The sequence below is a fragment of the Molossus molossus genome, unplaced genomic scaffold (genome assembly GCF_014108415.1).
Source record: "Molossus molossus isolate mMolMol1 unplaced genomic scaffold, mMolMol1.p scaffold_m16_p_4, whole genome shotgun sequence".
Taxonomy (NCBI): domain Eukaryota; kingdom Metazoa; phylum Chordata; class Mammalia; order Chiroptera; family Molossidae; genus Molossus; species Molossus molossus.
This window is the reverse complement of record NW_023425377.1, coordinates 104,785,990-104,858,078: the sequence shown is the minus strand read 5'-3', so window position 1 is coordinate 104,858,078 and position 72,089 is coordinate 104,785,990. Positions and strand designations below refer to the sequence as shown.

General features: G+C 43.8%; 1 protein-coding gene across 1 annotated transcript; it reads right to left on the bottom strand.

The window, feature by feature from the left end:
• Nucleotides 1-18,320: 18,320 nt before the first annotated feature.
• Nucleotides 18,321-66,783, bottom strand: TMEM154 (transmembrane protein 154). The gene is made up of 7 exons (XM_036242001.1): nucleotides 66,608-66,783; nucleotides 42,026-42,298; nucleotides 41,882-41,923; nucleotides 35,467-35,494; nucleotides 34,220-34,305; nucleotides 31,660-31,717; nucleotides 18,321-21,551 (listed from the first exon to the last, which is right to left on the bottom strand). The coding sequence occupies exons 1-7, from the start codon at nucleotides 66,705-66,707 to the stop codon at nucleotides 21,536-21,538; spliced, it is 603 nt and encodes a 200-aa protein (XP_036097894.1). The 5' UTR covers nucleotides 66,708-66,783; the 3' UTR covers nucleotides 18,321-21,535.
• Nucleotides 66,784-72,089: the final 5,306 nt, after the last annotated feature.

Sequence of the window (72,089 nt, the reverse complement as noted above, 5' to 3'; positions counted from 1 at the left end):
ATCAGTGGGCCGCAGTTCGGCTTCAGGATGAGCTCGTGGTTCCTCAGGTCCTCCAGCTGCCAACGGGAATTTCCACTGGGACCGACTGTGGGGTGGGGTGGGGTGCCTGTGGCCGGGTCAGGAGCTGCACAGAATAGCACCAGCGCAAACGCTGGAGGGAGGGGGTGCATGAAACACTATTCATGTCTGTTTGTGCTGCCTCTTTCCACACCAAGCTGCTAGGCCTCCTTCAGAGAATTGCCCAAGTCTCCTCAGGGCACGCTGGCCACAGAGAAGGACAGAGAGCCCGGCTCAGGTCCTCTGCCCATAGAGACAGCCGACACTCCTGCCGGCCGGCCCCGGTGCTGGCTCCTGTCCTGAAGGACAGCCTGTGATTAGACGGAACCGAGGATGACCTTCCAAGCCACTTGATTTTCAAACGGGCCAGAGCAAATCAACGGCCCTTCCTTTCATCTGACGGGGTATTTTCTTCACACAGCGGCACTTAGCAACGGCCTCGTCCCTCCTGATTAGTGCTGCCATTAAAGAAATGATTCCTCAGCACAGTGAGTCATCTCAGATCCTGACAACTGTAACCATTCCAGATGGTGAGAACATCAGCGACCGTAATGGCCCTTCCTGTCAGCGTTGGCTGCAGATTGTTCTCGGAACCGCAGGAGACAGACACAAGCTTGTAGCCTGGAGAGATGTACAAGGTGTGGCTGCAAAGTAATGACACCGATGCCACAAGCCGCGTGTGGGAATCAGCCGCTTCGTGTCAGTCACAACTTCCACAAGGAGCCAGAGCGCAACGACGGCTGTGAGAAGCAAGGAACAAAGGGACTCATGCGACCCAGCAATGCGCCCAGCAAGAGATAGGAAGCAGGAGCTCAGGCGGTCTCGGGGACCAGGCTGTCATCAGGAAGGCTCTTTGGGCTTCTTTCAGACTGTCACCTAGATAGACTTGGGGCCTCAGAGGAAAAGACGGGTATCCGATATGCATGTCTTTCAGCGTGAAGAAAAAGAAGCCATCTGTGGCTGCTCATGTAGACAGCAAAAAGGCCCAACTTCTTGGCATTTCGAATTCCCAGGGAAAGATATGCTAAGTTAAAGAAGACTGAAGTCAGTTTTCAGATTTTGTGCCAATGAGTTCATGGAGCTGGTTGAGTGAAGCAGCTACCTTGCACCCGCCCCCTCCCCTGCAAATATCTGGTTTCTTGGGAGGGCTGTAGAGTATACCCAGCACCACTAAATTTATTTCACCTATTTTCAAGCTCACATGATAAAAAATAGTACTGGGCGAAGCGTGGTCATCATTATGGCCAAGAGAAGCGCTCATTTCACAATTGGTTGTTTCAAGTTTGTAGTAAATCAACTGAGCAACCACTGAAAAGATGACGCATTGGCTTAATTCCGTGCTGTTACAGAGCTCAGCAGCTGAGTTAACATATACGTGGCGATGTTGGCAGACGGCTCCTTTTGGTAATAATATTCATTTTTATGAATGGCTCATTTATTTTTTATATGTTCCTCTTTAGCCCTGCCCTCATTTCTCCCCGCTGCACTGAGTCTGGCTCCCGGGACTCCGAAGGTAAAGAGGAAGCCAAGCTCTGCATTTTAATGGAGAGAATGAGCAGGCTGCTGCTTGAGACAGCTCCAAAGCAGTGAAAAATGAAGAGGGGGAAAAAAATAGGAAAACGAATCAGGGGCAGTAATTGGCTTCAGAAATGCCAGTTAGCTGGTTATTTACTGAGTCTACGCCCTGTGTATCTTTGTAGGTGTTTGTTCCAAATCCAGGCAGTGACTCATCATGACAGTGAATCTTTCCCATCCGCTCACCTCCTGCAGGAGGAAACTTTATATGCATGAAGCGTTTTATCTTTTTCATCTAATCGCTTGAAGAATAAGAAGAGCATAGTTCCCTGGGCAAAAAAAAAGAAAAGTACAACCCTCAAAGGAAAATGCTCTAGACCTTCACCTTGAAAGTTATGGGGCAGGGTGGAGGAGGCGTGGTTGGTTCCAGCTTCATCAGGAGTTGTGTGTGTTTACAGCAGGGCCCTGAAGAGGCTGATCATCACTGCTGAGCAGTTCCTGTGTTTTTTCTGCCTGCTAGGCTCTCTGCTCTCCCTCGGTTTCCTGCATGTTTGCTGTGAGGCTGTCCGCCATTACACCCCAGAGCACCCATTTCTCTTTGGTTGGCCCGCCCTCTGCACAGCCCTCCTCCGCAGAACAAAGATGCAAATGGGAAAATTGGGAAAGAGACGGTTCCTTGGGGTTGCAGGCTCTGCTGAGGGAGAGCTGAGACTCCTCAAAACATACAAGCCGCGGCAGAGCCAAGAGGTTAAGAACTTGGGCTGCAGAGTCCGACTGCTTACAAGATGCAAGAGCCTTAGCCTCTTGCTTCACCTCTGTGCCTCAGTTTCTGGGAAATCAATTCGATCATAGTACCTCCCTCAGAGGTTTGTTGGGATGTTTACATGAGTTAGTGCAGGCAAATTACTTAGAAGGTTGCTTAGCACAAAGGAGTTTGAGCCATTCACTGTGCTAAGCAGTCCCTGATATAAATGCCAAACCAATCATACCAGTCTCCCTAAATTAGCAATAAGAAGACCTGGTCAGGAGAAATGAAGCATCTCCCCCTCTCCCTCTCAGATCCATAATGAAGGGAGTGATCTTTGAAGGTAATTGCACCTGGGTGCAGAGGAAACATGCTTGAGATTTCCCACTGGTAGGGAAAAAAAGCCTTCCTCCTCCAGGACGCGAAGGTGGTCATCATGGCTCACTTTGTGTTGGTATCTTCTTCATTCCTGGGGGGCTCACTTGGCACTGTGCAAGGGCAGCTAAAATACCCAGTAAGTCAACAAAGACCTGGCTACAGGGGGACTCCCACTTTGAAGGAGATAAGGCATCCATTCCTAGGGGACACTTAGGTGATGTAAGGGGCAGCCTCTGATCAAGTACCCTGTGTGTGGTACAGGTGGGGGTGCTCAGGGGCTCAAAGCGGTCAGTGCAAACAGGCCAGCCCTGGGAACCATACGTTTCCCTTCAGACGTCCTTTCTCAGGGATAAGAGGCTTTTTTATTCTTTGTCTTTTTCTTCCTCTTTCTCCTCCTCCTTCTTCTTTGAGAACTTATTTGCAATATGCTTCAGAGAAAGACAGCACTTGAGGCTGGTGGAGAATTTGTAATGGATTTCTAAGTGTGACCCTCAGATTCCCTGCCTGAGAATTATCTGGGGTGCTCATTAAAACTGCTCATTCATGAACCTAACCCCCATCTGGGGTGGTGACCCAGGACTTTAAAATTTTAAGAAGCTGCACAGATGCATTTTATACAGAGTTGGTGTAAAAACTGTTGACTTGGAAATGTTTTAATTTCGCTCCATTATTTTGCAGATGGGGAAACCGAGGCCCGGGGAAGTGAAGCAGCTTTCCCCAAGTCATCCTGCTCATTAGTGGCAGAAGCAGAACCCCTTAGGAGAGGAAATGCAGGAGTGTCCTCACTGGAGAGAGAGCATCAGGCTCCCTGGATGCGGGACCTTCCCAAACAAGCAAACACCAAATTCTGTTTCCTCTTCAGCTGGCGTATAATCCAGACATAACTTCTGCATTTCCAAATAAAACTAGAGTCCAGGATTTGCCCAGTGAAAATAAATTAATTTTAATGAGGATCTCACTTATAATGCTTGTGCATTTTGTATGTTTCTTTGGGTAATTTAGTGATATTTTACCTTGAGTATTGATATTAAATTAATGAAATGTTGTTGTTGTTGTTGTTTTACGATAGAAAAGACCATAAATATAACTATTTCACTGCCTTTCAATTCCACAACAATTACCAATTAAACATAAAATTACATAAAGTAGCAAAGAGTAGATAATGACAGTTGGGAAAATGGCCGTGATAAAGGGGGAGGTAGGAGAAATATCACCGTACAGATATCTGTCTTCCCTCAAAGTGGTGATATCTTGGGAAATGTCATTAATGGCTCATGCATGTGTCATCATATTGTAAGTAATTTAAGGCCAGAGTCTGACTATTGTCTTTTTCACACTATCCTCCAACACTAAGCCTAGTCTTATGCAAACAATCAAACTATGTTGCCTGATGAATAGGAGAAGTTGAGGAGAAAGTGAACTAGTGAGAGAGGGGATATGTGAGCTGCAAAAAGGAAAATGAAATCGGGAAGTGGAGGAAGAATGTGTCTAGCTAGTCCTTTATAGGACTGGTGTGTTCAGAAGGGGACTGGGTGTCATGGAGGAGAGTGGTGTTTGCGCAGCTGGGCCATAATGAGTCCAAGGGAGCACATATGTTGGTATGGTAAATGCAAAAAGCTACAGTGATAGAATGGAAAGCTAGGTCATATTAAGAAGCTACCTATAAACTTTATATCTCTTAGCAAACAAACAACTAAACCATCTGAGATAGGTAGCTGTCTGTCCTAATTTCACCCATTCATGTTTTATATTTGTTCACTGATTCATACAACAATAATTCCAAAACTATTTGTTGTTTTCTAATAACTACAATAATGACTACTATTTATGGAGTGCCTAATCCATGTCATTACTCCATGACACAGATGAGGAGCTGAGGCTCAGAGAAGCTGGATAACTTGACCACGGTCACACAGCTAGGATTCAAATCCAAGCCTGCTCCATGATAGCCTGTCCTTTGAATCATAGTGTCAGCCTTTATTCATTCTTCTTCAAGAAGACTCTTCAACATTTCATATAATACTGGTTTGGTGGTGATGAACTCCTTTAGCTTTTTCTTGTCTGGAAAACTCTTTAAATGTCCATCAATTCTAAATAATAGTTTTGCAGGATAGAGTAATCTTGGTTGTAGGTCCTTGCTCCGCATCTCTTTGAATATTTCTTGCCACTTCCTTCCGGCCTGCAAAGTTTCTTTTGAGAAATCAGTGGTCAGCCTGGCCAATGTGGCTCAGTGGATTGAGCATGTCCCATGGACTGAGAGGTCCTGGTTTGATTCCCAGTCAGGGCACATGCCCAGGTTGTGGGCTCAATCCCCAGTAGGGGGCATGCAGGAGGCAGCCAATAGATGTATGTCTCTCACATCGATGTTTCTATCTCTCTCTCCCTTCCTCTCTCTCTAAACAATCAATAAAAACATATTTTTTAAAAAGAGAGAGACTTCCGGTCAAGATGGTGGTGTAGGTAAAGGCAGTATCGCATCCTCCCACAACCACATCAAAGTTACAACTAAACTACAGAACAACTATTGTTCAAAACTGCCTGATATCGAGCTGAATGGAAGTCCTACAACTACGGAATTAAAGCAGCAGCCACATCCAGACAGGTAGGAGGGGCAGAGGTGGACGGGCTGGTCCCACACCCACGTGTGGCGGATAAAAATCAGGAGGACACCTCAGCTGGGAAGGTCCTCCCTGAGCACTGCAGGGTCCCCGTCCCACACCAGGTACCCAGCTCAGGGTTCCAGTGCCAGGAAGAGAATCCCCATAACTTCTGGCTGGAAAACAAGTGGGAACTGAGGCTCAGGGAGGCTGAGGCAGACGAAGCCCCAGGCAGCTCCTCTTAAAGGGCCCGCACACAGACTTACTCGGACTCACACCCTCCAGGCTCCAGCGTGGGGAAGGCAGCTTGAAAGGCACTAGAGACATATGGGGAAGAACTGAGTTGTTTGGCATTGGAGCAAGGGCTGGAGAGTTAGTTTTCTCCTGGATAGAGGTGCTGTCAGAGGCCTTTGTTCCTTTGGTAAGCCCATCCCTGGGGTGACAGATGGCCACCATATCTGGGACTCCAGCAACTTTGCTCACACTGTCCCACCCTGGTGAGTCCCTGAGGCCCCGCCCCACCCAACTTTCAGGCCCACCCAAGCTGTTGCTAATTGCTTAACCATAGGATTGGCCTGTCTTGGATCCTGCTTCAGGTTTTTCTAAATTCTTTCAAACAAGCAGCATCTGGTCTCAGCTAGCCCCATACCTCTCATTAAATAATATATAAAAGCCAAAATGAGGAGACAAAGAAACAGAACAAAACTACAGGAAAAGGTCCCAAATGAAAGAACAGAACAAAACTATAGGAAAAGAACAAAGCAAAATGGAGATAAACCACCTAACAGATGCAGAGTTCAAAACACTGCTTATAAGGATGCTCAATGGACTTAGTGAGAACCTCAGTGAACTTAGTGAGGGACTCAAGAGCATAAAAAAGAACCAGTTATAAATGAAGAATTCACTAACTGAAATAAAGAATAATTTACACAGATTCAATAGTAGAGTAGGTAAAGCCAAGAAGCAAACCATCAATTTGGAATATAAGGAAGAAAAAACACCCTATCAGAACAGCAAAAAGAATCCAAAAAAAATGAGGATAGTGTAAGGAGCCTTTGGGACAACTTCATGTATACCAACATTTGCATCTTGGGAGTGCCAGAAGGAGAAGAGAGAGAACAAGAAATTGGAAATCTATTTGAAACAATAATGGCAGAAAACTTTTCTAACTTGTGAAGGAAACAGACATACAAGTCCAGGAAGCACAGAGAGTCCCGAACAAGATGAACCCCAAGAGGCCCACACCAAGACACATCATCATCAAAATGCAAAATGTTCAGGACAAAGAGAGAATATTAAAAGCAGCAAGAGAAAAGCAGTTAGTTACCTACAAGGGAGTTCCCATAAGACTATCAGCTGACTTCTCAAAAGAAACTTTGCAGGCCAGAAGGGAGTGTCAAGAAATATTCAGAGTGATAAAGGCAAGAACCTACAACCAAGATGACTCTCCTACAAAGCTATCATTTAGAATCGATGGCCATATAAAGAGTTTCCCAGGCAAGAAAAACTAACGGAGTTCATCACCACCAAACCGTTATTATATGAAATGTTGAAGGATCTTTTTGAAGAAAAAGATAAAAAATATGAACAAACAAATGGCAATGAATACATATCTATCAACAATTGAATCTACAAACAAAGTGAACAAGCAGAACAGAAACACTTTCATAGATACAGAGAACATTTTGTTGTTGCCAGATGGGAGGGGGGTTGAGGGAATGAATGAAAAAGGTGAAGGAATTAAGAAGTACAAATTGGTTGTTAGATTGACAAACCTCAAAGGGAAGGGGGGGATGGGGAGTGGGAAGAAATAAACCAAAGAACTTATATGCATATATGCATAACCAATGGACACAGACAACAGTGTGGGGAAAGGCAGGAGGGGGGCTGGAGTGGGTAAGAGGGGGTCAATAGGGGAAAAATGAGGAACATCTGCAATACATTCAACAATATAGATAAGTTTAAAAAAAGAGAGAGAGAGAGAAAGAAATTGGCTGACAGTCTTATGGAAGCTCCCTTGTAAGTAACTAACTGCTTTCCTCTTGCTGCTTTTAAGATTTTCTCTTTGTCTTTAACCTTTTTCATTTTGATTATGATGTGCCTTGGTGTGGAACTCTGTGTGCTTCCTGGACTTGTATGTCTGTTTCCTTCACAGAGTTAGGGAAGATTTCTATTGTTACTTTTTCAGATAGGTTTTCAATGTTTTGTTCTCTCTCTTCTCCTTCTGGCACAGCCATGATGTGTATGTTAGTTCGCTTGAAGTTGTCCCAGAGGCTCCTTACACTATCCTCATTTTTTCAGATTCTTTTTCTTTTTTGATGTTCTGATCGAGTGATTTTTGCTTCCTTACATTCCAAATCAATGGTTTGCTTCTCAGCTTCACCTACTCTCCCATTGATTCCCTGTAAATTATTCTTTATTTTGGTTAGTGCATTCTTCATTTCTGACTGGTCCTTTTTTATGCTCTTGAGGTCCTCATTAAGTTCCTTAAGCATCCTTATGACCAGTGTTTTGAATTCTGCATCTGTTAGATTGCTTATCTTCATTTCATTTCATTCTTTTCCTGGAGTTTTGTTCTGTTCTTTTATTTGCAACATGTTTCCTTGTCTGTTCATTTTGGCTGCCTCCCTGTGTTTGTTTCTATGTATTAGGTAGAGCTGCTATGTCTCCTAGGCCTTGGTAGGGTGGCCTATCATAAATGTCCTATAGGGTCTGATGGCGCAGTCTCCCTGATCACTCAGCTGGGCATTTGAGGTATACCCACACCATGTGAACTGTACACTTTTCAGTTGTAATTGAGTCTTGATTGCTGTTGGCACATCAATGGGAAGGATTTACTCAGGTTGATCAACTGCAAGGATTGGCTGTGACCACTGACTACCCTCCTCTGACCACCTTGGAGAACCAGCTGTGCAGGCACTCCCCATACAGAGCAAGACTTACTTCAGCAGGGCTCTGGTATCCACTGAGCCGGGTGTGTCACTTGTGAAGGTGGTTGGGTGATGGTGCTTCAATGTGGTCTGAAGCTGTCCACTGGGTGTGCTGGCTCTGGGGCTTCCCGGGAGGCAAAGGCCAAGGTCAGTGACTCCCTGTGTTCTACCCAGGGCCACCAGAAATAAACTACAAAGCAGTCTGCAGAGGGCTGCTGCTTTTGCTGAGCTTGAAGGTGCCCAGGCAAGGTCAAGCTATGAACCAAGGTCAGTTGCTGCTAGTTCCAGGCCTGCAGCCACTTAGCAAGACGTATGGGGTTCACTGAGGCCAGATGCTGCTTATTTGAGAGAATTTAAGAAAATCTGAAGCATGAGCCCAGACAGCCATTCCTATGGTAAAGCCACTGGAAACAGATTGGGTGGGCCGGAAAGTTGGGTGGGGCAGGGCCTCAGGGAGTCACCAGGGCGGGGCAAACAGTGTGAGCCAGGTTGCTTGAGTCCCAGGTATGGCGCCCATCTGCCTGCCCTGTGGGGGAAGGACTCACCAAAGGAAAAACGGCCTCCACCAGCATGTCTGTCTGGGAGAAAGCCACCTCTCCAGCTCTCGCCCAGATACCATACAACTCAGTTTTTCCCCACATGTCTCTGATAACTTTCAAGCTGCCTCCCCTGTGCTGGAGCCAGGAAGGAGCGAGTCAGAGTAAGTCCGTGCGCGGGCCCTTTAAGGAGCTGCCTGGGGCTCCAGCCGCCTCAGCCTCCCTGAGCCTCAGTTCCCGCTGGTTTTACAGCCAGAAGTGATGGGGACTCTCTTCCTGGCACTGGAATCCTGAGTGGGGCGCATGATGTGGGACGGGGATCCCTCAGTCCTCAGGGAGGACCTTCCCAGCCGAGGTGTCCTCCTGATTTTTATCCCCACACGTGGGTGTGGGACCAGCCCTCCGCCCCTCCTACCAGTCTCGATGTGGCTGCTGCTTTAATTCCGTAGTTGTAGCACTTCCATTCAGCATGATTTCAAGTGGTTCTGAATGATGGTGGTTCTGTAGCTTCGTTGTCATTTTGATGTAGTTGTGGGAGGACGTGATACCGTGTTTACCTACGCTGCCATCTTGACCAGAAGTCCTTATTTTTAGATTTTTAAATGCTATATGCAGGAAAACCAATTCCCACTGAGGCACCTACAAACTCTTCACTCCTTCTTTCCTTAGCTATATTATTTTTCTTAAACTGTAGTGTTAAGTTTGTTACAAACTGCTGGACAAATGGCCAAACTGCCAGCACCTCCAAATCAATATAGATGATACTAGCTTCATAATCGTCTTGGAAAATCATTTCTCCTACGTTCCCTGTTGTAGTAAATGGCAACACCACTTTTCCTGTTGCTAGTGTCCAAAAGCCTGGTGCTAACTTTCATTCCTCTTATTCCATCAATTACCAAATCCTATAGATTGTCCATTCATTGATCTAGCATTTTGAGGGCAGTTATCTCAAGAGATCATCGGTGCTGGGGCTACAGGGGTAAGCCAAACAGATATTTCTCTGTTCTCCTGATGCATACAATCAACAGCAGGCATTTATCTGTTCTCGTGAAGCTTATAATCAAGACGGGCATTAGCTGAATAATCACACAGACACATGTGAAATTGCAATGGCAGCAAGTGCTGCAAGGAAAAGGGACTGGGAACATGGAATGGGGACTGGGAAGGCTTAGAGCTGAAACCTGAAGGATGAGTGAGATCTGATGTGGCAAAGAGTAGGGAGGGGCGTGGGATGGTAGCGTGTATTGTGGGTGGAAGAATCACATGTGAGATGCCCACGGAAGGAAAGGGCAGGGGATATTCCATGAGTTGAAAGAAGGCTATTGGCTAAAGCTCTAGTTTCAGACCTTGTTAAGGACTTTCAGCTTCATTTTATGATCAATGGGAAGCAACGTGAAGGGTGTTTAGTGGCAAGAGGACCGTGGCTGTAATCTGATCCTATTTGAGGTATCCTTCCTATTTCTTTTCTCTTCTTAATCGCCTCTGCTGTTACTCTTGTTTCCTATTACCTGCTTCTCTTCCGGAAACTCACCCTCCACAAACAGGATCGCTCTTACAAATACCAGCGTTGATCATTTTGCTCCCATTTTCGAAAGGTCTTCAAGAGCTCCTCATTTCCTGCTAAATGAAATCCATCTTCCCAAGCTCGAGTTCAAGGCATCTGGCTTCCAGGGCAGCCTTCACCTGCCACTCTCCCTCACACACCTGTGCGGTAGACCAGTTGTCCTGTGCTGCGCTGCTCTGGTTCCATGCCTTTCCTTAAACTCTCTCCTAGGAACTGGAATGCCATCCGCTTGATTGACTTGTCAAACCTCATGCTCTTTAAGACTCTGCTTCAAGTCATCTCTCTCCCTGAGGTTTTGCTGTGCTCACCAACCCATCCATCTTTCTTCCTCTGTGTCTCTGAGCCCTATAACGACTCCTTACCAGGAACTTGTTACTCTCTTCATCTGGGCACAAGACTTATCTCCCAAAACAGCTTGATGGGAGGATCCTGGCTTCCTTTCTGCAGCCAAGAGGTCCCATTGTGGCCTACTTAGAACAAGGGTCTCAATAAATTTCAATTAAAGGAACAAATAAATGATACTCAATTATGTGGGCAAATAGCACCCAGGATCACACTTTGCACGATCTCTTTGTGCTCAACGAAAATGGCATATTTGCATGAAGATTGATTTTGGAAATAGATTACCTGGTTCAAATCCCAGCTCTACCACACACTACTACTATGACCAAGATGAGCAAGTTACCTCATCTCTCTATGCCTCAGTTTCCTCATCTGTAGAATGGGGTAATAATATAGCTACCTGGAGAGTTGTGAGTAAATTCATGTGGAGCACTTAGAAAAGTACCTGTATTGTACCAAGTGCTCAATAAAAGTCTTTATTATCATCCTCTCATTTGCACTTAGGACTCTCACTACACGAGAAGGCACAGGTATGCCTTCTGTGACCTAATGACCTACAAAGTGGCACTTAGGGCCAGAATCCTGGGCAGAAACATTTCCTACAAACTCTTCAGCAGGGGAGCCTCCCAACAAGTTCATATCTTAACAAAATGAACCTGGCTGGTTCTTCTTGTTCTACGGATGTCTAATCTGTACTGTTTCAGCCTCTGCACTGTGAACTCCCAAAGGGCAGAGACCGTAACACACAGCACTACACCACTGTACCGCACAGTAGGCACGCACTGCTCAGAGCATTCACAAGGGTTGACTCATGTGGTTTTTCCAAAGATCTTCTGAGGCAGCTAGGGCAAAGAAAGGTTAGGTGCCCTGCCCAGGGGCACGTAGCCAGCGTTCAAACTCAGCCAGTGTGGTTGACAGGCTATGGGCTATCCAGTGCCACTCCACCTCCCCTTGGTATCTTTAACACTGGATGCATCGTAGGAATTCAACAAATGTGTGCTAATGAGTGGATGGATCCCAGTGGCATCTTCACGGAAGCCTTCTAGTATTTTCTCCATTCAGTATTTCTGACTGACTTCCTCTCCCACTGACCCTTCTAAACCCTCCAATGGCAGCTTTGCAAGTAAGTTTCAAGACATTTGTGCTGCAAGGATATTAGACCTAAAATTAGGATTTGTCTGTTTAGGTTTTTAATACTTTTGTCTTGGTTAATGAAAATTTACTCTATTACTTAACATATAGTACAAAGGTAATATATATTTACTATAGAACATTTAGAAAATACTAAAACCGCACAAGAAGTAAATGAAAAGCACCAATAAATTCACCATCCTGAGAACCTGGCCCATTCTGAAGTTCTGAGTCTCTGAATGTGGATAAGTAAGTGGAATGGGAAAGAGGAAAGTATATGGTGGTAGACGACTGTGGACTTGACTGGTCCCAGATGCCCTGCATCTGGTCATAACACTGGTTCCCTTTATAAACTGCTTCCCCCGTCCCCTTCTTCTTCCCACAACCAACCAACCAATCAACTAATCAAACACCCAGCCAGCCAGCCAACCAACCACACTCACCCACACACACCTGTGGCCATAGAGACAAATGTTATCAGTCCCGATACCCCTTCTCACAGAGTTAGACATAAAATCCAGACTGTCTAATCTAATTCTTTCTGGGAGACATTTCTTAATTTGATTCAAGGAAAGAGATTTCCTTCTGCTGTGATGGCAAAGATAGAAAGATGAGCTCCCTGGAGCTACTAGCTGCAATAGTTACAGCCCTACAGAGAAAGTTGGTCTGAGTGAAGGAAAGACAAAAAACTGAAGCCTTATTGTGTTTGGGTCTTTCGTCTGGCTGTCCCTGAGCAACCTCTTGCCCTTGTCCAGTGTGGTTACATGAGCCCATAAGTTTCTTTTGGTCTGGGTTAGTTTGAGTTTGACATTTTCTCACTGGGAAAATGTCTTTTTTTTTAGATAGAATGGAAAAGGGGACAGCGGGGGTTAGAGAGAGAGAAATATCATTGAGAGAGACACATTGACTGGTTGCCTCCCACTCAAACTTGACTGGGGCCAGGGATTGAACCAGAAACCCAGGTACATGCCCTTGACTAGGAATTGAACCCACGACCCTTCAGTCCACAGGCCTATGCTCTAACCTCTGAGCAACCTGCCAGGGCTCAAGTGTCTTATTTAAACAAACACACCAACATTACATTTAAAGAGAGAAAATTCAGAGAAACATATTTAGTCAGGGTAATTTTTTCTTTACTTATATAAGGAAAAGTGTTGTATCTTGCCTTGTCCACGCCTCATACTGCCTACTGTGGATCTGGCCAGAGATGTGGGTGCTTGTCCTCTCCCTCAGGTGACCCAGCTGGCTGCCACCACTCCCACAGCTCTGACAGGAGTCGGGACGTGGGCCCTGATGCCGTGGGAGCATGAGTCCCAGCCCAGGCTCTGTTATTCATGCTGTCTCTCTGGAGCTGGGATTCCCAGCTTAACAGGGAGGATGGGCCACTCTGACAAAGAGAAGGTGTTGGTTGTCTAGTGTCCTTCCCACACTTTCCCAATAGGCCAGGCTGACCACCATTCCTTGTGCATTCTGCGGCCAATAAAGGCAGACTTTGGGTAGCTCAGCTCCATCGTGGAAATCACCAGAACCCTCCTCACCTCACTCCCAACACTCTCTAGTCTGCTCCTGTCTAATTCTTACCTCTGCTTTGTAGCTCAGATTTTGACTCCTCTCCTGCACCTTAGGTCTTCACAACTCATCCTAGTTTCTCCTGTTCTACCAGAGAACCCCTAAGAACTTTCCCCCACATTCTCCCCACTCCTCCCAGCCCACTGGGCTCTCCTTGCTCATGCTCCAGCCCCACTCAGAAAACAAATCTTGACATTAATTCATTTGGCTGCTTCTCCAGATCCAGCCCTGGAGGGATGAGGTTGGGAATTATGAGCAAAGAGGAAGGACGGAGGTCCATCGGGAACTGCACGGGGTGCGTAGTGAACAGGAAGGCACGGCCACGTGAGGTAGAGAGATCAGCAGTATCACTTGTAACTAGACGGAGAAATTTCCTGCCCAGAGAAGAAACAATTTGTATCATCACCTAGAATAGATTATGTATACTTTTTATTGATAAAACTTTTATTTCTTTTATCCGTGGACCCTCCAAAGAACAAAGAGAAGCCCAGAGCGATGGTAGAAAGAGATGCTGGGAGGGTTTTGATGATCGGCTGGGATCTTTCCCAGGTGTTCCTTCACCCTCCAAATCAGGACCACTTTATGCCTCCACCTCCTCGTGCTTGTTAGTTCAATTACGATTGTTCTCTGTGTCCTTCCAGATTGGATTTAAGGAGCTAGAAATAGAATGCACATTCAATAGAACAATTTCAAACAAGGATAAAAAAAATGATATCAGAATCCATTAGATTTAAGGTGAGAAAAACATAATTAAACCAGGAAACTTGGGGAGAAAATGGTGATAGAAAATGAACAACTCTGTATTTGGGTCCTGCTCTCACTGACAATGAAGACTAATTAGGTACTTGAGTAAGAGTAATACAGTGACTCTTAACTCAGCAGGTGACTGGTTTTTCCACAATACTGAGCATCTAATAGTGCCAAACACTGTTCAGGATACAGAGATGCTAAGACTTTTTCATTTCTATCCTCAAGGTGCTCACACTCTATCTGGTCCCATTATAACCTTCTGTACTGAATAACCATAAATTTCTGTGTGTCTGACCCACTCTGTGCCATGGATCATGTTGTAGGTGAAACCAGTTCTACCACCTACCAAATTACTGGATGAAGGATGTATGTCCAAGCCCAAAACAGCCACACAGGCACTGGACTCAAGGAAGGTCAAATATTCCTAAGGACAATTGATATGAGATTGCCTAACATATTTCCTCCATATTGTATGGGGCCACACCAATTTGGGCAGATTATATTTTCCAAAGATGCTTATAACATATCTTCAATCCATTTGCTTGTCTCACAATGTGACCTTGACACCTCTCCCTTGAATGGTGGCATTTCTGCTTTCTCCCCCTTGAGCTTTATGACAGTCTTGAACAACAGAGTATGACAAAGGGATCTATGTGACCTCTGAGTTTAGCTTATAAAAATGCCATGTTCTTTTACTTTGTTCCCTTGGGATACTTGCTCTTGGAACCCAGCTACCATCTGTGCGGAAGCCCGAGAAGTCCATGGAAAGGTCTGTGTAATAGGAACCCAGGCACTGGCCCACAGACCTGCTCGGCTCCAAACCAACAGCCAGTACCAACTTGCTAGCGATGTGAGCGAACCATCTGAAAGTAAACCCCCCAGCCCCAGCCGAGGAGCCTGTGTGGGACAGAGATGAATCATCCACTAAATCCCACCCACATTGCAGGCTCATGAGCAAAAGAAATGACTGTTGCTGTACCAATGTACTAAGTTTTGAGGTGGGTTTTTGGGTAGCAACAGATGGCCAAAACACCAATCCAATCCAATCCAATTTTCTTTTCCGGAGGAAGTATGAATGCATCCAGAGATGGCCTCTTGAACTCAGGCTGAATCCCAACCAAAGCTGCTGTTTCTCCCCGACACAGTCCATGCGCATGCTAGGCGTGGCCGTGCTGAACGAGGTGATAGTTCAGGCTACTTGAAATTCTTTCGAATTCTAGCACTGCACCCTGGTCTGGAGAGTATCTGGGCATGCCTCTCCATTGCGACCTTAAAGAGCACAGCTACTAGCCTGTTGACTTGAGTTCCAACAAATGGAAATTTTATTTTTTCTCTCAGTGACCAAACCTTTATCAGAATCTGGGTCCAGAAACTAGGTTTTTCCTTATCACCCCTATTCCAAACCCTGGCTTTTTTTCTCAGCATAATATACTGTTTCCACTGGCCCTGGGGTCCTGCAGCTTCTGCTACTTATCTAAGTCTGTGACTACGTTCAGGCCTCCTTGGCGATGACACACACCTTCTTAAATATTTTTCTATTTCTTATTACGGGGGAGGCAGTATAGTGTAGTGGTGTAAAGCTTTGGGGAGACATAGGACATGTTTATAAGTTCCCTAAACTTACTTTCAAAGTATATTCTGAGGATTAAAATGAAGTGACATATGTTCAGTGTGTAGCACCTTATTTCCAGAATTGTTGCCTCATTGGGTACCTAATACTCTTGCACTGCTTTAAGAAACAGAACCTTTATGGTTGGGCGTGATGATGTACCAGCCATGGAAACCACAGCTCCCTGCTGCCTTGCAGATAGGTTAGCCAATGAGATGTAGGCCAAGTTGTTTCACTGGATGGGTGGCTGACCTAGTTGGGAGGCTCACCCCCATGCTGGCTCCCTCTTTTTCCTTCTTATGACTATCACACTGGAGCCGGATACAGCATCTTGGATCCTGTGACCACCCTGAAGGCAGCGCCACACTAATGGAGGTGGGGGAGTTAACAGGAGCCCAGATGACCATGGTTACCACACCAGCTGGCCTCTGTACTCTCATGTGTGAGAAAAAGCCAGTCTTGTTTAAAACCATTTTACTTTTTGTCTCTAGTATTTGAAGCTGCGCTCATTTCTTAACTGGTGCCCATAATAAGTGCCTGACGAGATGATTGTTCCCTCTTCACATCATTTCCCTAATTCCGCGGGACTGTCCGTTGTGACCCCCAGGCTGATCCTACCAACCTCATCGGCTGCTCAGTTGTCCCAGTTAAAACAGGAAGGGAAATGCACACTGCAGCAGACTCAAGAGGTATATTAATGCCACAATTAACCAAGTTTTTCTTTAGTTGGAACCACAAGGAGCAATCTTGCTGCCCATTGTTTGTCAATGTGCTGACTAGTTTTTGTGACCTGCAAGGACACATTCTTATTCCAGGAAGTTTTCCTATTATCGACATGTTGTGAACCTGCCAGTCAACCTTCTCTAACTGTTACAATGTCAAGGTGTAGAAAATGAAATGAGAATCAAAAGCATGAAGCCCTGACCAGTAGCTCAGTTGGTTAGAGCATCATCCCAATATGCCAAGGTTGTGGGTTTGATCCCTGGTCAGGGCACATACAAGAATCAATCAATGAATGCACCGATAAGTGAAACAACAAATTGCTGTTTCTCTCTCTTTCCTTCCCTCTCTCTCTAAAATTGATTTAAAATTTGTTTTTAAAGAATCAAAGGCATGAAGAAAAGTGAGTAATAAAAAAAAAAAAGAGGTTTTATCTCTAAGATTTTCCTAAAAATATTTTTAATTCCTCAATTTAAAAATATTTTGTAAGGAAGAAAAAAGACAAGACCATGTAATAATATATTTTAGAAATATAGAAAATCTAATTAATTTTAGTCTGGACAATTTTGTATAAAATAGGTCCAATACTATAAGAACTTTTTGAAATGACGTTGCTTAAAGATGTATATGAATCAAAGAGTGTAATTCTGAAGGTAACAACCCTTTTCATAGTCATAGAACTTAAGTTAAAAGAATTTTCCTTTAGAAGGATGCACAATTCACTTCTTTACTCTAAGTCATCAGCATTTTAGTAAACAAATATTTTATGTCCAAATAGACATTTGTTCTAAATACTGATATATATATTAATTGCGTAACTAATGTAGAAGATATTCTTTCCTCCTATCTCATAGTGCTTTATTTGTTAATTAAATTTAGAAATGCTTTTCAGTCTATCACTGCTGAATAATTTAGCATACAAACATGTATGTAGTTATTTATTTTTATTAAAAGCCATGGAGCTGAGAATAAAATAATTCACACACATATATATGTATACTTGACATGAATAAAGCCCTATGTCAAAAAGGAAAAATACTGTTATCTATATATTATTCTCAGCATGCAAATTAGGAGAAAAAACCTCAAGCCTTCAGTCAGTCTCTAAACTTTGATAGTTTTGCAAATAACTACCAACGGGACTGTTTCTTATATGAGGCTTGCAAAGTAGAATTTATATGTTGCTGGGACAAAAGCCAAGTGATAAACATGACATCTGATGGTCTTACTGATCTCCGGAGGAAATACTTTACACTGCTTGTAAAATGAGTCTAATATAGCGGAGTTTGTTTTTTACATTATTCTCACTACGCTTTAAAAGAAAGATGCACACATACTAAATGACTACCAATCTACCAGATGAGTTTTTAACTTGTCGAATAACCACCGTCCCCGCTCTTATCTTTCTGGAAGCTGGCATTCATTAAACTGGCAGACTTCTCACAAGTTCCTGATGGGAGGGGTAATTTCAGGGGTTTCACCTAAGTCACAGTAATACAGTGATTACTCTCATCGATTGCTTGGTTTGCATACATTCATTTAGTCCATCCATGATGACCAAGGACTTTAAAAATAGGAGGAATATGCTTTTTGTAAAATGTCCAGTTACTTATTTCTAAGGCATCAAAGGCCAGTGGTGATAATGTGATGCAACTCAGTAGTATGATTAACGGGGCCCTCTGTACCTGATGTTCAAGTGTAAAAAGAACCCATCCACCTTGGGTTAACTTAAATAGTTCAACATTATATTTCTAATCTTGTACAGAACTGAAATTAAAGTATTCATGTTATTTGTAAGCACTTTGGCTTAGGAATTTAACTTCTTAAAATATCATTTCAAAATTAGCTGAAAGCATCTATAGAGATGGTAAAAAAATGTTTTATTTTATATAATTGTATGGATTGTTATCTCATGAAAATAGCATATAATTTAGAAAAAGTCATAGGGCATAAAACAAAACAAAACAAAAAGCTCACCCGGTACCTACAAATAACCACGCCCAAAAGGACTAAAAGGAAAGTAAAATTTTGGGTCTAGCAAGACAAAGGCAAGGCCAAAGAGCCACTCAAAATAATAATAACCATAATAATAATAATTGGTTGTTTGCTTATGAAATTATTAATAACCAATTTGACTAATTCCACTCCTCAGTTATATACAGTGACTCTTCTGGTTATTGTAAGATTTTTTAAAATGTAATCTATGAGTGAAGCTACTCTAGACTGCCTAAAGTAGATACTAAATGGAAACCTTAGAATTCATCCTGCGCGTCTCCTGAGTGTGAAAAAGCATCATGCGTAAATTAAAAAAATTTTTAAATTTCAATCTTTTACCCACACTGAGAATTTTAGCAGTGTTTTTCAGTATGAAACCATGTCTCATCACTCCACTATATTCAGGATTTGTACTAATTCTGACAGAAGTTTAAACGAGAGTCTACATTTTATGTTTATTCAACAACATAGGGCCTTCTTTCAGTGCTGGTGCAAACTGGTAGTTTAAACAACCCAAATAAAAAAGCAGACAAAAGTATTTTTTAAAGCATCCATTTATATTGCTGGAGCTGCGACGGTGTTAGTAGAAACATCTGTCACTCCAGGGATATCAAGGTTGATCCATGCTGTGTGCTCATGTTTGGATGACAATGACCTTCCCAGAGAGAGAAGTCACATTGCTAAGTTAAGACAGATATTTTTGCATACCTATTAAAACAAGTTTCCTTAGGAGTTCAACTAGGCAATGTTATTAACCTAGTGGGCTTAAATTGAACAAAAATTCAATGAAATATATATCTTTAAGATATTCTAAAGTCAGATTTTGCCTTGATTGGCTACCCAATTCAGGCAAATTAATGAGATTTTTATGAAGAATAATCTGAAACATTAAATTAAGATTGGGTTTTAAAACAGTCTTGAAATAAATCTATGAAATAAATTTATGAAATGAATCATAAATCTATGATACCTGTTGATTGGATAGTAATAAAAAAAAATCACAGGGTGCTAGAACTGACTGTTGACTGTTTTTACCCATACTAATTTCATATATCTTGCCAGAATTAACTATATTTTTTAAAAGTACCTTGTATACTGTGCAATTATATAAGTTAGTACATTTTTCAGATATAAACTCAATGACATGTTGCTGAAGTTGGCATCTTCTGGAATTTGAAGTTATTTGAAATACCGAATGAGAATATTTTTATCATCTTATAAAAGCTGCTTCATCAAAGTGCGGTTCCAAGACCCTTATACTTCCCCAAACTTATAAAGTCCATTTTTTGATGGGGTTGGGTGAATGAAGTTCACAGTTCAAAGCGTTCAGCAAAGATCTGAGCTACTACAGAAAGAAAGAACTGAGATTTGTCTGACAGTCAAGCGTTGATGAGAAACAAACTTAAAGTAACCAGATAGGCAGAAATGGTGGTTCAGAAATTGGCAATGTTGGCACAAGTATCTGAGAGTCGCTGTAGACCACAAGTTGAGTAAGGATATGTAAAACAGCAGTGGAAACAAAAATGCCATATTAGGATGTCCCAAAGAGAATGTGACAGATAGATCTGTTGCAGTCGGATCCAAAGCTCTGTGCAGTGCCTGGGCAGCAGAATAGCAGTGGTTAAACACAGCCAGGCAGTTCTGTCTCTCACTGTGTGCGAAGACCTCCCCGGTAGGGAACCCTGCCTTTAAAGTTTGGGCATGGTTCAGGAGGCATGTACGAGTTAAGGGATTCTGAAAGGGAGGAGGGGCCAGTTTTTGTTGCACGTTAAGGCAGTCTTTCGAACACTGGACCCCAAAATTCAGCAGCAAATGTCTGGTGAACCTCATCTCCCCTCAGTTTACATGTGAGGAGTAAAATAAACAAAGCTTTTATTCTTTGTTTCTTTCCTGGAATAAAATATCAGGTGTCACAGAGGACCTGAGGACTGCCCATTTGCTAGATTGCTTTAAAGGTCAGAATTTGAAAATCAAGGATTAAATGGAGATTGATTATACAGAAGCGGGACTGATAAACAGGCCCGTCTGCATTTAGCGCCACTACCTCTAGCTCGAGGATTTCAACAAATACCATGTAGAAAATCATGCAGAATGTCATCCCTGATGGACTGATAGTGACCTCCTGGAGGGCTGCGTTGAGGAGGTAGGTCATAAGGCTTGTCCCAGCTTTGCAGGAAAGAAAACTGAGTGCGACGAGTGACATCTGCCACAGGCACAGATATTTCCTATTCCCATTTTGTTTGCTTCAGGTGACCTTAACGATCTCAGAGACACACACAGGTGACAGATGACGCCCACTGCACACACTCCCTACCCACATACCACGTGCAAGGGAGCTGAACTGAGAATAAGCATGAGCTTCGAGGAAATGAGAACAAGCAGGTGATTTTAGCAGAGAAAGAAAATGTTTGCTCTTTCATTGAAGATTCCTGTTCCTCTGAGAAGCTCCCAAGAGTGACTCAATCTGGCCAAGGTGGGTCCACAAGTCACCAAACCACATCCCCTCAGGACTGTGGCATCTCACGGTGCCTCCTGGCAGGTAGGAACGAGCCTGCCGACCTGCGGGAATGGTGTGCACAGTGAAACGCCTGCTTTGTTTGCTGCCTTTTCCATGACACACTCGCCTTGAGAAAAGTTCCTGCAGTTGACCTATCAGAGCACTTGACTAATCAGAGGAAATTATCCAAAGCTAATTAGGTAACAATGTGACCCAGAAGGAAACAGAGATAAAACAGCTTCCTGATTCGAACCCTGAGGAATGAAGCAGAAAGGTAACAAGGAGGCAGACAGCTGGCTGGGAGGCTGCAGGCAGAGAGAGGCTGGCTGCGAGGAGGGAACACCCTTGGATCATGGGCTCCTCCACCCTCAGCGATGAATGTCAGCCAGGCCTTTTCCTCCGACTTCTCCCTAGCACATTCTTCCGAGTACAGGGGATGCCATCCCTAGGAAGAGTGGGCGTTGGAAGAAACAGCAGAAAGTTCTTGTGTCCATGTTGATTTAAAATTAATTCAATTTGTATCCTCTCCATCCTCTGTTGGCGGTCCAGCAGGCTCCCCCTGGGGGTGCTGCTCTTGGGAAACACGAGCACCATTCCGTTTTAGGGTTCATTGTCACTGTGAAAAAAACAGAACGATAGTGTATTTCCAAGAAGCTATAGAGAGAGGGTCACTCCACTGTGGAGGTGACTCGAGAGCACAGTCAGCAAGCCAGCAGCGTCCCGTTTGCAATGTCCAAAACGAAGTTCGTTTAGGATTTCATGTTTGATCCCTGAGAAGAAAATCCATGAAGGCCAAGAAATAATCCCTAACTGTTGTTCTAATATCCTTCCCTAGTGCTGACGTGCAGAGAACTAGATGGAGTTGGGGGTTCCCTCTTTAATTCAATCTAATCCTATTCTCTATGAATAAATGCCAAATTGCCTTTTTCATTTTTATTTTTTCCTTTTTAAAAAAATTTCCATGTGTTGCTTTCCCTGAAGAGTTTGTGGTCCTGGTATGTTTTCAAAAGCCCATTTTGTTCCCATCCATGGGATCCAGAGGTACCTTCTCCATGTCACTTAGAATCCAGTCATCAGGCATCCTGGGGTGTGAGTAGACATAAATCATGGGCATGGTATTTGGACACGACCATGCTGGCTGGCTAACTGGTATTTTTGTTTCTAACTTGGCTTATCTTTGCCACATATCTGGCTCTGTGGCTTTTTCCCAGTAGGACCGTGTGCCACCCAACGCTACTAGTAGGCCACTCGACCTCTCTCTCCTCTGTGTTTCTTTTCAGTTTGGTGCCCCTTCACTCATATCCTAGCACACCTCTACCTGAAGTGACCTTTGTCTCCACGAAGTGCCTGAATATTAATAACCAACAGGACCTGGTGTCTACTTAGCTCGTAGGCGTGTAGAGTCTGCAACAGACTCTGTTCTTCTGACTCCCACTTCATTGCTCCTCTGCTCAGTGAAACACCACGCGTTTCCAAAACCGGCTCTGAAGCAACTTGCTCCAGGTGGGTAGATCCACGACACAGGAGGGAAACACTGGGTGTGTGTGTGTGTTTGTGTTTGTGTTATGAAGATGGGTGATAAGCAGGGACAGTCAATGGGAAAGGAGGGGAAAGGCAGACATTGTCAAAAGGACAACTTCTGTGGCAAAACTTACTTAAAATGGAAATCTAATTGAAAATGAAGACTTTTTAAAATCTGAAGAGTTGATGTAACAGCCCACTTCACTTAACTCGCCCTGAACAATGCTAAACTGGCCAAAGAGGTTTCATTTCTTGGAAATTGGGTGGTAGCAAGATAAGACTTCTAAGACCCAGAGTTCATCTCCACAGAGCGCAAGTCTCTGAATTGCATGTTCTTTTGTGGTCTTACCTTGAAATTTCTGCTGCTCTAAGCTGAGTATAGAACCACGCTGGCTAGGAATGGACACAATGGCTCTTTTGTCCACAGCACTGGTCTGTGTCCAGCAGTTATAATAGAAGTGACTTTTAAAATTAATTATATAACACCAATCCATATTCATTGTTGAAAAAATAGAAAATACAAACAAGCAAAACAAAAACATTAACAAGCTCACTACAGTTAACATTTTGCCATTTACTCTTCCAAACTTTTTTCCTGTGATAGTGATATATATTCTTTTTGTACAAAAATGAGATCATATTATGCATATTGTGCCATAATCTGCCTTACTCACTTGGATTCACCCATAGCCATCTTTCCTTGCTAATAGATATTAAGTATCTTTTTAGTAGCTACAGAGAATTCCTTTATCTCACTAGACCAAAAAATATATATATATATTTTTACCCATGCCTTTATTTCCAAATTTTAGTTGTTATTTATTAGAAAATTGCTCCACACTTCCAATTCTTAACCTTTGCATAAATATCTAGAAGAAGAATTACTCGTTTAAAATATATGCAATTTTAAAGCTTGACTAAGCCTGCTGTGAAATTAGCCTCTTCCCTAGAAATTCTGTATAATTTACCTTCTCCCAACACTTTCTTTTAGGGAAAGAGCCTTTCCCTACATCCTCTTCAATACCAGATATTATTAATCTCAATTTTTTGTAAATCTAATTGTTGAAAATAGTATGTGTTTACCTTTACTTTTTCTTTGAATTTTTGTCTTTATTATTAGAAAGAATAAACACCTTTTTTGACACTCTATTGGTAATTTTAACTTATTTTTCTTTGCTAATATTTAAAATGGGACAATTATATTTGATGTTAGTTTATGTATTAATCGTATTTTTTAATTATCATATATAGTATAAGCAGTTTTCTTTAGTTTGTCATTTTCCTTCTAATGTTATGTATTGTGTTTTTTTGAGGTACAGAAAATTTGAGTTTTTGATGTAGTTAAGACTATCATTTTCTAATATGGTTTCTGTGTGTCATGCTTTCAAACTAGTCTCCACCTTAAAATTATGATGTTATTTACCTATACTTTTCCTAGATTTTTTTTCTTTATCTTTAATATTTTAATTTATCTAGGGTCTATTTAAATTTAAAGCGTGAGGTAGAGTTCTAAATCTACCCCCTCCCAAATGTTAGTTGTCCCAAGACTATTTATAGTCTTGAATAATTGAATAATCCATTTGCTACGGAATGCTACATTTATAATATATTAAAAGTCTACATACACTTGAGGCTATTTTTTATTATTTAATTGCATTCAATTAATAATTCTTATTTGGTTCTGGGTGTACATAGCCTTAATTATTGGAGCATGCTCCCTTAAATCCTGGCTCCTGCCCCTATCTCTCACCTGCTCCTTTTTCTTTATTTAGAATTGTCCTGACTATTTATGTACAGTGATGCTTCCAGATGAAATGTGCGTTATCTCTTTAAGAGACTGGGTTGAATTTAAAATAATAACTGCTACATTGCTGAATTGTTCATTCAGGAACACAGTATGTCTCTCTCCATTTGTTTAACTCTTTTAGGTCTCTCAATTAAAATTTGAACAATTTCTTTTTATATTACCCATGTATTTTTTGGTTATGTGTATGCCTGGGTGTTTCACATCTTGAATTGCTTTTATGGTAGTACTAATGCTAGTAAGTATTACTATTTGGCTTTTTTAGCCTAGTAGATAGAACACAGGGTCAGATGGCCAGAGCTTGAACCAGGGCTCAGCTGTGTGACCTTGGGTAAGTTAATCTTTCTTAGCCTTAGTTTTCTGTTCTCATCTCTTCTGCAAACATACATAATAATACCATGTAGCTTACAGGGTTGTTATAAAGAATAATTAGGAAATGTAGGTAAAGCACTATGCCCCCGGCCTAACATACAGCCACGTAAATGCGTTCTTCTTACTTCGAAGATTTTCTACACCAGCAAATAGTTGTCTGTTAAACAGAGCTGGAACATTGCTTCAAATGTCCAAAGCCTTTAAAAACCCTCTTCCAAAACAAACTTTTCAATTTCTGAGCAGAAAATGTGGTTTGTTTAGAACACTCTACAAGCATTGTGAAGGCCTAGTCTGTGACACTGATCACCAACCAGAACCCATGTACTTAAAGCACCAAAAAGCACAGGCGTTCATATATGGCACTTCCTACTATAGCTCTGTGGACCCCGAGCAACAGGACAGACCCTGCGACACATGGGACAGTCCCAATGTGGGTGCAAGTTGCTTCAGCTGCAGGACTTTATGTCATTCCTCATGTTGCAACTCTCACCTGCAGACTTCACCATTAGGCTGTTAGTAAGTCAGCAACCTGGATCTGGCCTACCATCTGAGCCCAAGGGCATTTCTCCCTCTCACGCTCATTCCTTTATTTAGTTAGATGTGTTTCCTGCTGTCTTTGTGGCTATTTATCATCTCTGTGAAATAATCAAATACGCCCAGACGTTTTAAACTCTGGCAAATTCTAGAGTTCCCTGTTAAAAATATCTTGGCAAACTGCCACAGAATTGCAACAAATGAAATAAGTGATCTTGCTTCAAACCTCTATTGCTTGCCTTGATGTTAATTTGTAAGGTCTTCGTAACTTATTTATGACAGTGGCATCAGTGAGTAATCTTTCTTGGAGCATATATAGGTATTTTAAGAACATGGGACAGCTTTCCCAAAAGCCTGTGTAGTAACAGGCCTACGAACTGGAAAAACAAATTGAATTGATTAAAAAGCATCATCTAATTATTTTTAAGAAAGCACTTAACTGGAATGCTACCAGTTAAATGAGGACAGATGCAACTCTGACACCTTGTTTCATAACTGCTCCTTTGTTGCAGTCGGGGTCAGATAAGCCATCTTTGTTCTCCTGACCACTTTATCTTGTAACAATCCCTCTTTATGACCACAGGTAATGTTCCCTCTCTCTGAGAAGACGGCTATAAACCTACGCTAAACCTTCCTAGCCATATGATGCTCTCTAACTTGGTTTTAGGAGAGTGCGGAGTTCAGTTTAGCACAAAGTCACGTAACAATTAGATTATGCTCCCTTTCTCTGTATCAATATAATGTCCCTCTCCTTCCCGAAAGAGGCCTGGCCCCGGGTGAAATTACAGAGGTCGCGCATCTGGCTAACATCAGAGTCAGGCCCAGAATTAGTCCAGGGCACATAGATCGTGCCCATAGTGTAGACATAGTCTGGGCCACTATTCAAGTAATGCTGTGGGTTATTAAATTTAGCAAATCTTCCTTTCCCCCTGCCCCCACACACCTGCATTTTAACAATGTTACTTGAGGTTATCATTTTGTAGGATTATAAACTGTTACTTTGTATCCCTCAAAGTACTTAGATTTGAGGGAAGCCAGTTGGCACTTAACAGTCAATACTTTTTGACTTATAAATGACTTTTGAAGGACTAGAGAGAAAAAGAGGAAAGAAACTCATAAACAAAGAAAATAATTGGAAGTGGCCACAGAGATTTACTTGAGTGGAGAGGCCAAAACAGTTCATACAAAAATGTCCATTTTCTTGCAATTAATGGTTCAGGTCTTGTCAAGGTGCACCAGATAATGAACATATCATCCGCCAGGTACTTTCATGTATTAGCCACATGGTAGCTGGGTTGCTTGCAGCTAAGTGTTGGGTTTTTGTTTGCTCTTTTTTTGTCTCCAATTTGTCTTATTATTATTATTATTTTATTAATTTATTTCTTGTTACAGATGTTTCTCCTTTTTTCCCCATTGACACCATCCTCCTCACCACCCCCCCCCCTCCAATTTGTCTTTTAATTGATGGACTATCTCTTTTATTTTAACTAATTAATAAAAGAAAATTAAAAATGCAGTTTTAAAATAAACTCTTCTCTAGATTAATCTTTTTCATAAACTGACTGTATAAACTTGCACAAGTCATTTAACCTCTCTGAGTTCCAGGTTTACTCAGATGAATTATTTCATTTTTAACTGGTTGTCTTGGCATGATGTAGACAATGTCAGACACATATTCGGTGCTCAATAAATATATTTTGAAACATTACATCAACAACTGTACTTTCTCAAAAAAAAAAAAAAAAAAAAAACAAAGAGAAGGAAAGAAACAGGAAAAAATTCAAAACATACTCTATTAAACCAACCTAGATTTTCCTGAAAAATATTGAAGTGATTCATTTTTATAATGTCATTGAGCTCCGACATGAATCAATAGAGTTATTACAAAACCAGAACAGGTATACTGTTACTTACCTTCTCTGACTTAGTGAATTTCCTGGGTAACAGTACCTAGGCATTGGGCACATAGCAAATGCTATATAAACGTCTTATCCTTGTTATTAGTGTACTTACAAAATTATAAATCCACTTGGAGGAAACCTAATCTAATTTCCCCCCTAATCTTTCCCAATGCTGTTACTTAGTAAAAAATCATCACTGTTTTCAACAGGCATAAAGGGAAAGAAGATGGCCACTTGGCTAATACTTGGAATTGCTTTCTGTAATTGTTCACGTAAGCACGCAGAGCCGAAAACACGAAGCTTTCAGGAAACTGTCTGACTATAAAGGCCGCGGGAAGAAGGAAGAGGCTGGCTAGCCTCTGAGCACCATAATAAAAGGACTCTATCTTTCTTGCTTTTTATCATTATCTAGTGGCATTCAGGAAGGTGTTGTGAGGATGGGGGTAGACAATGAGGGAGTGATTCTTTAGAACATTTAAACAGTAATGAAACCAACTCAGTGGGTCTGTGTTTTTGTTATCACTGTGCGCTGCCAATGCTTCCCAATGTCAGTGATGAGATTCTCAACTCGAAGGCGGACCTCTCCCGCGCCCCGCCCCACCCCTTGGACACTGTTTCACTGACACCGTCCCCAGTGCCTCAGACAATGCCTGGCACATAACAGGTATGAATTACAGGAAGAAATGTTAATGTGAGAAATAAGAATATAGAACTCCGCCTCCCCTACAATTCCCTTGTCTTTTCCTACTGTTTTTTTTTTTTTTTCTTTTTTAACACAAAAACCATAATATAAATTTCCCATTTACGTTGTACATCTCTGGCCTTTATTTAAATCCTATGAAAACTTTTAGATTCCACAGCTCAAGGAAAAATGTCCCTTCACTGAAGATAAATAAGGCTGGCCAATGGGACATGTGGGAAAAGTCTGAACGACCTGAGGTTAAGGACCCTAACAAGAGAATTTCAAAGGGTTGAAATTTCTGCACACAATGGGGTACATTAAGTTTAGGGTGGTAACCACATCAACTCCTTTTCCCCAAAAGCACAATAGACAATGTATAACAGAGCTTCTATGTCAGGGTGACCTTCTAGCATCAAGAAGGGCTGAAGTCTGTAAATAGATTCCAGAAGTCTTGATAGCAGGAGGATGAGGAAGTGTTTTCCACTAAGGTCAATCTTCAGTGACTATAATATACCTTTTGAAGTATTCGAGTCTGCGTAAATGGTGGAGGAAGGGTGACACATTGGTAAAAGCCAGTGGGGAACTTTGTGGGTAATGAAGGGTCAAAGTAGGTTAATGATTATAACAAATGTACCACTCTGGTGGGGGATGTCACTCCTGGGGGAGTCTGTGGATGTCTGGAGGCAGTGGGTATATAGGAAAACTCTGTATCTTCCTCTCGATGTGCTGTGAACCTAAAACTGCTCTAAAATATAGTCTTTAAAAAAAGCCAGTTGGGGAAAGGGGGAGAACTATTGTCAGAGCACAGAATAGTTTCATTCACACAGTGGTGTAAGACTCACGGAATGGTTTTTTTTTTTCTCTCTTATGATCCTGTGAAACTGGAAGAACAGGTGTCATTATTTCCATTTTCCAAGATGAGGAAACTGCAGCTCAGAGAGTTACAGTGACTTGTCTTCATACAAGGAACAAATGACCTTTCAAGACCGGTCTTAAAACTAGACTTCTGATTCCAAGTCCAATGACCAATACGCTCTCCACCTGTGTCTCAGGATTAGAAAGCTTTTAGAGAACAGGACAAATCTTATTTCCATCCTAGATTAGATTCTCAAAAATTGGAAAGACCTGGGATTATGAACCCTAACAAGGGACGGTTGAAGTCTTTGCTCACATTGTGGTGCAATGACTATAGGATGGTGACCAGATCCAGTAAAAGTAAATGCTACACCCTGGCTGGTTTGGTTCAGTGATTAAAGTGTCAGCCTGTGGACCAATGAGTCGCAGGTTCGATTCTGTTCAAGGGTGTATATCTCCGTTGATGTTCGGTCCCCAGCCCCCTGGTCGGGGTCCTGCTGGAGGCAATCAGTCAATGTGTCCCTCTCACATCAACATTTCTCTCTCTCTCTCTCTCTCTCTCTCTCTCTCTCTCTCTCTCTCTCTCTCCTTCCCACTCTATCTGAATATAAATGGGAAAAAAAAAAATCTCGGGTGAGGATTAAAAACAAAAGTAAAAGCTTCATCAGTTATCAGCGTAATTAAGACGGTAGTAGGAGAAAGAAATCACAACGGAAAATAAGAATTATCCCAACTATAAAATAATCCAAACTACATGCTTATCCTTTGAAAAACTCCAGACTGCTAAAAGGACTATTCTGAAATTACCAGCATTAATGGGCTTATGTTAGTAATGGAGAAAAACCAAAAGTCTCTAGATCATTCCTAGAAGATCAAACAAATTTGTGACTTCTCAGGATCAGTGAGATTCAAAAAGAAGTCACCAGGGAAACCAGGTGCAAAATAATGCCCCACCCAACAACAGCCGTGCCTGGGCCTTAGCCCAAAAGACAGTGGGTTCATGCACATCAATTTTAATGTATTAATTATAATAACCAATGCTTATTGAGAGTTTATTTTATGCAAGGCTTTGTCCTAAGAGCTTTGTACTTTTCTTAGTTTTTACTGAATAAAAATTAAATTTGCTTTGCAATATCATAACACCCTTTGAAGTAGCCAGGAAGTGCCCATTGGCACCAGACTTGGGACTAGCCACTCTGGTGCTGGCTTCACAGGGAAGGAGAGAGGAGAAGGCCTGCAGTCATCCTGCGAATTTTAAAGCCAGATAGTTCTGGACCAACAGAGGAATGTAGACATTCCTTTTTAAAAACAATAATTTAGCCTAAAGCAGGTCTCCAAGTAAGTTAAAGAGTTTTGGCTTACAGGTAGAAATGAGCTAGAGGCTGTTTCTAAGACCAACCTTTCAATATTTCAAAAATATGATTTCTAGGAAGCTTTCTTCATCATATAAGTCTCCAATGTTAAGCTTCTTCAATGCTGTCAATCATTTCAAAAAACAAGAGGCAGGTATATGAAAACCACTGACATTTCACATCATTTGACAGTGCCCATCAGAGACACAGTAATCAGATAGTTATAGGGTTTGGGTGGTGACTTGAGCCCTATACCGAATATACATAGTGGCTCTCTTTTAGTTAACATAAAAATGCAGGGGAAATATTTCTTTGTATTGTCCTTTGTGATACTCCACTAAGCATTGTTTTTCTTTTGTCTGGTTAATATCTGGTGTCTCATTTAAATAAGACAGAATCTTTTCTGAACCAGCAATCAATTTTAACATGCAAATACCTGGTGAGGTAGCAATAGGTGACATCTGCGATAAGATGTGGACTCCTGCATCAGAGCAGAGGTTTGCTCAGTAAGAGTGTAAGGGTTTGCTATGAGGACGAATATAGAATGGTGACTTCTTAGGTGAGGTTTAGGGGAAGATGTTAATATGGGTCCAAAAGACAAATCTGTGACTGCATCAATAATCAGTGTTTCCCTGCAATGCTGGGACCTGGGACCCGAGACCCGTGAAGATGAGTGACTGCACTCTGGAGGCATTGACTGTGACTGGCACAGGACCTCTGGTAACAGGGAGGGAGAGACGGTGGGCAGTGTTTATCCTGCTCTGAAAGTTTATTCTGTTTATTCCGACAGAAGTGTAATGTCTCAGTCACGGGTTCAGTCAAGTTCTCTGCTCGCTGGTCATCTCCAGTCACCCTCGTCAACAATTCTGTGCCTTCCAAATCACAGCAGCACTGGGGGGAGCAAGTCCTCGACTTGTTGACCGGTCACTCATATTCCCTGTCGGCACTTCTCATGTCCTGACCAGCCAATCCTCTTGTCAAAAACACCCCCAAAGATAATAGAATTTAAATGAGATTGTGGACTGCTAAGACACCAAAGCCCCAATGCACTAAAATTTTCTATCAAGCAGAGCCACCTAGTGGTAGGATGAAATGTTTTTTAAAATTCTCATTTAATTTGTCTTCTATAACAATCTCATCCAGGTGGGGTTTCCTTCCTTTCTTTCTTCCTCCCTCCCTCCCTCCCTCCCTCCCTCCCTCCCTCCCTCCCTCCCTCCTTCCTTCCTTCCTTCCTTCCTTCCTTCCTTCCTTCCTTCCTTCCTTCCTTCCTTCCTTCCTTCCTCCCTCCCTCCTTCCCTCCCTCCTATCTTTCTTTCTTTCTGTTCAGTTTACTCACTCTTGTTTACAGCTACCCACCTGGAGACTATCATCTCCATCTATTGTTCTTACCAAACACCTACTCATCCAAGATAAACAAACTTAGTCAAGTTTTATGACAAAAACAGAAGCCGACTTAACAGTCAGTTGCCATCTCTTTAGAAGGGGAAGAAAATCAATACTAAATTATTTCTTCAGGTAAAGAGTAACTATTTACTTTGTGCCTTTCTATTCTCCATACCTCACACCCTTTCTCCACCCTGCACACATATGCAGCCATGTAAAATGTCACATAAAACTTACAGGCCCAGAGACGGGGAGCAAAAGTGCTTTTACTGTGGTCTCCAGTGCCCTCCCCTATACATATAAACAGAAACTAGAAGTACCTTGGGCTGTGGTTTGATTCTTTTTCTTCTTTTAAAGTAGGTAAACATTCGCTGTTGCCTAGGACAGAATGAAAGCAAACATACTGTTAGTCCCTGAAATTCTGTTTTCTGTCTGCAAAACTCAGTTGAACATCACATCCCCCCAGTCTGTGTGGTTCCTTGTGCAGAGATGGCCTCGCCAGGGAGTTCCAGAGGTTAAAAGATTAATAGTGGCAAGGCTCTTGAAACGGGAAAAGGCACTAATAGCACAGAGACAAGACTCCAGTGTGCTTCTGCTCTGTTGCAAAGGGCACAATTCATCACAGCTTGGTCATTCAGTCCCCGAGGAACCCCGCCGTGCCTCCAAAAGCCTGGATCTGCATGATTCAGGAAACACACTGGAATAAAATGGCTTCACCTGAGGTCCTGATGTGCCAACAGAATGGTTTCAATCAGGATGCACCGTCAAAAAGCAGGTGAAGTGGGGAGCAAAAACTTCTTAAAGTCACCAGAGTTCTTGCCTGCTGCACCACTGGCATTTTTAAGGGAAATAAAGAACCATTGGCTCTATCATCTATGCCTCAAAATAGCTCTGTGTTAGTGGCAAATTGAAATGCCTTTTCCCCATGTTATGCTTTTAGTGAGTGTAAAAGGATCATGATTTTGTATTAAAATGATCTCAGAAACAAAAGGAAACACACCAAAAAAAATTTTTTTTTTTAAATTCTCACCTGAGGACACTTTCCATTTCTCTTCAGATAGAAAGAGGGGGCGGGAGAGACGTTGAGTGAGAGAAACACATCGATTTGTCCTTAGGATCCTGACCAGGGCTGAACCACACCCAGGTATGTGCCCTTGACCGGAATCAAACATGAAACTTTTTGGTCCGTGGGCTGACACTCTAACTGCTGAGCCAAGCCGGCCAGGGCCAAATACACCAAAAATGTAAGAGAAATCATCTTCTGTGTATGCATGTTACTTTTATAGCTAAACTAAAAACAACAAAAAGAGCCTACTTTAAGGGTTGTCTCAATGACCCACTTTTTTCCTCAAATGCTTTCCAGAGCCAAGTGGTACAAGTCAGTGGAGTGGTTCCAATCTTCTGGAAAACTCATCTTGACAGGCCTCTGGTACTATAAGTCTAATAACAACTCTTTGAATTAGAGAAACTTTATTATAGACTATTGAATCTGACAGACCCCATGGTATTTTTTTAAGATAAGTGTTAAAAACACAAATGATATGACAGTATAAATAGTTGGTTTTATTAATTTAGTCTGAGCATTAAAAATAACATTGACTTTTGCCCTGGCCGATTTAGCTCAGCGGTTAGAGCATCGGCCTGCGGTCCAGAGAGACCCGGGTTCGGTTCCCGCTAAGGGCGCGTACCTCGGTTGCAGTTAGTCCCCGGCCCTGGTTGGTTGTGCGGGTGGCGGCCGCTTGATGTGTCCCTTTCACGTCGATGTTTCTCTCTCTCTCTCTCTCCCTCCCACTCTAGCTGAACAAAAAATGGAAAAATGTCCTCAGGTGAGGATAAAAAAATAATAATAATAACATTGACTTTTAAAAATCAGAAAAAGACAATAACAGCTGTCATTACTTTTAAGTCCAAATATTAATTTAGTGAAAAGTAAGGAACACATACTACAATTACTGCCAGATATCAATTGACAATTGTTATATGGGAATATTTATATTACTATCTGTGTTAGTGCTGTCCAGTAGCTCTTTCTTCAGTGACGGAAATGTTCTAGGTTTGCAGTATCATATAGTAGCCACCAGCCACTAGCTCCTGAGCACTTAAAATGTGGCTAGAGTGACAGGAAAATATTATACTTTTTTTTTTTAACTTTAATTTAAATAGCCACATATGGCTATTGTCTCTTGTATTGGACAGCACTGATCTATGTCAATTACATTTGATAAAGTTTATAACCATATACAGATTAAAATCATAAATCTTTAAGTATAAGGTGGTGCCAGATGCTAACTTTTTTCAGATAATTTGGACTCAGATTTCCTTGCTTGAAAAAAGACCATTTTTCCATGCTGGCCGGTTTGGCTCAGCAGTTAGAGCGTCAACCTCCGGTCCAGAGAGACCCAAATTCGGTTCCTGCTAAGGGCAGGTACCTCGGTTGCAGTTTTTCCCCAGCCGTGGTTGGTCGTGCGGGTGGCAGCCACTCGATGTGTCCCTTTCACGTTGATCTCTCTCTCTCTCTCTCTCTCTCTCTCTCTCTCTCTCTCTCTCTCTCCTTCTCTCTCCCTCCCACTCTGTCTGAACAAAAAATGGAAAAATGTCCTTGGGTGAGGATTAAAAAAATAAAAAATAAAAAAAAAAGGCCATTTTTTCCCCCCGAGAAAGACCATTTGAAAAACTTGTACAAAAATAAAAACGAGTGGCAGCGATGAGATTATTGAACTGAATATTTAAGTACGGTCAGACCCAAGTGCATGTTATCTGCATGTACCAGAGTTTGTGTGGACGGGGTTCACACTGTCCCACTCCAGATATATGGGGTGTTTTCAAAGCTGTGACTCCTTCTCTTAATGGGGAGGACAGAAAAAGCAAGTTACCACATACCATTTCTGTTCATGTTGTTCATCCATTTATCAAGCTCTTCCATCTCTATTTCCATAACAGAGGGTGTGTCTTCCTCAAAAATAGGGCTAGAAAGAGAGCAAAATGCTTGTTGAAAGAAAAAAAAACGTGTGGTGTGCTAAATTTCTGCAGGGGAGCCTGGAATGTTGACTGTGAGGAAGATGAACTTGATTTGGTGTTTTACTCTCCAGGGTAGACTGAGGTGTGCCCTGTTCAAATGCACCAAACTCTAACAGGACGAAAATAAAAAAAAACAACCTTGACCTATCACTGATCCAAAAATGGGCCAAGAGGGAACCAGGAGGCTCTGCTCCCATGAAGGTACAGGGTTGAGTTCAAAGGCTTCTACACGGAGGCTCCTCCAGGGAGTTGCCACATTTAGCATTTGGCCTTGCTTAATTTCACTTCCCTTTCTTTGGGGATTTTGATCAGTGCCTCCAAGTCAAGAGGCCACAGTCAAGTTAAGGCTTGCATCACCTCTCCTTTCAATTCTCATGCTTTTCTGTCTTGGAGAAAAGGAGCGTTTGCTTTCAGAAATGCACTGCCCTCACTCGCCAGGGTTTAGAGGTCTAGAGCACCCAGTTGGGGGAAAGAAGCCCCTGGTTAATGGAGGTGGGGCTGAGGAGGGGGACCACCAGCTCTGAACAAAGGAGTTACACCTCGTATAGGAAGCGAGCAGTGTCTGAGTAAGGCTGCTGGGGGTGGGGGTGGGGAGCAGGCAGGAGGAGGACACGGGCATCACTCTAGAACTTTCTTCTGTGGTGAATCTTGTACTTCCTTTTCTCCCCATCTCCCCTCCCTCCCACCTTTCTTCCTCCCCGCTCTATTCCTCTTCACCCGGGCTCTTCCCTTAATACTAAATGGAAGTATCGAAGTATTGTCCCTGGTGATAAAACCTTTAATCCAAATAAATGAGCTGATGTCTTTAAAACACACCCAGGGTCCGACTATTTAACCACTATGCATTTGGAATTGGTAGCAGGCGTCAGAAAAAGATTCTGTTCTGAGCGGAGGATGCTGTCTTTGGCCCAGTTCCCCTCTGGACTGAGGTTTGAGGATAGGGACATCCTTCCAAAGGCTACAGGCCACTGGAGGCTGTCTCCTGGGGCCCAGGAAGCAAGATCCCACAAGGAACAAAGCTCTCGGAGAGGCAGATGACCCTCTGGTCGGCCCTCTCCTAACATCCTTGTCCACACTGAGCTGAATTGGAGGGGGTGGGGCAGACGTACCCTTTTAAGTTGTCGCTTCCCAGTTCATCTAAAAAAAGAATTAATATAAAGGTCATGTTAGCTTTATTTGTCTGCATCAACTTTTTGTTTCAACAACAGCTGAAATCTGCTTTGCAAAGAGAACAAAATGGCTTTCAGTAAATTGAGTTTTTAAAGGAGCAATAATTAACCTCTAAGTCAAACACCAGCTGATGGCCATATTCAAATGCGGTCCCAATCAGGTGTGAAATCTGTTTTCCTTCAGCTAGGATGGTGCTCAGAGAGGCTCACTGCAGATGCGGACGTTCACCCTCTGCTTGTTTTCCCCGCCACAGAGAGAAAACCATCAAGAAGCAAACCATTCAGAGAGAAAACATGGTGAAAGAAGGGGCCTACGAGCGGCCTGCGCCTTGGCCCCTGCTCCAAATGTCCCAGTTCAAAGCACTGCTTTTCATCTCTTTGTGACACAGCAAACCCAACACTGTGACCGTCCCTCTGTCCCAGAGTAGGACATGGGGGCTCCATCCAGAGCTCCCCTGGAACTCTCCTTGTACCTGTTCTTTGCATGGCTGGAACCTTCACACCTGTCCTCAACTTACACACTTTCCTCCGGGAGGCCTCCCCCAACTCCTCTCCCTGCCGGGGGACCGTCTTTCCTACTGCTCCCCAACTTAACACTTTGCTTGCTTCTTTCATAGCATTTGCCCCCATTTCTTATTGATCAATTCATCTGTTTAATCTTTTTCTTTTTTTTTATCCTCACTCGAGGACATTTTTTCATTTTTTGTTCAGATAGAGCGGGAGGGAGAAAGAGAGAGAAAAAAACATCGACGTGAAAGGGACACATCGAGTGGCTGCCACCCACACGACCCAACCAGGGCCGGGGACAAACTGCAACCACTGCAACCGAGGTACGCACCCTTAGCGGGAACCGAACCCGGGTCCCTCTGGACCGCAGGCCGATGCTCTAACCGCTGAGCCAAACCAGCCAGGGCTGTTTAAGCTTTTTTATCTGTCTCCTCTAATAGAGCATGGCTCCCAAAGGGCAGGGGTGTGTCTCTCTTGTTTGTCATCACCTCCCATCCATCTAGCACAGAACCTGGTAAACACACAGTACTCATTTACTGAATTAATAAATAGGTCTTACCTGGACTGTCCAGCACTGGGGTCAAGTTCATGGCCAGTGTTGGACTTAGCATTGTCATAGTAGTGCAACTTCCAACAAACCTGATTTCCCTGCTATTGGTTGAGGTAAGAGTCAGCTAAGAGTTTGCAAATGGCTCTAAAGCATGCAGATCAGACTCCAAACGCACATGTGGCAAGGATTAGAGCCCAGTGTCCCCGTGCAAGCTCTGTTTTGTTTGGCAAGGGGATCAACGCACCCAGAGAAATGAGGCAATGATGTCAAGCAAGTAGACAGCATAGGCCTGCTGCATCTTTTATGATGTGAAAACCATTAAGAAGCAAACCACTTTGTAGAGGTCCACCAAATAGTTGGATGTTCCTGATCCTTGGCAGTCAGAGGCCTCATTTTGTCTGGCCTGCAGAAATGCTGGTCCCCAGCGAGGGGACATAACCAGTAGGCACCTGGAACTAAGCTCCTGGCAACAGCCAAGAGCTGCTGTAATTTCCTGTGGGTTGGCAAACTTGAATGGCATTGCTAATCCACGCAAGCTGGGCACAGATGTAAGTTTCATGCCATCACTGCTTACCTTCCAGAAACTGTAGGTTATGTTCTCCTGCCCCACCCCCAACAGGACTCTGAAGGTTCCTGCAGTCGTGACTCCTCAAAACTTTGGGGAAAGGGGAGTATGGACATCATATATATATACACACACACATTTTCATCTAAAATTTATATGCTGTTTCCCTAAGGGCTTGTACTATAAATAAAGCCCCTACAGGTGACCCATAAAAATCCCCCTGCTTTGTCATTCCTTCCTCCTCCCTCTCCCTCTTTTCCTGCACAATAACCCCTCCTAATTTCTCAGGGAGCAAGTGTCTCCGGAGCCCCACTGTCCAGGGCATGGATTCATCTTTACAGTCTGCGCGCCTGCTGGCTTCGCGGTGAGCAAAAGCTAGCCCTCACTGCAGACGGTGGGAAAGTTTACAGCCCCTCACCAAAGTGCTCCAATAACACCGAATGTGAGGCTCCTGTCGTCGGGATTCAAGCAGAGCAGACAGCCTCTGCAGCCTCATCTCCTCTGCTCCGGGACCGTTAGCCCTGCCCCAGCCGCCATGGCAACAGGAAAACATCTGGGAGAGCCACCAGAGCAGAGCGTTAAAGCAGGAGGGGGAGCAATTGCCTGTCCGTGCAATCAGGCCCTGCCCGCGCCACTCCGCCTGGCCTACATCTCTACGAACAGCCACCCGCTCCCCTGCAACCAGGAGGCAAGTGGAGCTCTCACAGCCCCTCCCATTTCACATCCTTCTGCCCACTCCGTCCCCCTCTCTCAGTTCTTACCTTGCACCCACTTGTCCCGACCAGGCCCCCTCCCAGCTCCTCCGTGCACTGGATGCTAGGACTGCTGGGGTGCGAGGATGGGGACAGGAGCCCAGCAGGAGACTGGCCTGCTTATCTCGTTTCCATGCTGAACACTGAGCAAGGGAGACAGTCTCTCTCTAGAGATTTACTGAGCAGAGCCAGGTGCCATGTGGCCACAGCCCGTTTAAAGTGATGGTTTACAGCCAGCTGTTCCCCCGGCGGCTCTTTCAGAGAGACACAGCGCACCCAGACATTTAATAAGCGCTAAATAGTAACAACTGCAAATGTGCTGCCTGGGGGTGAGGGGGTGTGACAAGAGGACACGGAGTTACTGCACACGCTTCCCTTTTCCTGGACGGGAACCTGACGGGCCCAAAGAAAAACGCTAATTCCCAACTGGATGAAGCGTTCTTCCTAAAAATATTGGCCAAGTCCTCCCCAGCTGCCAAATTTAAAGAACCTACATGCATATAGGTATAACCCGGGGACACAGATAATAGCATTGTGAAGACATGGTGGAGAGTGGGGGGAGGGGATCAGTGGGGGATAAAATGGGGGACATCTGTAATACTTTCAACAATAAAGATTTAATAATAATAATAATAAAATACTTATTTCCTGGTGTAGAAGAATATACCAGGCTCTATTCATGGGGGAAAGAAACAATGTATCTATTCCTAATTCTGAAGAGATATTATCCATGCCCTCCCACAAAACAGTCCTTCTGCAACTTTTCAAGTCAAATGCTGACCCAGAATGAGCTTTATTTTTTCCTGGGAAAAAAATCTGATTATTAAAATCAGATTATGTTAATTTAAACATTCTCCTTTTATTGGCTTACTTATACTGTTAAATATGAATGGGTAGAACTCAGTGGACAATGATCATTAACCCTTTAGCATTCTGTTTGTCTGAAGAGATATGCAGGTATTAAGCAGTTATCCACCTGTATCTATATTAAAGAAGTGGCTAGTAAAAGAAAATATTCAAATAAAGCTCTCTTTATGAAAAAAAAAAAAAACTTTTGTGATAAGCAGCTGCTTTGAAATTCTAAGTTTTCTATGTTGTGTTTTCTTAAAGTGAGACCTATTGAAACTAAACAGGATGCGCTGGTCTGTAGGAAGGATATGTGAAAATTGCGTCTTTAATCTCTGAGAATAGGTGTTCTTTAAAACAAGTTAACTGTTTCAGTTATTCAACAAACATATATTGAGCAGCTAATCTTTATGTTGGGCTAGGCACCATGTTAGGTAAAAGGGATAATAATAAGTTAATACAATGTGCCAGGTGTTGTTTTTTGTAAGTGATTTCCATAGATGAATCCATTTAGTTCTCACAACAACTCTGTAAGCTAGGTTTTGAATTTGCCCATTTGGCAGATGGGGAAGCTGACAGAGAGGTCACAGAACTAGGAAATGCAAAAGCCACCAAGGCAGAGTGTTTCCAGAGTCTGTATTCTCAGCTCCCATGCCACATTGTTGAATGAGATAAATAAGACACGTTCTTGGTTCTCTTGGACCCTAAAGAGAACATAACCTAGTAAGAAAGACCAAAAAAAAGGCAAGTCACCAACTTATGCCAATGTAAATACTGTGCACAATTTAGTGTGACCACAGCCTAGAAGAGCACAAAAGAGGTGGTGATTAATTTTGCTTGAGGAGTGATTACTCAAGGCTTCAGGAAAACTTTAGAACTGAGCATTGAAGAATGGGGTTGCAGTTTGCCAAGCAGACAAGAAGGCAATGCCAGACAGAAGGAATGGTGTCAACCAGGCACGGAGGTTCATGAAAGTGCAAGCCGCGCTCTGGGAACAGCAAATATTTCAAGTCTGACAGCAGGGCAGGGCGCATGGGTCATGTCTGAGATGTCTGAGGTTGAGGCCGGGTGGCACTTATGATGGCTTCTGAACATTGAGATTCTTAAATAGTTCAATGCAATATCCCTTTCTGGATTTAGAGCATAAGAGCATGACCATTCGACTGGATAGCCCCACATGTTCCCTAACCCCATGATCCCATTAGGTAAAACCAGCTGTGGGGCTATCTATGGTTTGGACAGAAAATTCTCCCTTTCCCTACTTAAAAAAAAAAAAAAAAAAATGGGATCCAGGCAGCTCTGTTGCTTTTTGCTTTTGCTTTCTCTTACAAAGGAGCTCCCATGTGACCACTGTTATTAGGTCACCCTGAAATTTCAAGCAATGGAGGAACATGAGTATTTCCTACTTCCTTGGATTCTGTTATATCAGCCCCTATCATAAAGGGTCATGCACTCACATTTGCTGTACCCGAGGGCATAATGGAAAATGAGCATTTACAGTTCCTGCTGAGGGCTTGAAGGCTCTCCTGTGCTAGGACAATGAGCGAGACTGCAGGCCAAGGGCATGATCTCCAAGCCAGAGGTGCCCTGTGAATGGGTGTGAGGGGCATACAGTGAGTTTTGTATGCACATATGAATATGTATCTCATTAGAGAAATTCTCATCCCTTCAGTGATTTTTGGAGTGACTAAAGGCTTTCACTCAAAAATCTAATTGGACTAAGATACCCTAAAACCTAGTATCCGATGCTCCTCGAATTGGAACTGAATACGCTCAGAGTGAATCTCTGACCTAGAGAATGTTCCATGAGATTGGTTTTCTATGAGATGGATGATAGTCATCTTTAGCCAATTAAGACTTTGCTTATGAAAGTTAACATAGCTTTAATGGGAATAAGAACAATGCTTCACTCAGGCCTTTTCAAGATCAAATTGGGATGTGGAATGGGGGAGAAACGGTACCTGTGACAGAAATATAGGTGGAAGAATCCTCTTCCTGGGGGATGACCCCAAGGTCACTCTCTGCCTTCCCATCCCTGACCCCAGTCGGAGCCACTGCTTCACCAGCCTGGCCCGTTCCACTGGCCTGTTGGCCAAGATTATATGGGGCCCCCATCTGGATCAGGTAAAGAGCTGGCAGCTGCGTGTATTAACTTTCAGTTCAGGCTGAAAACATTCTCTCTCTCTCTTTTTTATTTTTTTATTTTTTATCCTCACCCGAGGACATTTTTTTTTTTTTTTTTGATATTTTGTTCAGATAGAGTGGGAGGGAGAGAGAGAGAGAGAGAAACATCGATGTGAAAGGGACACATCGAGCCCTGGCCGGTTTGGCTCAGCGGTTGGAGCGTTGGCCTGCGGTACAGAGAGACCCGGGTTCAGTTCCCGCTAAGGGCACGTACCTCGGTTGCAGTTTGTCCCCGGCCCTGGTTGCTCGTGCGGGTGGCAGCCACTCGATGTGTCCCTTCACATCGATGTTTCTCTCTCTCTCTCTTCCTCTCTCTCCCTCCCACTCTATCTGAACAAAAAAATGGAAAAATGTCCTCGAGTGAGGATAAAAAAAAAAAAAAAAAAAGGGACACATCGAGTGGTTGCCACTCACACAACCCAACCAGGGCCAGGGACAAACTGCAACCGAGGTACATGCCCTTAGCAAGAACCGAACCCGGGTCTCTCGGGACCACAGGCCGATGCTCTAACCGCTGAGCCAAACCGGCCAGGGCTCTTTTTTTTTTTTTTTAAGAAAGAAATACTGGCCCTGGCCGGTTTGGCTCAGCGGTTAGAGCGTCTGCCTGCGGTCCGGAGAGACCCGGGTTCGGTTCCCGCTAAGGGCATGTGCCTCGGTTGCAGTTTGTCCCCGGCCCTGGTTGGTCGTGTGGGTGGCAGCCACTCGATGTGTCCCTTTCACATCGATGTTTCCCTCTCCCTCTCTTCCTCTCTCTCCCTCCCACTCTGTACAAAAAAAAAAAAAAAGAAAGAAAGAAATACTGTATGGCATTTTTATACTCTGGAAAATTTCATTGAAACATGTCGTTCGCGACTTACTATTTTATGTGGTCCTTGTTTCTTAACTTAAAACCTCTCAGTCCCTTCTCCCACCCCATCCCCCACTCCAGGCAGGCATTAGGACAATACTCACAGGACTGCAAGGCACTCTGAGATCCTTGGCTAGAAGGCAGCTCTGTGTAGAAGCAAAAAGTATTCCGTTTTACTGACCGTTCACTGACACACAAAGCAATGGTCAATGAACAGTCAGTTTAGTGGGAACACACTAAATATGTACCTTGTTTAGTTTTTTTCCTTTTATGGTTTATTATGATGACCACCACCGAGAAGAGGAGGAGCGCCAATAAACTCAGTGGGATCAACACCATTAATAAAAACTCCAGCTGATTATCCTCCTCATCAATGAAGGTGGAATTCGTATAGTCAATGGATGTTTCTGGGGTCACTTCAGCAACTGTACTTATAATTGTAGTCTCTTCATCTGTATGTTCCTCTTCCAGGGTTTCATCTGTTGTATTATATTCTGACTCTTCTACGGTCTGCGGATACTCTGTGAGAACACACACAAAATTGAGATTGCGTGGAGACAAAGCGAGTATGTTATGTTTTTAATGATTTTTAAATTTATTCTTCATGCACCCAGTGATAATCTTAATTCACTGTATTGGGTCTTCCGGTTCAGTGGGATACAGAGTATTGATTTAACATAAATGGACTCAAACTGGGATTGCAAATAAACCTCCCACAGACAGGCAGTTTCGCCTTGACCGATACTTTCGACACATTTAAGCAAAGGCATTAAGAAGTTCTGTCCTGTCATGGGTGATATTCCAAGACATCTCATATTTTAATATCCCATCTCATAATAGGATATCACATTTTAATAACATTTCTGAATAAATCTAAATTCACATGTGCTGAAAGGTAAGCACTCGCCACATAACACTTGTAGGTTTAAAGGAAAGCAGTGCGCCCTAATTTTTCCTAAAAGGTTACCAATCAGTGGAAAAGCATTCTTTGAAACTGGGGTGACTGCTTAGATTTCAGTGTCAGGTCTCACGTTCTGCAGAGAACTGAGTCTGCCTCTGAGATTATCTGGCAGAAACTCTCCTATATTCTAAATAAAAATACAAAGTGTATTTCATTTGTAAAGTAAAATCCTCAAGGGGGAATTTGGAGACTGAAGAAACTACCGATATTTGAATTTATTTAGTAAAATGCACCTTTAGAACTTTCCCTATTCATAAGCTCTAAGCAAGTGAATTCTGTTTGAGCTTCAGATTGTGCTGGGAAATGATCCCGTGGCTCATCCCAGGACGGGAAAACTCTTTTCTCGCCTGGCTACGTGGTGAGCGTGGTCATGGAGGCTGAAGGCTTTCATCCTATCGTGGTATAATGTTGCCTAGCATTCAGATGGTGCCCGTTGAGGAAAACAGAGTGTGAGTTTAGGCTACAGAAAACTTATCAAATGAGATAATTCATGTGAAAGCTCTTTCTCAGGTGCAGGGTGCTGGGCAGGTGGACAAGCCGGTTGTTTTAAGCTAACCTGTTACTACAGGTTAGACCACTGCTCCATAGGCTGACCGAGCTGGGCAGGCAGAGCCCGTGAATACCTTATCTGCATGCATGACTGTCTGACAATGGATTCCTCTGACTTGATTTCTAAACACATTTGTTTGATCACAGTCCAGTTATTTTGATAAATAGATAATCATTTTCGTTTTCTCCAACACCAGGGATTCCACTTGATAATTACATTGGGTAAATGCCAGCCCAAACCATCAAAATCAGTTACAAACTGCAGAGTATAACAACTGGTGTTCCTCACCTGTATGTACCAAAAGCAGGATTAAAAAAAAAAAATCTACCATTTCTTGACCTCTGCCTTCTGAGATGAATGACTTTGTCCTTTGTTTATGTCTTTGAAACAATGTAAGTCTATACAGTATTCATTCAAGCTTGGATATATCATGTGTCATCCTGAACCAGGAAAAGGTATTTGTCTGCCAGGACCATGTCCTCATTCAAGTCCTCCTACTTGCAGAACGACTAGAACCAAGCAGCATTCTTTACTGAAAACCCAGGCCACTGAAGACTGATGTACGAGGGGGTGGGGTGGGGGTGGGGGAGGTGCACATACACAAGTGCAGTTGGTGGTAATGACCCTTTTCCTTGAGGTCAGCGCCCATGGACCTTTCTCAGATACCCACACCTCCCTTTCATTTCTCTTGCTGACTTCTGCTATGGCTGTAGCTGCTGCTACCATTTCAAGCAAACCTTTACAGAGAATTCACTAAGAGCCCAGTCCTGTGCTCTGCCTTTCGCCTGGATGAATTTACTTGTCCTTACCATTTTTTCAGCTAGAAAGTGGGACAAAGCGCTTACACGCGTGCCCAGAATCACAGAGCTATCGTGGAGGAAGGAGGCCTGGAACCTGGGAGGGCTGACCGCCGACCCTGGCTGGAAGGCAATGATTACAGACCACGAGGCGGTGAACAGGACAGGGGACCTCATGTTCTTGCCCATCAGCTTACAAGGAGGCAGCTTTCTTAGAGGAAGAAAGGGGACGGGTTCCCAGAAGCCTCTGCTTTGCTGAGCTCTGGCTGAGCTTCTCAGCCCAGACCGCCGTGAGCAAAGCTGCCTGGACGCGGGGTCTTTGCAGTGGCTCTCCAAGGAAGGCCAACAGGTTCCCAGGAACACTCAGCACTCTGGGTCACCACTTGACCTATGGCCCAGGAGCAAAGAAATAGGCTAGCAAGAATAACGAGGGTTTTTTGACAACAGGGAAAGGAGGAGAAATGGAAAGAATCTCACCAGATGGTTCCAGGTTCTGTACATTTATTTTTCAGCATAAGAGACAATAGTGGTCACAGGTGGCCCTTAGTGGCCTTTTGGAGTGAAAGTTCTCTCTATAATATCCCTCTCACACATATGTTTTCCTTGTTAAACATTATTTACTCAATGAGATTCGCTAATGACTGTTTAAATAAATGAGAATCCAGCCCCCCCCCCCCCCGCCTTTACTCTGCAAGCCTTCATCTCCAGACACTCTTTTTTTTTTTTTTTTATCCTCACCCGAGGACATTTTTCCATTTTTTGTTCAGATAGAGCGGGAGGGAGAGAGAGGAAGAGAGAAACATCGATGTGAAGGGACACATCGAGTGGCTGCCACCTGCACGACCAACCAGGGCCGGGGACAAACTGCAACCGAGGTACGTGCCCTTAGCGGGAACCGAACCTGGGTCTTTCTGTACCACAGGCCGATGCTCCAACCGCTGAGCCAAACCGGCCAGGGCTCCAGACACTCTTATGACAACCTTCTTCATGGCTCTCCCTGCCCCAACCAACTCCACAACATCCTCAAAATAATAAACAACAGCAACTAGCATTTATTGAATCCTAGTATGTGCTACGTACTAGGATAAACGTGTACTACCTAATTTAACCCTCACAACTTTCATGTTCGCCTTTTACAGATGAAGAAACTGCATCCTGAATGTCTTGGGCTGGGCTAGAACGCTGTCATTTATGTTGTAAGTCCCACTGATACGTTGGGTTTTGAAGCTGCCTTCCCTGGAGCTCAGGTGCCAAGCGACAGTGAGGGATCCAGGCATAGCTTTGTCACTTAGCAATTGTGGGAATTTGGACAAATTGTTTACCCCTTAATGGTTTCATATTCTACTCTGTACAACAGGAGTGGTCCCATCTATTTCCACGTCTTTATGCTGCTGATTCTAAAGCCTTGATTTTGTTTTTCATGAGAAGTTTTGAGGTGCTGTACACATGGTACTAAGCTCCGCAAGGAAATTTCCCTTCCACCCTTTCCCCAGGTACTCAGTTACCCTGCCCAGAGATAACCACCATTTCTTCTGTCTTCCCAAGAAACTCTTTGCATATACACATCTCTTCCTGTTTTCTTTTATTGACACAAGTGGTAGCAAAAAAGTTAAATATTGTTCTGTCTCTTGCTTGTTTCACTTAAAATCTGACTTGAAGATTCTTTCATGTCTGCATATAGAAAGCTGTCTTCTATTATTTGGAAGCAGCATAACTAATCCTATTAACAGAGATGTGGGTCATTTCTTTTGTATTTCCAATGACGCTACAACAGCCCTGTGCATCCTTCAGCTTATACAAGTGCAAGTATCTTCTGCAGTGCATCCCAAGAGTGGGGGCAGCAGGGAGAGGGCGTTGGGTGCAGTGGGGAGGGGGACAGCACCAAACTACTCTTGGTGGTCTGCTCTCACCACTTCTCCAAGGAAACTCTCAGTCAGTCCCCCTACAATGAGAATGGACAGAGACGAAGTCAGGAAAGGGCTGTGTGTGCAGGAAGTCTTCGATGAGAAAGGGGGAATTGAAAACATTGGGGATCAGCCCCAAGAATTTGTGCCAGAAGCATCAAATGTCATCAAAAGGGAGCTGGAAAACCAGTAACCCTGGAATCAAATCAGTAACCAGGAATAAGGACCACGAGGACAGAGGTGAGAGTTAGGCAGAAAACCAGAGGTGGACAAAACCAAGGTGGGAACGAGGGGAGCCAAAGTCACGGGAGCAGAAGGGCAGGGGAGCTGGCAGAGGGCATCTGGGGGACTTTTCTTGAAGCATTACAAGTTCTTCCCATGGCCTGTGGGCTAACAGCAACTCTTAACCCAATGGACATGGGACCCCCTGACACTGTGCAGCCTAAGACACCAGGAGGGACCCAGCCTTTTCCAAGAAATACCTGCTAAGGCCCTTAATTGTCCACAGTGATTTCCTGTAGGAGTCACCCTGTGCTTCTTGGAGAGAAGTGACATTTACTACCTTAGGAGCCCAGCACCCCTGCTGAGGGACCCAGAACTCTCTTTTACGTAATGAGCTGCAGGATGAACCCTGCAGACGGAGTAGGGCGAGTCCTTTCCTGAGTGAGGACTTCGTGGGCATCTCCATGGCATCAGGGGAAAAGGATTTGGATTCAGAAGAGCGGGGCTTGAGATGGGTGCAGCCCCCTCTAGCTGTGGGGCGTGGGAAGAGCCCCACACCTCTCCACCCTTCGTTTCCTGAAGGCCAAGAACCGAGGCCTGCTGCTCTGCCTATCCCACGGTGTTTGTGTGAAGAGCGAAGGAAATCACAAATGTGAAAATGCTGTATAACCCACAAAGTACCACACCTATGCCAGGTGTTGGTAGACTTGCTATTTCTTCTGTCCTCCACCCATTTCTTTCCTCCATCTCTAGACTTATTTGTTTCTCTGCTGTTCCCCAGGAGACTAATCTGTCTGATGTAACTTCTTCATTTCATTGTTGTATCTTCTGATCTAAGTTTAGACATATTTCGGGGTAAAAGGGGTGGGGCTGGGGGGTAAAAACAAAAAGCTGCAGAAAAGAGAGATGAAGAGGGTCCCACGTGGGAGTGAAGAGGGAGGCCTCAGCAAGCACACGTGGAGAAGAAAGAACAAGCTCAGTAGCTAAGAGCAGAGGGCTGTGGGGGGCGGCGGCTGGGCTGTGCACCTGTGTGTGACCCAGCTGTGAGTCAGGGGGTGCGGGCTCCAGGCGGCAGGTGGGCCAAGGCTCTCTCTTCCTTTCAGGTGGCCCAGTCACAGCTATCCCTAGTGACCCCAATGCAGACTCTCCCAGGAATTCTCCCTCCCATCATTTCTCTTTCTCTGCTCAGATAATGGGAGTGGTCATGTGAATGATGAAACTAAGCCGCAGTATTTCACTTACTTTTAATACTAAACATGACCAGATCATAAACTGCACAGTGTATAGACTCACTTACAAATGATTATTGACAATATCCATGCAAACACATCTGGGACTCATATTTCACACCTCTGGCTAGGACCCTGGGGGATCCTCGTAAGTGGGAAGTTGGGGGAAATGCATGAGGTGAGCCTGGCAGCTCCAGCGGCAGACCGGGCTGGTGGTGACATTTGTCACTGCTCTGAGAGTCATCACTAAGTGGAAATGACTCTGCTTCCGGTGAAGCAAACTAGCTCACTTCTCTTTTTTTGAAAGTAGGACAATTATACAATCAAGCTCTAGTTTGTAAAGATATATATATATATATATATATATATATATAATATATACCTAATCTATATATATACCTAATCTATATATACCTAATCTATATACCTAAAATATATATATAGAGAGAGAGAGTGCTTGTACAACCAAGCTCTAGTTTTTAAAGATTTTATATATAATATAAAGATATATATGTATTTATATAGAGAGAGATATATAGACATATATTCAACTAAAAGATTGCCACACAGATATTATAATGTAAAATAAAATAATGATGAATGGATATTATAGAATTCAGGATATCATGAAGTATGTTGGACCTCAACCAGTCATCCCATTCTTTCACTTATGTAGACTCCATACACACATTATTTAAACAATTTTATAATACAGATTGTGAACTGAAAGAAAAGGCAAGTCAGGTGACAGGTGTTCAAACTCTGTCCTGCTCAGTGGAGTAATTAGAGTACGTGAATTCCAGGATGCTCAAGAAACCAAACCCAAGAAGTCTGCCTACTTTTCCTACCCTCCCCAACTTTCATATACAAAGAGCCAGAGTGTTAGAAGGATGAGATAAAACCAAAGCAAGATGTTCTCTAGTGGTTCCTGATACCCAGACCATACCCCAAACCATTAGATCAAAATATCCTGGGATAAAGCGAGGCCTCGGCAGCTCTCTAGGTGACTCCAGTGTGCAGCCAAGATTGCCAACCACTACTCCAGACCCTACCCGCTCTGGCCTTCCCTGGGCCTCCCAAGTCACTCTCCCTCTTGTTCTCTATGCTCCTCCTCCGTGAACTGGAGAAGAATCCGCGGTCGGGGAGTTGGATGCCAAAGGCTTGCCTAGAAGATGTCAACTCTATGACCAGAGCACCACAGCATAAAAATCATCACTGAAGCCTTGAGCACCTGGGTCACTCTGCCCAGGATGGACTGAGAGAAAACTGACAGCCATGCCTTCCCAGGTAAGTCTGGATAAGAGAGGGGGTGCTGGAGTTCAAAAGCCAGATCTGCAGAAAAGGTCATTGCTGACAGAAGAGCTTGGAGTTTCAAACTACTGGTCCTCACACCTTTGTTTTGTTTGTTTGTTTATTTGTTTGTTTTAACTTATCTTTGTTGTTGAATGTATTACAGATGTTTCTCATTTCCACCCCCCCTTACTCCTCCCCTCTCCCGCCCATCTCCTGCCTTTCCCCACACTGCTGTCTGTGTCCATTGGTTATGCATATATACATATAGGTTCTTTGGTTTATTTCTTCCCACCCCCCAACCCCCTTCCCTCTGAGGTTTGTCAGTCTAACAACCAATTTGTACTTCTTAATCCCTTCACCTTTTTCACCCATTCCCCCAACCCTCCTCCCATCTGTCAACCAAGAAAATGGTCTCTGTATCTATGAGAATGTTTCTGTTCTGCCTGTTCATTTTGTTTGCAGATTCAATTGTCAATAGATATGTATGCATTGCCATTTTGTTTGTCCCTATTTGTTATCTTTTTCTTCAGAAAGACCCTTCAACATTTCATATAATAATGGTTTGGTGGTGATGAACTCCTTTAGCTTTTTCTTGCCTGGGAAACTCTTTATATGGCCATCGATTCTAAATGACAGGATAGAGTAATCTTGGTTGTAGGTTCTTGCCTTCATCACTCTGAATATTTCTTGCCACTCCCTTCTGGCCTGCAAAGTTTCTTTTGAGAAGTCAGCTGACAGTCTTATGGGAACTTCCTTGTAGGTAACTACCTGCTTTTCTTTTGCTGCTTTTAAGATTCTCTCTTTGTCTTGAACCTTTTGCATTTTGATGATGTGTCTTGGTGTGGGCGTCTTGGGGTTCATCTTGTTTGGGACTCTCTGTACTTCCTGGACTTGTATGTCTATTTCCTTCACCAAGTTAGGGAAGTTTTCTGCCATTATTGTTTCAAATAGGTTTTCGATTTCTTCTTCTCTCTCTTCTCCTCTGGCACCCCCAAGATGCGAATGTTGGCACGTTTGACATTGTCCCAGAGGTTCCTTACGCTATCCTCATTTTTTTGGATTTTTTTTTTCTTTTTGCTGTTCTGATTGGGTGTTTTTTGCTTCCTTATATTCCAAATCGATGGTTTGCTTCTTGGCTTTACTTACTCTACTGTTGAATATGTGTAAATTATTCTTTATTTCAGTTAGTGCCTCCTTCATTTCTGACTGGTCCTTTTTTATGCTCTTGAGTTCCCCACTAAGTTCACTGAGGTTCTCACTAAGTCCATTGGGCATCCTTATAAGCAGTATTTTGAACTCAGCATCTGTTAGGTTGCTTATCTCCATTTTGCTTAGTTCTTTTCCTGGAGTTTTGTTCTGTTCTTTCACCTGGGACCTGTTTCTTTGTCTCTTCAATCTGGTCACCTCCCTGTGCCTGCTTCTATGTATTACTTAATGAGAGGTAGCTGAGACCAGATGCTGCTTGTTTGAAAGAATTTAGGAAAACCTGAAGCAGGATCCAAGACAGGCCAATCCTATGGTTAAGCAACTGGCAACAGCTTGGGTGGGCCTGAAAGTTGGGTGGGGCGGGGTGGGGCGGGGACTCAGGGAGTCACCAGGGTGGGGCAACCAGTCTGAGCCCGGTTGCTGGAGTCCCAGATATGGTGGCTGTCTGCCGCCCCAGGGAAGGGCTCACCAAAGGAACAAAGGCCTCTGACATCACGTCTGTCCCAGAGAAAGCCCCCTCTCCAGCCCTCGCTCCAGTGCCAAACAACTCAGTTCTTCCTCATCCGCCTCCGGTGCCCCTCAAGCTGCCTCCCCCACACTGGAACCTGGAGGGTGCTAGTCCAAGTAAGTCCGTGTGCGGGCCATTTAAGAGGAGCTGCCTGGGGCTCCAGCCGCCTCAGCCTCCCTCAGCCTCAGTTCCCGCTGGTTTTATAGCCAGAAGTTATGGGGACTTCCCTTCCTGGCACTGGAACGGCCCTCACACCTTTGTGTGCATCAGGGCCACCCTGATGGCTTCTTAAACACATTGCTGGGCACAACTCCAAGAGTTTCTGCTTTAGTAGGTCTGGATGGGGCCCAGAAATGATCGTTTCTCACAAAATGCTGCTGCGGCTGACCTGCGAGCCATGCTTTGGGAACCACAGGTTTAAGTTGCCCAAACAATCTCATTCAGTTATGTTTCAGTATTAGTCAGCCCTGCTGTTTTCAACATTTACTGTGCACCAACATCATGCCTTTAAGCTTCACGAAAATCAGTTTGTCTGAGGCCCTGGCCTGGGCAACAGTATATTTTATTTTATTGATTTTATTTTCCAATTACAGTTGATATTCAATATTTTATATTAGTTTCAGGTGTCAACAGTGTATTTTAAAAGCTCCCCAAGTAATTCCACTAAGTATATGTGCTGGATTGAGAATTACTGAGTTAAATCCTAACTCTGTTGACTTTGTTTTAACTTGCTGTTATTCATGAAGACATCCTTTATTAGTTTTCAAGGTGATTGGTGAAGCTTACACAGAGAGAAGCCTTTGGGAGCAAAATTAATAGGTGTATGCACCCATCAGATAGTCTATCTCTTCAGCTCTGACATCTTTTTGAAAGTCAGTTTTCAGGATCTGTGGAATCTGACTATGATGTGGCCAGGGACAAAACTGAAACAAATTTGGAACGAATGGTCTTGCCATGCTCACCAGGTCCCAGCCGGGCCGGGGGAGGATGATGGCGTTAGACGCAGGGAGAGCCAACACCAAGTAGATGGCGGATGCTCCTCGGTACACCTTCCTGCATGGACCCAGGTGATGCTCTGGAGCGCTCGGCCCTTTCTCTGGTTTACTAGCTTATCATTTATGGTCTGAAATCATCACTCACATAGCTGCTTATTGTCTGTCGCCTCCACTTTGTACTCTATCTACCCCAGCACCTGGAGCCTGTCTGCTATGTTGTAATCGTTCATAAATAGGCATTTAGGAAATGTAAAAGAGGCCAGTAAAAGGTCACGCCTCTCACCTTTATATCAAGAGTCTGCTATCCTCCTCCCTCCATCAACCACCGTCCAGGAAAACACGCACAGCAAGAGAAACCGGAATTGAAGGTGGTTTTCTCTCAAAAAGCTGTCGGAAGTTTTAAAAGACACTGGGGTATGAGAGCAATTGTTTAGTGTAAAATTGTAAATCCCTAATGATGAAAGTTCACATTTCTATTGTTTTTTGTTGTTGTTGTTTTTAATTTTGGGGGGCAGCAGGATTTAGCGTTCCCCGTGGCTTCCACTTGCAGAGGCCAAGAGACTTTATTCTCCTGGGAGCAGGGCGTGATGTGCAGAGAGCGTAGTTCTCACAGGAAGCTCGTTGTACTACGTGGTTGACCATTTTTATTAAGTGAAAACAGTCACCTGATATGCTTTTCCTGACGGAGTCACTGCAGAAGATAGGATCAGAATAAGCAGCCGGTTGCCAGATGAAAGGCAAAGGCATGCCTGGGAAGTTAAGGGCAGCCTCTCCGCACTGATGGGCGGTTTAGGTAAAGGGTGCCGACGTTTTGGACACCCTTGCACGTCAGCCGTCCGACAGTGAAAATGCCTTACGTCGAAAGAATGTTAAAAAAGATTTCCTTTGCTTATTTTGAGGAGGGTCATCTGGACAAATGCTTTCATGCCGTCATCTACTCCGGGAATTGACTTGTGAAACCAGGTTGTATTTTTACCTTCTGGCCTTGAGAAATGCACACCTGTGTTTGCAATTTACTAGCAGATTAAAACACACTCCACAGTAGGGGCTCATGAGGCTCTGATGTCTGTTTCTATTTTATTTTGATGCCTTTGTTAGACCAAGTTTGGTCATACCTAAGCAGAATTGTCCAGACTCTAAGGCTGTCTCTAGTTTCAAGTTAACCACCTGGGGAAGCTGCGTTTCCACCATCCGACCATATTTCGTTTGAATGGAATCCTATTCTGGCCTGTAGTGCCTGGAAGTTTAAAGGAATGTATGTATTTTTATGGGACAGAATATATACATACTTTAACATTTAAAACTTCCTACCATCAGTGGGATAGTAGACACAAAAGTGCTTTAAAAATGAAAAGATCACCCTGGCCAATTTTGCTCTGTGGTTAGAGCATCAGCCCACAGACTGAAGCATTGCAGGTTCAAGTCCCAGTCAAGGGCACATACCTGGGTTGCAGGTTTGATCCCCAGCCCCGGTTGGGATCGTGCTGGATGCAACCAATTAATCTGTGTCTCTCACATCGATGTTTCCCTTCCTCCCTTCCTCTCTATATAAAAATCAGTGGGCTCAGCCAGTGTGGCTCAGTGGTTGAGCACCAACCCATGCACCAAGAGGTCACTGGTTCGATTCCTGATCAGGGCTCATGCCCAGGTTGTGGGCCCGATCCCTAATGCGGGGCGTGCAGGAGGCGGCCAATCAATGTTCTCCCTCTTTGATGTTTCTATCTCTCTCTCCCTCTCCTTCCTCTCTCTCTCAAATCAATAAAGGAAAAATTTAAAAAAAAATTTTTTTAAATAGAAAAGTACCCACAGGTGAGGATTAAGAAAATAAATAAATAAGAAGTTACTATCAGGAAGATGGTGGCGGGCAGGACCGGAGGGAGGGTAAGTGTGAGAGAGTGAGCGAGTGTGTAGAGAGTGTGAGCAGACGTGAAGGTGGACGACCAAACCCGAGCAGTGCAGAGCAGCGGAGCAGAAGGTCCCTGTGCTGTGCACGGAGCAGCCGGCTACCGTGGTGAGCGGCCCTTCAGGGCGCTTCTCCCTGCGCTGCGGGGAGGTCCCAGCATTTTGGAAGATCCCGGGTCTTCCCTGGGAGGAGGCAGTGGGAGCTGCCAGGGCCCAGCCACCTGAGCCACCAGTGCACCTGGCACCATCGGACCAGTGGACACTCTGTGTCAACACAGACCTGTGCACAGTAGTGGAGCTGCCAAGGTGCTGGTCCTGGAAGCTGTGGACAGCAGGGATCCCAGCACCATCCCCCGCAGTAGCAGTCTGGTCAGAGTCAAGATATACCCCCAGCAACAGAGGCTTGGGAACAGACATCCATCCCCAGGCAACAGAGACACAGACCAGCAGCTGAGACCCATCCCCCAAAACTATAGCTAAAGCTGAGCAGGACTTGAACCCCATGGGCAGCAGCACTCCCCAGCCGCCAGCAGCACTCTGTGGGGCTCCACAGAGGCCTCTGCGGTCCAGCAGATCATAAGAGCAGTGAGAATCCTGAGCCCTAGAGAGACTGGTGCGATCCAGCTGCCCGCCTGCAGCAACTGCAAGGTGCAGGGGCACCAGAGAGGCCTGGGCAACCCAGCAGGGACTGTGCAATCTAGTTACCCCCAAAACCTGAGGGGTGCTGAAGCACCAGAGAGGCCTGTGAGACCCAGCAGCCCATAACATAGGCATAGAGCCGGGTCCCCAAAGGGACTGTGTGATCCAGTTACCTGCAGGACCTGCAGGGTGTAGAGGCACCAGAAAGGCCTGTGCGACCCAGCTGCACACAAGATAGGCTTGGAGGATGTGAAAATGGAGGCAGAGTGAATAGAAGCTACTCAGACAATCTCCCAGGACCAAATGGGAATTACAACTAAAATAAAGACAAATCCTCAGAAAAAAGCAACAGAAAAGCAGCAGGACAGGACCATATAACCAGGGACACTGGTAGGATCTGTGGAGGTGCAAGAGGGTGGCGGGCTAGGAGCCCACAGAGAGCAGCAGTCTTAGCTGTGAGCAGCGCCCTTGGGGAATAAAGACCAAACCCACTCCACAGTGCAGAGAGCCGAGACATAGCCCTAAAATAGCCACAGCCACTCACCAGGGGGCTAAGGCAGAGGGAGGGCAGACTGGGCTGGAACTCTGTGGGGACACCCGGGATTTGGAGGGCACTGAGTTTTTGCTGAGTTGCAGCCACAGAGGATGGTGGCCAGTGTGCTCCTTCCCCCAAGCTATGGGGAAAAGCAGCCCCCCCACCACCACCTTTCCCAGGTGAGGCAAATAAATGCAAATTGGGACTCATTAACAACCAGCAACTATCCCACCCTCTGGAAATCTTCTTATGCAGAACACCAGGGCTACATCCCAAGACACTGAGTAACTGAGACTACTAGCCACCAGGAAAAAGCTAGAAGATAACTGAACCTTTCTTTCCTGGGCTTGCAAATCTACCCAGGAAAGTAAGACTTGCCAGTGGTGTTTAATGTGGGCCCGCCCAGGCTCATCCAAATGCAGTAGAAGGAGCCACAAACTCACAACACCAACACCCACAGGAAAAATTTGGCAGGCTCCAAAACCCACTGAGATAGCCAAAGTGGTGAAACAAAGAAAAAAAAATCCCAAATAAATAAATAAGAGAACTTTATTGAAGATGAGATCAATGAAATGCAGCTAAGCAAATTATCAGAGGTAGAATTCAGAGCCATGATCTTGAGGAAGCTCAACAGCATGAGTAAGGACATCAGCACCATGAGTAAATATATAGAAACACTGAAAACCAACCAAGTGGAAATGAAGAATGACATAGCAGAAATTAAGAACACATTGGAAGGACTAACCAGAAGAGTAGAGGAAGCTGAGGACCAGATCAGTGAATTACAAGACAGGGTAGAAAAAAATCAACCAATCAGAAAACCAAAAGAAAAAAACAATTAAAAAACAGGAAGACAGCTTAAGGGAACTGTGGGACAACTGGAAACGTAGTAATATTCGCATCATAGGAGTCCCCAAAGAGGAAGAAAAAGGGCAAGGGTTAGAGAATATATTTGAAGAAATAGTGACAGAAAACTTTCCTAACTTGGTGAAGAAGGAAGGCATTCAGATTCAAGAAGCACAGAGAGCCCCAAGTAAGAAGAACCCAAACAGGCCCACACCAAGACACATAGTAATTAAAATGCCAAAAATTAAAGACAAAGAGAGAATCCTAAAGGCAGCAAGAGATAAGCAACAGGTTACCTACAAAGGAAACCCATAAAACTATCAGCTGACTTCTCAACAGAAACACTACAAGCCAGAAGGAAGTGGCACGAAATAATCAAGGTCATGAAAAAACAAAGATCTGAATCCAAGACTACTCTATCCAGCAAGGCTATCATTCAAAATAGAAGGTCAAATAAAGAGTTTTCCAGACAAAAAAAAAAGGCTAAGGGAATATATTAATACCAAACCAGCACTGCAAGATATGCTAAAAGGATTGCTGTAATTAGTAGAAGAAATAGGAAGGAAAATATAACCACAGTAAACAAAAATGGCAATAAGTACATATCAATTATCACCTTAAATGTGAATGGTTTAAATGCTCCGATAAAAAGACACAGAGTAGCTGACTGGATAAGAAAGCATGACTCACATATATGTTGTTTACAAGAGACCCACCTCACAACAAAAGATTCACATAGGTTGAAAGTGAAGGAATGGACAAAAATCTTTCAAGCAAACAGAAAGCAATAAAAATCTGGGGTAGCAATACTCATATCTGATAAAGTAGATTTCAAAATGAAGGCCATAACTAGAGACAAAGAAGGCCACTACATAATATTGAAAGTATCTATCCAACAGGAAGATATAACCTTGGTAAACATATATGCACCCAATTTAGGAGCACAAACATATATTACAAATATTTTGAAAGACTTCAAAGGAGAAATCAACAGCAATACAATCATAGCAGGGGACTTCAATACCCCGCTGACATCACTGGATAGATCTTCTAGACAAAAAATTAACAAGAAAACAGAGACTCTAAATAAAGTGTTAGATCAAATGGATTTAATAGATATCCACAGAGAATTACATCCCAAAACTACAGAATTCACATTCTTCTCAAGTGCACACGGGACATTCTCAAAGATAGACCACATGTTAGGGCACAAACTAAGTCTCTACAAGTTCAAGAAGATTGAAATCATATCAAGCATCTTCTCAGATCACAGTGGCATGAAACTAGAAATCAATTGCAACAAGAACATGCAAAGACATTTGAAAAGATGGAGGCTAAATACCATGTTATTGAACAATGAATGAATTACCATGGAGATCAAGGAAGAAATTAAAAACTTTCTGGAAACCAATGAAAATGAACACACAACAACACAAAATCTATACAATGCAGTGAAAGCAATTCTGAGAGGGAAGTTCATAGCACTACAGGCCTACCTCAAGAAGCAAGAAAAATTTCTAATAGACTATCTAACCTCACAACTTAAATAACTAGAAAGCAAATAAAAAGAAAACCCCAGAGCAAGTAGAAGGAAGGAAATAGTAAAGATCAGAGCAGAAATAAATGACATAGAGTCCAAAAAAAAAAAAAAACAATTCAAAGGATCAATGAAACAAAAAGTTGGTTCTTTGAAAAGATAAATAAGATTGATGGACCCTTAGCTAGACTCACCAAGAAACAAAGAGAGAGAAGCCAAATACACAAAATCATAAAGGAAAGAGGAGAAATAATAACACCACAGAAATACAAAGGATTGCTAATAAATATTATAAACAATTATACGGCAACAAACTCGACTAAGCTAAATGGACAAATTGCTAAAAACACATAGTCTCCCAAAACTGAACTGGGAAGAGACAGAAAACTTGAACAGACCAATAACAACAAAAGAAATTGAAGATGTACTCAAGACTCTCCCAGAAAACAAAAGCCCAGGCCCAGACAGCTTCACAGGGGAATTTTAGCGAACATTCAAAGAAGAACTAATACCCATTCTCCTCAAACTATTTCAAAAAATTCAAGAAGAAGGAAGACTTCCAAACTTGTTTTATAAGGCCAGCATAATTCTAATCCAAAACCAGAAAAAGACACTACAAAGAAAGAAAACTACAGACCAATATCCCTCATGAACATAGATGCCAAAATCCTGAACAAAATACTCGCAAATCGAATCCAGCAATACATCAAAAAAATTATTCACTATGACCAAGTGGGATTCATCCCAGGGATGCAAGGCTGGTACAATATTAACAAATCAATAAATGTGATACACCACATAAACAAAAGGAAAGATACAAATCATATGATCATATCAATAGATGCTGAAAAAGCATTCGACAAAAATCCAGCATCCATTTCTGATAAAAACACTCAGCAATCTGGGAATAGAGGGATCATATCTCGACATAATAAAGGCCATATATGAAAGACCTACAGACAACATCATACTCAATGGGAAAAAATTAAAATCATTTCCCTTAAAAATAGGAACAAGACAAGGATTTCAAGAACAAGACTTTCACCACTCTTATTTAACATAGTACTGGAAGTCTTAGCCACAGCAATCAGACAGGAAGAAAAAAATAAAAGGGATCCAAATGGGAAAGAAGGAAGTGAAACTGTCATTATTCTCAGATGACATGATACTATACGTAGAAAACCCCAAAGACTCCATCCAAAATTTACTAGACTTAATAAATGAATTTGGCAAAGTAGCAGGATTCAAAATTAACATCAAGAAATTGACGGCATTCTTATACACCAATGATGAACTCACAGAAAGAGAAGCTTAAAAAAATCCCATTTACATCACCTAAAGCAACAGAAACAAAGGAGAAAATGAACACATGGGACTACATCAAACGCAAAAGTTTCTGTACAGCAAAAGATACAATCATCAAAATGGAAAGGCAACCCACTGTATGGGAGAGCATAATTTCCAATGATATATCAGATAAGGGGTTAATTTCCAGTATATATAGAGTACTCATACAACTCAACAAAAGGAAAACAAAGAGCCCAATTAAAAAATGGGCAGAGGAACTAAATAGACACCTCTCCAAACAGGACATACCCGTGGCTAAGAGACATATGAAGAAATGCTCAACATCACTAATCATCAGAGAGGTGCAAATTAAAACAATGAGGTATCACCTCACACCTGTCAGAATGGCCGCCATCAACAAATCATCAAACAACAAGTGTTGGCGAGGGTGTGGAGAAAAGGGGACTCTAGTACACTGCTGGTGGGAATGCTGACTGGTGCAGCCACTATAGAAAACAATATGATGTTACCTCAAAAAATTAAAAATTGAACTTCCATTTTACCCAGTGATCCCACTTCTAGGAATATACCCTAAGAAGCCTGAAACACCAATCAGAAAGAATATATGTACCCCTATGTTCATAGCAGCACCATTTACTATAGCTAAGATCTGGAAACAGCCCAGTGTCCATCAGTAAAGGAATGGATAAAAAAGCAGTGGTACATATACACAATGGAGTACTATGCAGCTGTAAGAAAGAAAGATCTCTTATCCTTTGAGACGACATGGAGGGACCTGGAGAGTATTATCCTAAGCGAAACAAGCCAAGTAGAGAAAGACAAATATCACATGATCTCACTTATTTGTGGAATATAATGAACATAACAGTCTGAGGAACAGGGTAGACCCAGAGATGTGGAAGTAGGTTACAGACTGACAATCCTCAGAAGAAGGGGAGGTGGGGAGGGAGGAGATAAACCACAGAACTTATATGCATGTTCGCATAACCGATGGACATGGACAACAAAGCTGGGGACAGGGCAGGGAGGAAGGGGGAGGGGGAAATCAATGGGGGAAAAAGAGAAACATCTGTAACAAAAAGTAATTAATTAATTATTAATAAAAAATAAATACAATAAAAATATTGGTTCTCTAAATTTATAAATCAATTTTCATATGTTTCTAGTTTTAAGAACAGCTTTCTTAAAAGTATTGGGGTTATTTGAAAGTAAAAAAGTATTATTAATAAGATTCAAAAAGTATTTCTTAATGTTTAAATAAAATATTATTCAAATTCAAAAAAAAAGAAGTTGCTATCATTACTAATCTGAATAATTTTCTATTTTTTATTATATTTCTCTCTCTCTCTTTCTTTTTAATCCTCAATCCTCACCCAAAGATTTTTTTTCACATAGAGTCGGGGAGAGAGAGAGAGAGAGAGAAAGACATCAATGTGAGAGAGATGCATTAATTGGTTGCCTCCCACATGACTCCAGCCAGGGCCAGAGATCGAATCTGTAACTGAGGTACGTGCCCTTGACTGAGAATCAAACCTGAGACCCTTTAGTCCTTGGGCCAACACTCTAACCGCTGAGCCCAACTGGCTAGGGCTCTTTCTCTCTCTCTGAATAGCCAGTTTCAAAATTACAATTTAAAAGAGTAACTTGATAAGCCATGTCCCTCGCCAAGCCCTGCCCTCTGCCTCACCTGTGATGTCAGCCTCCCTCTGAGTGGGGAAAGGAGTCACACTGCCCATGGGACAAAGTGGCTGGGGTCACCTAGGCCCTCCATCCTGGCATGGCACCAGCATAGGCTCAGTGTTGCCACAGAGGCAACTGAAAGACAGAGACAAGCCAAAAATTAAGGAATCGATGCATGTGTGTGATAAATCAGAGCACGGGAAAGCAGAGAAGGGAGATGTGGTCTACTGTCTCGGGCTGACGGGCCTTCACCATGAAATATAGGAAGACGGGGAGACTCTGTGACCAAAAGTTCCCCATCATTTGCCTATGGTGGAGCAGACAGCAAGAGTTTCATTGTGTGAAGGTTTCTTGGAGGCTCAAGAAGGAAACAAGGTCCTGAGTTGTCTGAGGGGAGCACAGCGGTGGGTGAGATTTTCTAGGATCAGCAATGCCCTTTGACAGGTCTCTGAAGCTGCCTGGCTTCCGATGCTGTTATCTTGAAAAAGAATCAAGCCTGCCCTTCTATCCTGGATAGCTAATGGGCTTGAAGTAGTCAGAATTTTTAAAAAAATATCTATCTATCTATCTATCTATCTATCTATCTATCTATCTATCTATCTATCTATCTATCTTAGAGAGAGAGGAAGGGAGAGATAGAAACATCGATGTGAGAGTGAAACATTGATCGGCCACCTCCTGCACGTCCCCTACTGGGGATCGAGCCCACAACCTGGGCATGTGCCCTGACCGGGAATCGAACAGGGGACTCTCAGTCCGCAGGGCAATGCTCAATCCACTGAGCCACACCAGCCGTGCAAGAAGTCAGAACTTTAACATTGCAGCCTGAGTGACTGATGATGTTCTCTCTTATTGACCTTTTTTCAGCACTTGTTAATGTAATCTTATGATTTTTTCCCTCAGTTTTTGATGGGATGAATTACATTAATAAATTCTCTAAAGCTGGTCTATTCTTGTATTCCTGGTTTTATTCTACTTAATCGTTGGTAGTTTTATTTACTTTTTTTTTTTCAGAGATGGTTTCTTGTTATTTGAATGACATCTAGGACTGAGCCTAAATATTCTTCGAACATTTGTTAGCGGGCGGCATAGCCAATATGGCATCGGAAGACCCAAAGAGGAGGAGAGGTTCAATCATTGGTTAATTATGCTAAGTGCTAAACATGAAATGAGGACGGAAATGGGTCCTGTGGGTTAAGCTGTTGGGAGGCAGTGGTACCCCAGACAGAGCAAGTGCTGCGGTTGATGCAGTGTCCAGATTGCAGTGGGGTGAGGAATGAATGGAAAGTGAGGGAACAAAAATGTCTTTCAAAGCCACTGGGCAAATCTCGGGAAAGGGGCTCTGGCAGAAGGTGAGGGACACAGGGCAGTTACTATGTCTTATTCTTTGAGGCTGTTACAGAGTTGATTGAGGCGGGGGAGCTGGGAGGAAGGTTGTCATGGGAGTGTCTGGAGATGAAGGCTTGAAGAACAAAGAAAATTAAGAGATGGGGGGAGGGGGCGGGGAAGGAGAGAGGGAGGGAACAAAAGCAACTACAATGATTTCGGCGAAGTTCCAAGTCCAAGTCCGATGGGTTTCCCAGGCTGACCCCACCATCAGCCCTCCTGACACTGTGGACCCCGGCCCCTCCTCTGGTTCTGAGTGTGGTTCTGTCTACTCGTTTCTCTTGGGCGATCACTGTGGTCTCCTGGATCACCTGCTCCTGGCTACCAGCTCGCTGCAGTGCTGACTGGTGTGCTGGCTTGCACTGTTCCTAAGGTTTTGGCATCTCCTGAAGCGCCCCGCCCCGTCCCAGGCTGAGGTTGAAGCCTGAACCCGAGCACTGGCTCTCCTCAAGCCCAGCACATCCCTGTGTCTTTCCATCTACTTCGTGATGGCAGGACAGGGGCTGTATTAGTTAGACATTCACAGCAGCTTGGTGACAGGATCAGAAAATTTGAGTTTCTGCTAAATAGCGTGAGTCATCCTCTGTGTGCCGGATTCTGCCCTCAGTGGCCCCAAGATTTCTATCATGACTGGGAGTTGACAGATACAACAAGCAACAACAATATCTCTACAAAAAGTTCAGATAAAAGCTATCAAATAATATGTTTAAAAGAGACACATAAAAGAATAAATGACACAAGAAAACAAGAAAACCAAGACACTATATATGTATATATGATATATTATATATATGTGAAGAACTTTCTAGAAATAAAAAGTTCTTTTTCTAGAAATGAGAACTAGGGTAGCTGAAATGAAAAGCCTACTGGACGTGTTCGGCAGCAAGGCAGACTAGGAGATGGCGCTGACCCGCCCTCCCAGAGCGGTGCAGAGTTCCCGTTTCCCCATATCTTTGCCAACGTTCAGGGTGGTGCCAACAATACCCAGGTAGGCAAATTGCAGGTTGCATTGTTCCTTTATAGAACTGAGCTCATCCCAGCCAGGATCCTGCCCCCTTCTGGTTTCCTGGGTCAGCCTTTTAGACACAGAGGGACGTTAAGACTCAATAAATCCCTTTCTGCTTATTTGTTTTGTTTTTGGTGTTTGGTCCTTGGGGTCAGTTCTCACCAGGTCTCTCCCACAGCAAGTCCGGGCTTTCCCTCCCTGGTTCCCACACCCTGAAGCCTGGTACCCAGTGACTGCAACATTTGTGTAGCTGGCTTCTGCTTTTTAACTATGCTAATCCCCAGATTCTGTTTTGCTCACTCTGCACCTTTCAGCCCCTCCCTTCCCCCTCTTCAGGCCAAAGTTTAACCCAAATCTCACCACTCCTTTTCCTGGCAGCCAGTCTCTGGCCACACCAGGCACAGCTCCTTCATTAACACGTAACCTCGGAGCCCAGCCGAGCGTGTGTGTCCATCTACAGTTGGGGAGGCACCAGAGACATACTTTTCCAAACCTGAAACTAGATACATAGCCAGAAAACCCAGAGGTAATATAGTTCATGGTTAGAGCATAGACTCCTGAAGCTGAATCTTACTTGGGTCTACTACTTAGCTGTGTGACCTTGGACAAGTCATTTAACCTTTCTGTGCCTCAGTTTTCTCATATATAAAACAGGGATAATAGTACCCACTGTATAATGTTATTATGAGAATTAAATGAGTCAGTGCATGGAAAGTGTTTAGAACCGTGTCGGGCATATGATGAGCACCGTCTATGTGCCCTTTTGTCATTATTACTGCTTCATTGGGACTGTCCCAGAACATAGCAGGTGGCAGTCACATTCACTGAAACGAGAACATCGTCAGAAAGTGCCACTTCATTTATGCAAGTAGTATTTTCTTGTGTGTCTTCTTCTCAAGGTTTTTTGATCAATAACTACGTGGTTCTGACTCTTCGGAGACAGTCCAGAATAGCTCCCAGTCCTCACTGTCAAATCTAGTGCTTGCCACCTGAACAGTGACCCCTGAACCGTGACAGCCGTCTTGTTTCTGCCTTGTGTCCTTGACTCTTCCTTCTACAAACCATGCTGCGTGCAGCAGCGAATACATCCCATGCTTTTGGTATCTAGGAACTGCCTTTAGCTTTCTGATAGCATTGAGCTGACATTGACAGGGCCCAGGGCAAGGAACGAGGCGGGGATGCTTCCTTTCACTCCACTGGCCTCATGTCAACTTGAGTCTGAACTTTCTTAGCATCTGGCTAAGATACCTAGACCCAGAGCATTCCTTTAACTGTGCTCATCTGTTTGGTCAAAACTCCAGGAAAGATGTTTTTCCATTTCTCTCTTGGTGACTTCTAAGTGGATTATTCACTTGGGGTAGTAATCAATTCTTCATCAGACTCTCAGTCTACATAAAGAGAAAGGGCTGACTCAGAGCTAATGATGCAGGTCTCAGGTAACAGGTGTTAGACAATGTGGCCTGATCGTGGTTAATGAAGGCCTGATTTGAGATGCATCCCATAATATGCTTGCAAGGGAGAGAACTGGACTCTTCAGTAGCTTGGATTCTTCCACCAAACATCTCCAAGGTATCTTTTGAAGAATTCAAGGAAATACAAGTTTGACACCTATAAATCAACTCACATCCTGAAGTCCTAAGCACCATCAGATCCAAAGGATATACATGAATTAATTTAAATACATATATTCAGTCTTTAATTTAGAATAGCCTTTCCCTTGACTAATTTTAAAGTAATATGCTTTGATTATACAGCTTTTTGCAAGTGGCATTTTTGTATTTTCAGACCTTGGGAATCCAGGAAGGGCCCAATAAACATGTTGGTTTAGCTAGATAATCCCTGTGCTGTACTGAAATGCAGCTTTTCATCTGTGATTTAGTTTTTTATTTTTTGTTAATCCTCACCTGAGGATATTTTTCTATTGATTTTTAGAGAGAGTGGAAGGGAAGGAGAGAGAGAGACAGACAGAGAGAGAGAGAGACAGACAGAGAAAGACAGACAGAGAGAGAGAGAGAAATATCAATGTGAGAGAGACACATTGACTGGTTGCCTCCAATACGACCCCAAACGGGGCCGGGGACTGAATCTGTAGCCCAAGAACGTATGTGCCGTTGACCGGGATTTGAACCCACATCTCTTTGGTCTGTGGCCCACGCTCTAACTGCTGAGCCAAACCGGCCAGGGCTCATCTGTGATTTAAATGCAGCTTTTTATCTTTGACTTCTTCTGACATGCTAACACTAGCTGTTATCAATAGTTCATCAGTGTGTAGTAATTAGCCTCAAATCCATTCTAGTATGGTTTTAGTATTTATTAAAAATTATTGAGCTCCTAATTTATGCTGACTCTTTACAGGATTTGGGAAGTCAAATATGAACGAAAGAGGATTTTCCCTGGAGGTGTTCACATCCTGGTGGAAGATATGGACATAGATACGATTATTATTCAAAATGATGAGCTGAGGTTACATACATTTAGGTCTATGGGGCATTAACAGGGGTGGAGGCACAGCAGCAGGAAGGGTGAAGTAAAAGGAGACATCAAGGAGGAGGTGACATTCAATCTGAGCCTTTTAAGGTTGTACAGAAATCCACTAAGTAGGAAAAAGAGAACCTGCCACTCACTTTTGACAGCAACCACAGAGACCTGGAGCACATGCTCCCTTCAGAGTGACCAGAGGGGCTGTGAGGGGTGTGGGAGGACACAGGGAAGGAGAGATCGACGTGAGCGTCCCAGGAGCATGAATGAGGAGCCACGGATGGTCTTTAAGTGGAAGAGTCACATGATCAGATATGAGTGTCAGAAAGAGAAGTTTTATGGATGGAGTCTCTTCAGATTTCCCTTCTGCATCTCCCAAACTGCAAACACTTTGAGTCACTCATTTTTAAGGAGCTCAAGAAAAACCTCAGGCAAGATTACTAGTACTTTCGGGGGGTGTTTGTGGTAGTTGGAAGAGTTACAAGAGGTGGAAAGGGGATGGGTAGGCTCCACTTCCTGGGTGTGCTGAGGGATACCCTGAGGTCCATTGGTCTTGGCAGGGGGTGTGGCTGGTCCCCAGGGTGGGGGAGGAGGGAGAACCCTAGAGTCCAAGCAGAAAACCTGACGAGCAGGCATTCAGACATCTCGCCTTCCTCTGCCTCAGTTTCTTCACCTGTACCCCAGTGCAGCTTGAGCTACGTGATCCCTAGGCTCCCTTCCAGCTCCAAAAGTTTGTGCATAAAACAACACATTGTCCCCCAAACTTATTTTGAAAGCTAACCTCAATTTCAACCAAACATCTTTCCAGTTGGAATGGTTCACCTTTCGCCTGGAGGACCATGTGGAGAGCACCCAGGGTAAGAGACATCGGAGGGGTGAGGGCGGTGGGGTGCTGACTGCTGATCTCCAGGAAGTGGTGACATCTGCTAGGTCATCAGTGCCTGATGCCCCCATCCTATTTAAAGAACTGTAGCTTGAGAACTCTCCTTGGAGTGCTGCCCTACACGAGAAGCAGGTAGTATCCGTCGAAGAAACCATGGGCAGCGAGTTTATTTACCCAAGGGCAAGTCAACAAAACTGTAAGGGGCATTTGAGGGTGACTGTGTTTGTAATGACTGTCAAAGATGTACACCCATGGCTGCTCTTAGCTCAGAGGAACGACATTTCATATTTTGTCTTTTCAAGTACCGTCAATTTGCTATTATCGCATCACTTTTCAAACAAAACTTCATCAGTAACAATCAACACAAAGAAAACATCCCCCAAGTAACATGATCAAAGAAAAACAGATGAAAGGTCTTTCTTAAAAAGTTAGCACGGATGCCTGGGAACTCCTCAGATAATTTCCTGTTTACATTTTTTTTTTTTTTTTTTTTGAACCTACATTTTTCTTTAGTAGACTTTCCAGAAGTCAGTTTCCACACCCCCGTTTTTCCAGGAGTTTTCGAAACTAGCAGACTTCTCAGCCCACATTATTCAAGTCAAATTTATTATTATTTCTCTGTTTCATCTGAATGAAACGTTCTTTTACGTGACCTGCCCAAGACTTTACGATTTTCTTAATATGCCCATTAAAGCTGGTAAATTGCAGGGACCCACGTATCTTAGGAGAAAAAAGATCGCAGGGAGGTTACTTGAAGTGAGCGAGCCAGAGCGGGATTCGGTAGCTGCAGGGAAAGCCAAGCTCACCCGCCCACCCCAGCGCCTTAGCAACACAGCTCTAATTTCTCCACTTCTTTCACAGAAAGGATTACATTTTCTGGGTGTTAGCCTCCCCGGCAGGGTTCTGCAGCCTCGGGCTTCACACAAGGCGTCAGTGTCCTTGTTGGTGGGGTGAAGGTAGCTTACCCTGAGCCCGGCCAGTGAGAAGGAGCGCGGCTGTCAGGGCAAAGAGCCGGGCAGCGCGGGGAGCCCTCCTGCCAGCCCTCCTGGGCGCTCCCTCCGGCATGATGCTGCGCTGGCTTCAGCCTCCCTGAAACGTGAACATTTCCTGTTTCCTGCTTGTTTGGGTAGGTGCTAACTTGAAGGAGAAGTGTTTGCCTGTTTTTTTAGGAAGTGATGTAATTCTACAGGAGCCTGTCAGACCAGCAAGGATTGCAAAAGAGAAGTTGTTCTTCAATCACAGATGCAGTGAGCACACCTCTCAAGCCCTTTGCAGCCCTGGCCCAGCCACGGGCCTCTGTCCTTTCACACTGTCCCTATGGGAACTGTGTCTGTTGCTCGGGTGTCATTCGGAGCCTGAAACCGGGGGTCCTGAACCACATGCAGTCTTGATTTGTGATTTTACTCAACCCGCAGATGAGTCTCTGGCTACCCGGAGTCTAGAGCAGAGCTGCCAGCAGCCCACCTTCCTGAGATGGTGAAAATGTCCCAAATCTGCGTCGTCCAGGACAGAGCCATTAGCCACATAGGCCGCGGAGCACTTGAAAGGAGGCTAGTGGGATGGAAAACACGATGGTGCTACCTCAAAAAATTAAAAATGGAACTGCCATTTGACCCAGTGATCCCACTTCTAGGAATATACCCTGAGAAGTCCGAACCACCAATCAGAAAGAATATATGTACCCCCATGTTCATAGCAGCACTACTTACAATAGCTAAGATCTGGACACAGCCCAAGTGTCCATCAGTAGATGAATGGATAAAAAAGCTGTGGTACATATACACAATGGAGTACTATGCAGCTGTAAGAAAGAAAGATCTCTTATCCTTTGAGACGACATGGAGGGACCTGGAGAGTATTATCCTAAGTGAAACAAGCCAAGCAGAAAAGACAAACATCACATGATCTCACTTATTTGTGGATTATAATGAACATAATCTGAGGGTAGACCCAGAGACGTGGAAGTCGGGTACAGACTGACAACCCTCAGAAGCAGGGGGGGATAAACCACAGAGCTTATATGCATGTTCGATGGACATGGACAACAAAGCTGGGGACAGGGTTGGGGGGAAGGGGAGGAGGGTGTCAATGGGGAAAGGAGGAGAAATATATGTAACAAAAAGAAAAAGAAAAGGAAGGGAGGGAGGGAGGAAGGACGGAAGGAAGGAAGGAAGGGTGAACTGAACACTTCAGTTTCAGTTTCATTAATTTACACTTAAATAACTCCATGTGGCTCGTCCTGCTGTGTTGGACAGTGCAGGTCCCAATGACAGGGACATCTGCACCATCAGAACATGGCCAGGCCACTTCTCTCCAGCAGGTCTACCTCCTGCGCGGGCTCATGGAGGAAAAGGACCATGCGACACCCATGCCTGAGGATGTGCTCTGCTTCCCCAAAGGGAAGTCATCTTTTTATGTTTGTTTTTGGAGTTTATTTTTTGTTCATTTCAGGTTTTGCTTTTTTTCTTTATAAAGACTTTATTTTGAAAAGTCTTTCATTTTAGATTCACAGAAAAATTAAGACAGTACTGAGATTTCACATATAACCCCTGCCCCTGCACAGGCATAGCCTTCCCTACTGTGAACACCCCCCCAAGGGTGGTACTTTTGTTACAACTGATGAACCTACATTGACACATCATAGTCACCCAAAGTCCATTCTTGGTGTTGTACATTCTATGGATTTGGACAAATGTATAATAATGACATTGTAGTATCATACAGAGTAGATTTACTGCCCTGAAAATCCTCAGTGCTCCACATGTTCATCCCTCCCTCACGACGAAGCCCCACCCCAATTCCCACCAATCCCTGACAACCACTGATCTTTCTACTGTCTCCATGGTTTTGCTTATTCCAGAATGTTGTATGTTGGAATCATACAGTGCGTAGCCTCTTCAGACTGGCTTCTTTCACTTAGCAATATGCATTTGTTTCCTCCTTGTCGTTTTATGGCTTGATAGCTCATTTCATTTCTTTTTTGTTACAGATGTTTCTCCTCCCCCCCAAGACAACCTCCTTCCCATCCCTCTCCCCCACCCTCCCAGCATTGTTGTCTATGTCCATTGGTTACGCATACATGCATATAAATTCTTTGGTTCATCTCATCCATCCCCCCACCCCACTCTGAGATTTGCCAAGTCTGAACCGTACTCCTTTCTATGTCTCTGGGTCTGTTTCGTTCATCAGCCCACCTTGTTCATTATATTCCACAAATAAATGAGATAATGTAGTATTTGTCTTTTTCTGTTTGGCTTGTTTCACTGAGGATAATACTTTCCAGGTCCCTCCATGTCATCTCAAAGGATAAGAGATCTTTCTTTCTTACAGTTGCGTAGTGTTCCATTGTATATATGTACCACAGCTTTTTTTTTTTTTATCCTCACCCGAGGATATTTTTTCATTTTTTTGTTCAGATAGAGTGGGAGGGAGATAGAGGAAGAGAGAGAGAAACATCAATGTGAAAGGGACACATCGAGTGGCTGCCACCTGCACGACCCAACCAGGGCCGGGGACAAACTACAACTGAGATATGTGCCCTTAGTGGGAACCAAACCCGGGTCTCTCTGGACCGCAGGCCAATGCTCTAACCACTGAGCCAAACCGGCCAGGGCATGTACCACAGCTTTTTTATCCACTCATCTATTGATGGATGCTTGGGCTGTTTCCAGATCTTAGCGATTGTAAATAGTGCTGCTATGAACATGGGGATACATATTTTCTTTCTGATTGGTGATTCAGGCTTCTTAGGATATATTCCTAGAAGTGGGTCATTTCATTTCTTTTTTAAAATATGTTTTTATTGATTTTTTAGAGAGAGAAAGAGAGAAACATCGATGTGAGAGAGAAATATTGATTAGCTGCCTCCTGCATGACCCCTACTGGGGATTGAGCCAGAAGCCCAGGCATGTGCCCCAACCAGGATCGAACCGGGACCTCTCAGTCCATGGGATGACGCTCAATCCACTGAGCCACACTGCCAGGCAGCTCATTTCTTCTCTGCTCTGGATAGTATTCTGCACTTACCAGTTATTTATCCATTCACCTGCTGAAGAACATCTTGGTTGCTTCCAAATTTTGGCAGTTATAAATAAGCTGCTATAAACATCCCTGTGCAGGTATTTGTGCAGATGTAAATTCTCAACTCCTTTGGAAAAATAACAAGGGGCCTGATTGCGGGATCCTATGGTAAGAGAGAAATGATTTAAAGGGCCTATTTCCAAAGCAGAGTCTGTTCTCAGAGGGGTGGGGGGAGGGGACCTACATTTAACCGTTCTTCCTCCTTGCATGACAATACATTTCTCGGAGGTTAACAACAAACAAACTAGGACTCAGTTGCATTAGAATGGGGTTGGAAATTCTACCTCATTGAAACAATGCAGGAAAGAGGTGTTTTGTTTAGGCCAGTATGCAGGGGAGATTAGCGTTAGGTTTTGGGTTCTAATTGAAGTTCTTCCTTTGGTTTATGGTTAGGGTCTAAGCACTAGAGAATGCAATTTCATAATTATGGTTGTTGGGGTGCTAAGAGAGCCGGGCAGGGAGAGGCATCAGACACCGATCCCTAACCCCTTTCCTGCAGCTTACCACAAGTCACCACTTTCCGGTAGGTGTCAGTGATCTGCTTGGTGTAAACACTCGAGGTGACTGGAGTTTCTCTGCCCCGACATAGCCATTCATTTTTCGTTCAGCGCGTTGCTGCTTTTTAATGTCATTAGTCACTGTTTGTCTCAGTTCCTGTGCCCAAGAAGTAGGTTGGTGATTCATGTAATGATCAGTTCGTTAATGGATTTACAGTATGGATTTTGCTGTTTTAAACTGGCTATTAAGTCAACCCCTGATTTAATATACCATTGCCCTTTAGGTGGCAATGCAGAACAATCGGTGGAAGCAAATAGAGGCCATCACAACTGGATGATTGACTGGAAAACCGCAGGGAAGGAACCATGAATCAAACTCTCGCAGAGCAAGTGAATAGACCACTGGCTCCGAGACCCTCCAGCGCTGACTTTGGTCGGCGGTTGTTCCTGTACTAACATTTATTTCTCCAGCTGCCACACGCGTGCAAGAGAACAGACCCAGGGCTTGGGAGCGCTCTTCATTTCGCCACTTATGCCCTGTTGAAACCTTTGTTGGACCCAGCTCGAGGCCACGTTTGGCAAGGGCAAGGTGGCAGCCTTGGTTTCTTCAGTGTTACAACTACGGCTGGCAGGAGGCTTTGCGGAGTTGGGTGTCTGCGGCTGGACCACAGACTGTCTTATTCTGCAGTCATCCAAAAGGCCATTGGAATGGCCAGACGGGTCCTCCTAGTTTCTGCAAGTGCACCGGGTGTTGCTTCCGAGCAAGCCCAACACTACATCAGTTAGAATGATGTGCAAAATAAACGGAGGCCGTGGAGACAGCCTGCACAACCATGTAATTTTCTTTTGACCCCCATGCTCTCTACGACCCTTGGTATGATTAAACTGATCTTAGGGGGAAGGAAATTACCACCATTGATCAGAAAATTGCAGCACCTTGGTGATCTCTTTACTGCAGCTAAAATCACAAGGAGACTGTATGGTAGGTAATGGGCTATTTACCTCTGAGTGTTCTAATTTTACCAACCATTAATTTTGGCAAGTGGCCGCCCAGCCTCAGATTAAATCCTGATACATTCGTAGCAGGACAGGAAGTCAGAGCCCTAGTCTCAACCGGAGGCACAGGAGCCCCTGGAGGGAACAGCAGGCACACAGGCAGAGGACTGGCGGTCAGGATGAAAGGAGGAAGAGAGGTGATCAAGTGTGGTGCGTAGGAAATGCCCCGAGACCACGTCACGCTCAGGAGGGCAAGACACAGTGCTTGCTGGTTCTGGGGACTCTTTTATTACTTTACCCAAACAAATCTGGCTTTTACAATCACCTCTCCGTGTTACAGAGGAGACTCTTGTCCAATTCCTCCTCCCTTCCCTCCTGTCTGCTGTCTCCCCTCCCTGCTGTCAGCTCCAAAGCAGAAGGATGCCAAGGGGACAGACCCAGAAGGGGTAAGATCTTACAGCCAGTGCAGGCTACCCCCACAGTCCCTCGTACGCCCAACATTGCCATGTCCACACACAGACAGGCACACCACTCTCTCACACACACCCAGAGACACTCACGCATGTACAGAGAGCCTCCTCTCTCTCTCTCTCTCTCTCTCTCTCTCTCTCTCTCTCTCTCTCACACACACACACACACACACACACACACACACACACACACACTGTGGAAATGCATAGGGACCGACCAAGTGAGAACAAGCAAAGGCTGTTTATTCTGAGCTTGCTATAGCGAGGGAGTCAGCCGTCGTCACTGTGTTCTGGCTGAGGCTCAAAGGCTGGCAGAGGACAAGGAGAGGCTTCAGGGGTGCCCTGGTGGGGTGCCGTGGGCATGGGGAACTAGAAGCAAGCTCTAATTATTGGTTCGGGACACC

Coding starts and splice junctions, on each gene's coding strand:
- TMEM154 (XM_036242001.1), bottom strand. CDS start 66,707: ATGCCGGAGGGAGCGCCCAGGAGGGCTGGCAGGAGGGCTCCCCGCGCT. Junction 35,495..41,881: donor TCAGAGTGCCTTGCAGTCCT/GTGAGTATTGTC, acceptor TTCTTTTTTTAG/ATGAACTGGGAAGCGACAAC. Junction 34,306..35,466: donor GGAAGCGACAACTTAAAAGG/GTACGTCTGCCC, acceptor CTCTCTTTCTAG/CCCTATTTTTGAGGAAGACA.